At 38.3% G+C, this 52,313-nt stretch overlaps 1 protein-coding gene and 1 pseudogene across 1 annotated transcript; both read right to left on the bottom strand.

The window, feature by feature from the left end:
- Positions 1–8,108: 8,108 nt before the first annotated feature.
- Positions 8,109–19,814, bottom strand: stmn4 (stathmin-like 4). The gene is made up of 6 exons (XM_040125439.1): positions 19,754–19,814; positions 14,967–15,029; positions 14,586–14,681; positions 12,637–12,842; positions 11,326–11,517; positions 8,109–8,357 (listed from the first exon to the last, which is right to left on the bottom strand). The coding sequence occupies exons 2-6, from the start codon at positions 14,977–14,979 to the stop codon at positions 8,298–8,300; spliced, it is 567 nt and encodes a 188-aa protein (XP_039981373.1). The 5' UTR covers positions 14,980–15,029; positions 19,754–19,814; the 3' UTR covers positions 8,109–8,297.
- Positions 19,815–30,019: 10,205 nt separating this feature from the next.
- Positions 30,020–41,796, bottom strand: LOC120789355 (annotated as a pseudogene).
- Positions 41,797–52,313: the final 10,517 nt, after the last annotated feature.

Raw genomic sequence — 52,313 nt, 5'->3', positions numbered from 1 at the left:
ACAAAATACTGAAATCCTGTGACTTATCCTCTCAGCTCTCAATAATGTGAGGTACATTGAAAAATACCAGGGCAATTACCTGTAATTGCTTGTGAGAGCTGGTATCAAAGCCTAAGAGAAAGCTTGAGAAGCTTGCATTTAAATCATTTTGTCTCATCTTAATGACTTTTAAATGTTTTTGTTTTATCTTATTTGCATAGATGACAAGGTAGATACATCATAATCATATTCTCATAATATGTAATAAATATAAGGCTACAACCCTGGCTCTACCAAAAGGTAACAAAATTTGCCTACCAGCTTCTCTAAAGTTGACTAATTAACACAGTATATCACATTTATTTAATCTGTACATAAACCTAAGTGTAACATGCTATAGCTTTACTGGTTAAAATGTAGTGTGATTTTACAAAGGATTTGGCTGTCTTTGGACAGAGCCAGGCTAACTGTTACCCCCAGTTTTCAGTCTTCATGCTAAACTAAGATTACCAGGTGCTGACTGTGGTTTATTTATTGTACAGATTATTTATTGTACAGATAAATAACTCTTGGCAAGAAAAGCGAATGCCATTGACATTCTGGCCCAGAATGAGAAACTATTATTTTAAAAAAGCTCAAACTGAAAAATGGTATGCTTAAATCGGTTGTAATAGAGATTTAAATAAAAGTTTAAGTGTATCAAATGACAATGACAAAACAATTTGACAATGAAAAACTGAAAACTGCTGACAGGGAATTATCACCTGAATCTGCAGCTTCCGTCAGCTTTATCGAACTTTATAGCAAGTTTCAGCTCATTGTTTAGTTGTCCAACCCACAATTTTATTGTTTTGGTTCACTTCTCTTACTGCTCTCAGTTTTGTTTTCAGGAGGGGGAAGGGAATAAAACGGGGCAGCGGGAGCGAGAGAGATGGTAATTCAGGGGCATACTAACATGCTACATAGCAGAGAAGGACAGATGGCAAACAGGCTAAAAGGAGAAGGTCTGAGGAACGAAAGTTGAAAAAGAAAGGCTATGATCAGGTGAGGGGGGCGACCCTCATTAGCATCTGTGAGGCCTTCCAACATTGGAGACTGTATGGTTGGACTGTGAAAGAAATTCAACTCTCGGCTTATCAGCTGGGCCCGCACCTCGAATGACAGGCACATAGAGAGGCCCAGTAAGAAGAGTGACAGGGCTGGTAAAACCTTTAAAAACTTTGTGGATTTTGTATTGGCCCACTTCACGGCCCACGGCGATTTGTCCTGGTAGTCCTGATGACCAGTCCAATCGTGGTGGAGAGACCTTCGAGAGTTGAAAGGCGTTAAGATAGATGCATAGGTTGCTCTGTTTCTGCGTGAAAGGTGTGTAAAACATTAGTTTAGCTAAGTTTCACAGTGCCAGTATGTCAGTATTGTTTTGTCCTGTTTGCTATTGTTTGTGATAGCAAATACCAACTGGTTAGTTGGCAAGCAGGTACCGGTATCACATTTGTGTGTCCGGTAACAATAAATACCTGACCACAGACATTCGATTTACTTTCTAGTTTTTCAAGATATGGTGCTGGTATGATGTTAGCTATAGTAGCAGGGGAGTTATGAGTATCGCTGTCTGCAGATGGTTTGCTGGGTCTGGGATACCGTCTCGTCTTCTCTGCACGTTAGCTTGAAGCAACAACTGTAGCGACACTTTGCTGTCTTCTTGTTTGTTGTATATCATGGTATTTGTCTAGCCGCTTGGATTATTTGGATTGATGCATAATTCGAAATGCTATGCCAGGTAACGTTACCTACCTTGTTAGTGTAGTTACAAACCTACGGTCCTGTCTTCGGTCACTGTAGTTCAGTAATAACAACCTGAACAACTAACTCTCGCTAGTTTATACTCCTTTGTATTTTTGATGCTGTTTGTTTGCATGTCATTTGTTTGATGACGTTTTATATTATAAGGTTTGTTTTGATTTGGAGTATCCACTTCCACGCCTTATAAGAAGCTCTGAATACCGCCATTGTGTCATTGCCATGGTAATGCGCGTCCATTAATTTGGGGGGCGGCGCTTATGAAGGAGCACTGAAGGGAGGGCTGAATCGGTAAGTTCAAATATAAGGCTAATAGGATGTGAACATAGTGGAGCATTTAAGTTAAAGAGACAGATATATTTCTCAGGAGTTGGTAGAGTCCAAAGACGGAGCTTAAAAATATTGGACATGCATTGACCAGGCGGCCAGCAACATGACTCCAAATAATGATTATGTTGCTCAGTAACTACTGGATGTCTAAATAAGCAGCTTTTTGCATGCAAGTTTACCTTATCAACTGAAAAGGTAATGACATGTCAATGGTAAACAATGCTGGGGGGTAGTCACAGATAATTTAGGATATGGTTAGGGTCAGGTTGAGATCATAAGACACTGCTGGTCAAAAACTCAGTTATTGCAAGTTTAAACTTCCACCTGATACAAAGATTCCTTCCATTTATTTTTGTTTTAGAATGTGGGCAAGAGGAAAAAAAATGGAGCAGGACCACATTCAAACGCATATTGCACTAGGTTTCTGAATTAAAGAGGGGGATCCTCTTTAGTGACTTGGAATTAAATGCTCACATTTAACTTTCCTTTCATTCTTCTCACCTCCCTCCGTCATACAACATTAGTCTTTCAGAATATTTAACCATAATTTTATTATCCTTTCAGCCACAGGTGCATAGTTAAGTAATATTTATCCTGGGACCAAGAATCACAAAAAAACTACACTTGTCAATATATCAATAGAATTTCAAACTATTACTGAAAAAAAGATTGAAAAATTGTATGCTTATTGCGGGTGTAATAGAGATGCCAATGACAACAAAACAGTTTCACATGAAATTGTCAAACTTCATCCATTTCTCAAACCATTTCTCTTTACTTCAGTTAGTAGGCTCACTCATATGATGCATGAAGAGAGAAGATGTTATCGCGTGCTTTGTCTCTGACCCCCGTCAGCATTTCCTTGACCTACATTGATAACAGTGGATTGGCAGTGTGAAGGTCCAGTCGGATGAAAAAATAAAAATAAAAAATCAATGTTTAGGAAGTTCAATGTAAATTACTTGTCGTACTTATTTTCTTAATAGGATAATGTAACAAAATTATGCCGTAGTGTTGGACGTTATCAGTTCTGTGAAGCCATGCAGTTGAACATGCTTTAGATTTTTTTTTTTCTGCTTTCAGAAATAGATCACACGTGCAGGCTTATTTTAAAATTAGACATTTTCACACATTTTGACAGGAAGGAACAGGTCAGACAAATGTAGGTGTGAGCTAGCTAATCATACCTTGAAATTCCACATGGGAATTATAATGTTTTTTATGTACTTTGAATTATGACAGGTCAAAATAGGTTTAAGTGAAAAGAACTTCAGAGTCTTTGAACATAAAAGATAAAGTACAAACTATCATCAATTGTATAAGACTGTAAGAAGGCCTTTTCAAGTCATTTTTTTCTCTGTATATTTGAAATGTATGTTGCCATATATTGTAATGACATAATCTAAGACAATAAGAAATATACATACATACTGTAGGTAGAGAATGAAACGTGATGGAGGTGAACAAGGAATGAAATGCCAACCACAAAAAGACAGAACTTTATCTTGTTTAATGATCAATATGTGTATCTTTAAAATCAGTGACAGTCATACCAGAAATGCACCACACATCTTGGCAGCACAGACCAACACAGTCTGCCTGCATATAAACACAGAGGGAATGTAGAGAATGTAGACATAACTTTTCCTTATCGTATTGATGTTCATACAATTACACATAAAAGTGTGATTTAAGGTTATATGACATAATGTTAGCTGTTTGATAGAATGTGATCACACTGTATGCAAAGTTAGTGTAATTTTTGACTTTTGATTCCAAATTTCATACTGTAGGTCTTAAAATTGAGAAGCAAATGAGAGATATCTGAAACTTTACTTTTCCGTCATTCAGAATGTGTCAGTATTCAAAAATCAATAATACCACTCAAACCTTCACTTATTAATTAATTGACTACTTGTAAATCCAGCCAAGCACGAACTGACAACAGACACAAAAACAGACTAAAAGTATTGGATGCATTTTTGTAGATCACCCTAGTTTGCTTCTTTCTCCATCCTTTGCTGGATTTGGCTTTAGCTGCTGTTTTCACATTCGTTTTTCATGTTTTATAGCCGATAAAGCTCTAAAAATGCCCCTGGGCTGTTTGGTGTCTTGTTTTCAGTTGTTGAGAACTTTGTTGATGCTGGGCCTGGCCACACTCTTACACACCACCATCTCTGTAAAGTTGGGGAGTGGAACTGGACTGAAGGGCAAGACAGTGAGACTCTCAGTGAAGCCTCAGATCGCCAGCATGTCTGCCTTATTCATTGCCAACATGCCTCTGTCACCGTGGACGTACAGGTGAGGCATTGCTGAAGTCTGAGGGACCTTAATGACATTTTTCATTCATTGCTTTACATGGTAAGAGCTAAAAATCACCCATTTAACATGTGTTTGGTCATTCAGCTTTCAGTTTTTAATGTTTAAAGCCTGAAATACCAATTTTCTCCTCTTTTTTTTTTTTCCACTTTTCATGCCTCTCCAGAGACTTTTGTGTGACATCATTGCCCAGAAGGATCTCCCTTGCTCAGTGCCTGACCTCTGGCTGTCTGAGCCTGCAGGGAGGCAGTGAGGATGCTGCCCTGGAGGTTAAACCAATCTACTACCAGCTTCTTTTTTTGTTGTTGTTTCTTTTGTTTTTTTTGTTTCTGGTTTTGTTTCTAGTGCTAAAATCTTGTGTGCATGCTTAAAAAAATACATTAAGTTCATTAGGTTGGCTTGGGTCAACCTAACAATCAAACACAGTAAAATGCAATTTTGCAAGTGAAATGTTTAAAGGCATTTTTATCACTTAATCTGATGCATTTCCTGTTGAAAAAAGTTGCTAAGGAGGGACATAATCAGAGCAGGCATCATTCAGAAGTGTAAACCAATGAATTATTGGTTTATATATATATATATATATACATATATATATATATATATATATATATATATATATATATATATAAAAATTATATATATATATATATATATAAAAATTATATATATATATATATATAAACATATATATATATATACATATATATATATATATATATATATATATACATATATATATATACATATATATATATACATATATATATATATACACATATATATATATATATATATATATATATATATATATACATATATACATATAGCACAAGAAAAGAGAACATTTGATTTATTTGGCATTTGTTGATGAATAAGTGTACATTATGACATATAAAATTTGGGAAAATGTAATTTTTATTGTCGCTTGAAGTAATGAGAATATTAAAACCAAAAGTTAACCGATGTTTATTATCAAGTGTCAAACACTGAGGTTAGCCTGAGGTGGCCTCAAGACTTCAAACTGCAATTTCTCTTAACACTACGCATGACAAAAACCTCATACACTTCGAAATATTTATGTCAAAGACAGTGGTGGCAGTTTTCTCTCTGATTAACCTCCCATTGCTGCGTGAAAAGTGAAAATGGTGTTCCATTCATTGTACTAAACTGAATGGAAATACACTGAATTGAATTAGACAGATTGAATGGCTTCAGTTAATTTCTTTTTGTTTCATCCCTGTCCACGGTCACTTCCAGTACAATCAAACTGAACAAAATATAATACTGTAGTCTTTATTAATCTGATAATGATACCATCTGTGTATATTCAGCCGTGAATTATTTTTCAATCTCACTTCAGAGTCCCGAGGCAAAGGCAAAATAACAAAGGCAAAGGCAAGCAAGGAACAAATATGACTTCAGACTGGGGGACAGAGGTGATCACAGTGGGCTGTACCTGTGTGAGGTGCAGTGTCATACCACTCTTTCAGCTTACTGTAAATGTTAATTTCACCAATTTCTAACTTAAACCTAGCAATATTTTTAAGTTATCGCTAATTCAAATGACTGACTAATGTGAAAGAGCCTTTTTTGACTATTGTGATTTATTAGTGCTAGCATGTACCTGGCTTGATATGTTAGCAGTTTGCTTGCCAGCTGTAGTAATTACCAACTAACCATTTGACTTGTCCCTATGTCACAAGGCCTCTCGCACCACGTATTTCAAGAAGACATGCAAATGAATATCACTGTGCCACTTACCACAGTGTAACCGGGCTTATAACATGTTAGCCATAAGACCTTGATATATTGAAAGTATCAAAGAACTGCAAAGAGCTGTGTTTCTTTCTGTCCCCTAGTGGTGAAAAATTGCTTAATGCAGTTTAAATCCAGTAGACAACTGAGTCTTGAAAGAGGTGTTGTTGAAAATATATATCTGTATATGCTATGGTTACATACATTTTTGTGGGTCTGTATGTTTTTCCTATTTTGTCTTATTTAGTTATCTAATGTTTCATAGCTGTTTTAAATCACATTTTATAATAACCGTGTTCTGATTTTATTGTAAACAATATTAAAATGCTTTATTAAAGTTTTTATCCCAACTTTGACGTCTATTCTTGTTGTGAAAATTTATTTAGAGTCAACATTTAACAATCAACGTTTCCCCCCCATCCCTAGTGGACATTATTTTTAGTTTTTGTGTATACAAGTACATGCAGAAAATCGTCCAGTCAATATACAAAGTGAGAAATGATGAGAACAACAGCAAAGTGTGAGTTCATCCAAGCTGTTTTTACTGACCATGCCAAATAGATACAATCAATCCAGCTTTCAAGATATACAGTGACACACAGTTACAGCAAGTACAAACCCCATGTTACAACTCCCCTGTTACAGTTCTAATATTTTAGACATTAGTCAGTATGACTCAATTTCATCTTTCTGTATACTCTTTTAGGTTTAAATTCTCTTGAAAATCATAAACTAACAATCAGAGCACAGTGACACATGCCAAAGCAAACAGAGACCACTGGTTAGCCAGAAAACCCACAAATCCATCCTTCAAAACCAAATTTTCTTCCCAAACCTAAACTACTGTCACTCACTACTTTGCCTCCCTGTGATGTTATTATGGTTTTTACTGTATATATTCACTGTTCTTGTATGCATATGTGCTTTTAAGTTGTGCTTACTGTAATAAGAGTGCAATCAGTGCTCTAAATCTAAGAGACTCAATGCAGTTCACTGATCCACGACTACACAACAGTTAAAGTTTCACAAACAGCCTGAAAATTGTACAATACAGCAGAGCTTTCTCATTTTTCAAGCTTTTTTAAATTTTTACTCCCCTAAAGCACTGTAAAAAGAAATATAAGCCTGGTTATTAATTTTTATTCACGAGCTATTTAGTGAGATTCACTGAGTTTAGCACTCACAGATGTTCCCAGAATGACGGAACACTCCCAAAAAAGGTGCAGCAAAGAATTAGCATGAGAGCGGTGGACCTAGGTAAATCAGTTTTTTTTATTTTTAATTCAAAAACAGCTTAAACAAAATACACCACAAAATAAAAACCACATACGTCCTGTTTGTGTGTAAACATTGATAAGTACTCTGTAAAAAAAAAAAAAAAAAAAAAAAAGGCTAAGGAGGCCTTTTTGTTTTAACTTGTTTTGTTGTATAGTTGTATGTGTTGACTGACTAGGGCTCTTAAACTTTATCTGTATGCCCAGTTTTACCCAAACATATCATACTGTTTTTCATCGTTTACAAGGTAACAATGTAGATTACAACTCACTTCTTCATAGTTACAGTCTAATTGTAAAGAAATTGTGTAATTGGTGTTGCTCCAAAATTGTAAGCATTCAGTGACAATTTCCAATATAAAGCATCACCAACAGTAAGAAAAACACAGCTTAGTTAACAGTGCTAAAATATCATGCAAGCAAATATAATTTCTTACTTTCTGATAGAAGGAACTCCAGAAGTGAGAGCTATAATTTAAATTTTTACCTTCTCCTGTGTCAATGAAGCTTTCATTCTTCACCAAAAAACATGGTAGCCCCTCTTTTAAATATGTGAAATGTTTGTTTTGATGCCACCCCACCACCCACCCACCCACTTTCCTTTAGAAAAAGCAAAAGATTTCTTTTTGAATTTCAACAAGAGTAGGCTAAACTTTGTACAGCTTGGTCAGAATCATTACAGCATACATCAAATAAGAAAACTTTTTGAGTTCTTTTTTCTTTCCTGCACCATTTTGATTTCCTTTTCTAACCGACTCAAAAAACTCCCAGCCCTGCTCTCTCTCTCTCTCATTCCTCTCTCTCTCCCCCCTCTCTGGGCTCCCTTTCTCCACTGATCTACCGGCAGGCTTCCTCCTTCATCTCCTTGTTCTTCCTCACTTCTTCTGCATGTTTGTCCTGCCAGAAAAACACAGAGACAAAACAACATCAGAGTTATTAGTAATCATAGATATGTTAGTATTAATTAGGGAGATGCCAGCAGAACAAGGGAATGGCTCAGTGACTCTTCATAAAGATTTGAACAGGGGAATGATACAGAGTGGGGAGAACTAAAAACTCTTTTCCAGCTCATATAAAATTCATGATCACTGATCAGGCTTGTGTACAATGTTAAAAGAGAACAACAGACCTGGTTTATATTACTGAAGACTTGACTGCACTCAATAAAGCAGTGCTGGTTAGAAATTGTGAAACCTGTTCAAAGAAATATATCAAAATTGAATGACTACCTAGACATTTTGGGGAAAATGCTTATTTTCTTTCTGAGAATCGGATGAGAAGATCACTACCACTTTCATGTGTGTATGTTAAGTATGAAACTAGAGCCAGGAGGCAGTTAACCTAGCTTAGCTAGTTAATTTGTTTGTTTTTGGGGGATTTACATGTTACCTAGTTATTGATGAACAAAAGCTGAGTGCAGTGGCAATCTGCTGTCTTCTTTTTTTAAGCATTTTTACTTGTTGGCAGCAGTAGAGATACAGATAGGAAATGTGGGGAGATAGAGGGAGGAGTTGAACCATGGACATTGTGATTATGTGGTATGTGCCTTAACCATTAGGCTACTGGGGTGCCCCATTCTGTAGTCTGTCAAAGTGAGGTTTGCCCAGCAACCAGCAGTGACACTACACAGAAGTGCTGGGCAGACAGATGAAGTGTTGTCCATTAAGAAATAGTTCCACATTTCCAGAGGCTCTTGACCGACTGCTACAACCTGCATGACTATCTAAGATTACAGGACTGACTGATCGCTACCGCTAGCAAGCTAAACTGTCAGCATGTTTACTGGCCACTGGCCACGAACAGTTGTCACAGTGTTGCCTTATAGACCATGGGGTTGACAATGTTGTTTATATGACTTCTTATGTAAGAAAATACACAGAAAATTAAATTTGTTTTCTTTCTGGCACAGTGGCATTTGAAAGGATAATTTAATGTGGTTTTCAAATGTGCTTAACTGGACGTTAATGTTGACACGAATATTTATGAAAGGTAAGTCATATTTTGGATGGAAGTTGGCTTGTCGTTAAATTAGTTTCTTTCCCTACCAATTATCATTTTCACATTTGAACATTTTAGCAATGATTGCATTTAATTACAGTGATAAGGTGCTGCTTTGTCAAAAACTAAATGGAAGTGAAAGAATAAAGAAATGCAGCATATTGATTTAAGCCTGTGAAGATTCTCAGTGATTCAGATCATGGTATTTCTAAGTGCTATATGAAGGCAACAGGACTTGCTTGAGGTTCTTGAAGATGTTTCACCTCTCATCTGAAGGCTTCTTCAGTTCTAACTGACTGGTGGGGAGTCTCAGGCATTAACTTCTTTTGGGTCACCTTGAGAGTCGTTGAGGTCACATGTGAGTCCCTATGCATAGGTCTTTGCATTCCTCGTTGCATTGAACTGCGTACATTTTTGTGATTATGTCTGGATGTTTTGTCCATAGAGTCGACCAGCTTCTACCTAAGTCTTACTGGGCTTGAAGTGCACAGGGACACAGCATTTGGTAAAGATCATCCTGGGTTTTTCATATACTCCCGCAACGTAAGGAATGACAATGTTGTGCCGTTTATTGTTATTTTCCTCTCTATCTGTTCTGCATCTTTTGTGGTTTTGATGAAGGACCTTTACATTTGGGGAAACAAAACAACTGCTTCACAAGTGCATGGCACAACACAGGAGAGCCAACTCCTCAGGTCAGGACTCAGCAGTCCACCTACATCTGTAGGACAAGTGACAACCATTTGAGGAGAGCAATGTACACATTTTGGCCAGAGGTTGAAAGAGGAGTGAAAGAAGCCATCTATTCAAACTGCAATGACCATCACTAAACAGAAGAGATGGTCTATGACACCAATTGCAATCCTGAGATCTATACATAGGTAGCTTAAAAGCCATTCATACCATGATTTATCTGACCCTAACGACTCACACAATAGCCGGGTGGGTCAACGACTCACATGCGACTTCAACGACTCTCAAGGTGTTAATGACCCCACAAAAGGTTAATGCCTTAGACTCCTCATCAGTCAGTTAGAGCTGTAGAAGCCTTTCGGATGATAGGTGAAGCGTCTTCAAGAACCTGAAGCAGGTTGAGTTGCCTTTGCATAGCACTTAGACAAACTGATTTACAGACAGGTGATAAATTAAGGGGACACCTGAAAAATGAGTGGAGAAACAGGACGACAATGTCCCCATTCATAGGCCACGAGGGGTCACTGAATTGTTTGATGAGTATAAAAATGATGTGAATCATATGCTATGGCCTTTGCAGTAAACAGATCTCAGACAGATGGTAGATTTAATCTCCTCTAATCTCCAAAAAACCAAATGAAGGAATATATTCTTTTATATATTCTTCTTTTATATTCTTTGGAAGAATGGTGTTCTATCCCTCCAGTAGAGTTCCAGAGACTTGTAGAATCAATGCAAAGGCGCACAGAAGCTTTCCTCGTGGCACGTGATGGCCCAACACCCTACTAAGTAGCTTTAAGTTGGTTTTTCCTTAAATTTGTCACGTGTGTGAAACTAATAATCTTATTACAGTACAAGTAGAGAAGCCAGCAATGGTACCAAAAATTAGCCTACTGATGCTTTTGGCTGTCTCCGTTCGCATGTGACCCTCACCTTGAAGCACATAGCAGCCCATTGAGTCTCCCAAAGGGAGGTTTTGAAGAGAGCCAGGCTAGCTGTTTCCCCCTGCCTCCAGTCTCTCACAGTCTCAATTGACTCAGAAATGAATGGTACATTTCCAATAATTGCTTTAGTGCATTAGAGTTGATTTCTAACGTGCGTTTCTTCAAATGTGAGACCCTGAGTTTGAGAACACTGTAGAATCCTTTGGAAAACCTGTCAATCAAGACAGTACCTTCTCCTGCAGCCTCTCCAGCATGGCGGCCAGCAGGGCCTCCCTGTTCTCCTTGTTGGCCTCCATCTTCTGCTCCAGCTTTTCCTTTGCGTTCTTGATGAAGTTGTTGTTCTCCTCAAAGGCCTTCTGGATTACCTCGCGCTCATGCTCCCTCTTCTCTGCCAGGTGCTTCAGCAGCTCTGCCTCCTGGCACTGGAGGAAGACAGAATGTATTAAGGGTAGACTCACCAGATGAATTTCACTTGTCCTTTAAAAAATACTCAAACTACAAATGGTAAAAAAGGCTTGGAGACTGAAGCTATTACAAGAGGCAGAAGGATAGACATCTGAGCCTTGAACCTAAATGATGAAACCTTTGTATCTGCAGCTTGCAGAGTTCCAACAAAACACACCTACTCAGAAGACACACCAAAATAACAGAGGGCTGCGTTCAGGGTTAAAGTTATGGTTGTTATGTCTTTGAGTGGGAATATCTTCAGGTCAGTCGGAGACCTGGTGACAAAAGTTTTTCCATTACTAATAGGATACAAACACCTTTCACACCTCACAAAATGTGTTGAAAAGATTAAGAGTATATGGTAAATGTATGTTAGCGTGTAAAGGAAATCCAGTGCTCCTTCTCTGAAAGGCACAGTGGATACAGTGTGTGTCTGTAGAGTTATGTTTTTGTTTACTTTGCCTTGTGCATGCGCCATTTGTAAGATTTGCAGTAGCTGTGACCGCCATCTCAGGAAATAGTATGTCATTTACATCTTTGCTAACCATTTTTTGTGTGTTTTTGCTTAATGCAAGAAAAAGTCTGTTCTAATTTAAGTTACCATGGATGCATTAGATGTTGCAGATGTCCTGTTAACATTCTTTTGCAGGGAATGTTTTTGAAACTCTGGCTCAGCTATATTTTCTCTCTCCTCATCTTTCCCCTAGCTCCTCCTTCCCCTCTCTCCACCATCCTCTTTGCTTGATGACTATTAGCCATCGTGTGTGTGTCTTTGCATGATTGCCCTTGTAGTTTCATGTCCCTCTTTTCATCTTTCTACCCTGCCTCTGCTTGTGTTTCCTCCCTTCCTTTCCATCCACTCCAACACTCCCTCCCTGTTTCCTTTTATACATTTCCACCCTTTTTTCTCCCGAGCTGATGAATCATTCTGGCCACAAAGAGTGTTGTCAGATGTTTGACAATGCCTGAATAAGCTACAAATATCTAGGGTTACAGTTAAGGTCAGGGTATGTCCAGTTGGGTTTTTTGTGGCCGTCATGATGCAAAAACTCTGGTTTAGAAAAGCCACCCCCACCTTCCACTTCTTCCCTCACCTTTCGTCTCTCCTCGGCAGCCTCAAGTTTCTTCTGTATTTCCTCCAAGGAGGGGTCACGGCGCTGTGGCATGGAGGTATTGAGCTCTGGCACACCATCAAAGGACGGGGGCTTGAGGATGACCTCGAAGGCTTGGCCCGATGCCCGTTTATTCAGCTCAATTACCTCCACGTCTTTGATGACGCACCAGCCCAGGTCCACTGCATCTGTGGTGTTGGATTGTGGCCATGTTTAGATGTATTTACTAGGGATTTTTAATACAGGGAAACACACTGTTACACATCATCAGTATATTTTGTGCATCATGTGATTTTCTGGTATACATTCTGTCTACATGTCTCTGTGTTTGTTTAACAAATTCCTACATTTCTCAGAATGACTTGTCTACTGACTCTGATGGATTCATAGCTGTTTAACTATGAATATTTGTGCAAAATATTTTATATATATGTGTGTGTATGTGTATGTATATGTATATATATGTGTATGTATATATATGTGTGTGTATGTGTATATGTATATATATGCGGGTGTATATGTATATGTGTGTGTATGTATATGTGTATATGTGTGTGTATGTACGTGTATGTATATGTGTGTATATGTATATGTGTGTGTGTGTGTATATGTGTATGTGTATATGTGTATGTATATATGTATATGTGTATATATATATTAATTTATGTGTATGTATATGTGTATGTATATGTATGTGTGTGTATGTGTATGTATATGTATGTGTATGTGTGTGTGTGTATGTATATGTATATATGTGTGTGTGTGTGTGTATGTATATGTATATGTATATATATGTGTGTTATTTATATGTATATATATATGTGTGTGTGTTAGTGTATGTATATGTATATATATGTGTGTGTGTGTGTGTGTGTGTATGTATATGTATATATATGTGTGTGTGTGTGTGTGTCTGTGTATGTATATGTATATATATGCGTGTGTGTGTATGTATATGTATATATATGTGTGTTTGTGTATGTATATGTGTATGTATATATATGTTTGTGTGTGTGTATATATATGTGTGTGTATGTATATGTATCTGTGTATGTATATGTATCTGTGTATATATATGTGTGTGTATATATATATATGTATCTGTGTATATATATGTGTGTGTATATATGTATCTGTGTATATATATGTGTATATATATATATGTATCTGTGTATATATATATGTGTATATATATGTGTGAGTATATATATATGTGTGTATATGTATGTATATATCGGTATGTATATGTGTATGTATGTATATGTGTATGTATGTGTATGTATATGTGTATGTATGTATATGTGTATATATATGTATATGTATATATGTGTGTGTGTATGTATATGTATATATATGTGTGTGTGTGTATGTATGTATATGTGTATATGTATATATATGTGTGTGTGTATATGTGTATGTGTATATGTGTATGTATATATGTATATATGTATATGTGTATGTATATATGTATATATGTGTATGTATATGTATGTGTGTGTGTGTGTATGTATATGTATGTATATATGTGTGTGTGTGTGTATGTATATGTATGTGTATATGTGTGTGTGTGTGTATGTATGTATATATATGTGTGTGTATGTATATGTATATATATATGTGTGTGTGTGTGTGTATATGTATATGTATATGTATATATATGTGTGTGTGTGTGTGTGTGTGTGTGTGTGTGTGTGTGTGTGTGTGTGTGTGTATGTATATGTATATTTATGTGTGTATGTGTATATATATATATATATCCTATATCTGAGGTCTCTGTCCAGGAGAGCGCAGTTCTAGGAACAGCTAAGATACTGCGCAGAAACTCAAACTCCCAGGACCCTGGTAGAGGACCTGGGAGGGGGGGGTTATAATATACTTTTTTTTTTTTTTTGGTGTGTGTGTGTGTGTATATTTGTTTGTTTATTTATTACCTTCTGCCTTGTACGTAGGTTTTTCTGCAGTCTGTGGGTTCAGGCAGGAGCAGAACAGAGACACTAGTGGGAGCTCTTTGACCTTCTCTTTGTAGGCTGAGGACACACACACACACACACAAACACACTTGTGCTATTATGCTTGACATTGTGTTGACTCAAATTGAATGATGAACAAGCATTCAAGGACGGATGATTTAAGTCTCCTCTTCAGTGACAGGGACTAGTCATTCTCATTATTATAACACTGTCATAATAATGACAAGATACATGATTCAGATAATGCATTTGCACTATTGTTATTATCCCAACCATTAGCAGTTAACATTAAAGGAAAAGAGAGGTGTGAGGTGTATGAGTTTCTGCTGTGGATGCATCTACCTGCCAGAGTCATCTTCTCACTGCGTATGTAACTCTCTAGGGATGCTGAAGATCCTTCTCACTCTGGCAGAGAGAGACATGCAGAAACAGAGACAGAGAGGCACAGAGGGGAAGGATTGAATGAAGCAGCTTCAAAGGTCACATAATGAATCTGAGAAGTATTGGCTAAGGAGAGTGTGAACAATAAAAAAAAACTGCAGCGCACTTGTGTAAGCTCTACTTGTGTAAACTTTCCATCTTCAACAGATGAATGTGAAAACAACCTTCTAAAGTCAACATCTGTACTAAATCATTCTGCACAGTGAAGCTCAAATATCCAAGTGAAGTAACAATAAGCAAAACATGTTTCTGAGTTTCGATTTGTGTTTTACTTTTTGTTTTTTTGCCCAGGCTTCTGTGTCACAGTGAGTCACAGCCGTGACACAAGTGGGAGAAGCAACTGTAAACTACTGCACTTTCTACACACACACACTCACACACCGATTATACATTGGGGGCAATTTATGGTTCAGTATCTTGCCCAAGGACACTTCGACATGCGGACTGGAGGAGCCGGAGATCAAACCACCGACCTTCCGGTTAGTGGACGACTTACTCTACCTCCTTAAACGAAAGCCACCACCCCTAAACTTTGGACACTATGTGTTAAAAAGGCTATATGTCCCACAGAGTTCTTTCTATATTGATGAAATCCTAGTCAAGGTAAAGCTGTGACTTGGCACAAAGTAGTATCCATTAATTTATTTCGAACTGAATCAAGCCTGGAGGACAAAATTGTATAAATGTCCAAATACTTACGATCTTCACTGTATCAGAGAATACACCAGTATATAGTGTATGCTTATTATGCTGCCTACATTTCAAAATGTAGTATGCCCTACATGCAAAAGATGAAAGCTACATTTTTTCTGTATTGTTGCACTGCTGTTATTTGTTCTACAGACAGGACTTAGATATAATCAGTATAATTTAGATTGTTAAGTTAAAGAAAAATAAATGGATATGAGGTAAATCTGATCAAAGAAAAAGATCTAAATTAAATTAAACCTCGTTAAAAGTATTTTTCAATTTTTCATAGATACATGTTAATAAGTGAGCTTTAGAAATGTCTGTTTGTGAAAGCCAGGCTAGCTGTTTCCCCCGCTTCACCTACCAGCACCCCTTTTACCCCTTCCCCTCTATCTATCTATTTATCAGAGAGAGAGTGAAAGTGAGAAAAATGTACCAATGAGACAACCTGAACACGTGGTCACCCTGACTTGGTTCCGAGAGGGACGGACACAAAGACACATATGTGCACACACTTTACACATGAAACGTAAATGTACAGATACCCAATAGTACCCAGTTGTGTGCCCACACATAGACACATAGTAATCAGGCAGTAAATGTACTGCTTTGCTATACTGCTCATAGGGAACATTTGGTCATGCTGATAGGAAATTTTGCTGAAAGTTATATCATCCATGGATATCATACTATTTTGTGATATGCATGCTTGTGTCCCAGGAGATCACTGTCCTTCAGGTCTGCTGAACATAATATTTCTCCTGTGATGACTCTAAAAATTTAGTTAATACATAATAACATATAATGGCTTTCAGAAAAGGCAAGAATGCACGAGTTTGCGTATTAAAATCATGAAAAAAGCGAACGATTTATTCATCTTATTGTACAACATATTGGGAAATATGCTTAGTTGCTTTCTGGCTGAGAGTTAGATGAGAAGATTGATGACACTCTCAGGTATGTATGCTAAATATGTAACTACATCCAGCAGCTGGTTATCTTAGCTTAACATAAAGATTGGAAACAGGGAGAATCAGCTAGCCTGGCTCTGCTCAAAGGTAGCTAACTCCACCTACCAGCACCTCTAAATTATATCTTGTTTGTTTAACCTGTACAAAAACCAAAGTGTAAAAAGTGCCATTTTATGGGGGGTTATGTGCTGGACTAATTTTTTGGCTGTGGCTAGTTGCCAGGCAACCAGATGAGACTTCAGGTAGTTACTGGTAATGCCCAAGAAATAGGCTGTGTCCAAAATCACTCCCTATTTACCATATAGTGCCAAAAAATTTACTGTATGCCATTTTATTTGAGTGTCTGAATTCTGTGTACATGTATCCACTATATACAGCGCATTCAGAAAGTATTCAGACCTCTTCAGACCCTTTGCTATGACACTTTAAATTTAGCTCAAGTGCCTCCCATTTCTCTTGATCATCTTTGAGATGTTTCTAAACCTTGACTGGAGTCCACCTGTGGTAAATTCAGTTGATTGGACATGAGTTGGAAAGGCACACACCTGTCTTTATAAGGTCTCACAGCTGACAATGGACATTACAGAAAAGAAAAAAAAAAAGCCATGAGGTTGAAGGAATTGCCTGCAGATCTCAAAGACAGGATTGTGTCCAGGCACAGATGTGGGGAAGATTGCAAAAAAATTTTTGCTAGATAATTCTTAAATGGAAGAAGTTTGAAACAACCAGGACTTTTCCTAAAACTGGCCACCTGGCCAAACTAAGCAATTGTGGGAGAAAGGCCTTGGTAAGAGAGGTCACTAATAACCCAATGGTCACTCTGGCTGAGCTCCAGAGATCCTGTGTGGAGATGGGAGAAACTTCCAGAAGGAAAACCATCACTGCAACACTTCACCAATCTGGGCTTTATGGCAGAGTCGCCAGTCGGAAGTCTCTCCTCAGTGAGAGACACATGAAAGCCCACTTGGAGTTTGCAAAAAAAAGCATCTAAAGGACTCAGAAAATGTGAGAAGCAAGATTCTCTGGTCTGATGAAACCAAGATTGAACTCTTTGGCCTCAAGTGTAAGTGTCGTGTCTGGAGAAAACCAGGCACCGCTCATCACCTGCCCAATACCATTCCAACAGTGAATTATGGTGGTGGCAGTATCATGCTGTGGGGGTGTTTTTCAGTGGCAGAGACAGGGAGACCTGTCAGGGTTGACGGAAAGCTGAACAGAGCAAAGTACAGAGATATCCTCAATGAAAACCTGGTCCAGAGCACTCAGGACCTTCGACTGGGCTGAAGGTTCACCTTCCAACAGGACAATGACCCTAAGCACATAGCCAAGACAATGCAGGCGTGACCTATGGACAACTCTATGAATGTCCTTGAGTGGCCAGAGCCCTGACTTGAACCCAATCAAACATATCTGGAAGACCTGAAAATTGCTGTCTACTGACCGTCCCCATCCAACCTAACAGAGCTAGAGAGGATCTGCAGGGAAGAATGGAAGAAGAGACAAGGCCGTAAACCCAATGGTGCTTCAACTAAGTACTGATTAAAGGATTTGAATACAGATGTCAATGACATTTTAGTTTTTCCTTTTAGTAAATTTGCAAAAATTTCTAAAATTCTGTTTTAACTTTGTCATTATGGGGTATTGAGTATTAATGATGGAAAAAAATTAATTTAAACTGTAAACTATAGTGTTTGTTGCATAGAGAGAAGTGAATGAGTGAAAAAGGGGGTGATTTCAGACACAGTCTTAATCTGGCACATACCCCATAAAAAGACAAATTCTTGTTTTCATACTTCCATCTTTGTATGTATTACTGTAAACAAATGAGATATAATTTGTTAATTTGTGAATTTAAAAGGTATTGGTGGGTAGATGTTGTTCAGATGTTGGTCAGAGATAGCTGTTTTCCCATTTCCAGTCTTTGTGCTAAGCCAGCCAACTTGGTATTGGCTGTAGCAAAGTGATGAGACTAGTTTTGTTTTTTTCCCTTGAGGGCATAAATTCTTTGCTGAGTAGTTTTGCTTTCAGTAGTGTCAGCAGCCATTCCGCTCGAGCGGATATCAAATTTTCTAAAAGTGGATGTCTTGTGTATATCTCACATACAATACAGATCACTGATACCTTAAATGTCCTAGATGTACCTTGACTTTACAAGAAGTGGAAGTTTTTTTTCTTATTAACTTAATTCGTGCAGTATTTAATGTACTACATACTGTATATGTTTTTTATTCTTGCATGAAAAATAAACAGAACATTATAAATATAACCTCATATTTACATCAATCCAGAAACACCATCTGATGATCTTTAACACTATTGTGAGTGTAATATTCTGATTTCTCATTGGAAAGTGGTTATTAGGTGTTCAACAAAAGTTCACATATGTCCTGTGCTTTTGCCTTTCTGTTCTTACCTAATACCTTAAAAAGGCACTATACATACACAATAATGAATCTGTTATGTTGTACAGCTAAAGATGAAACTGATATGATAGACACTTTTCATGTTCGAAACCAATCAAAATATTAGTCAAATAGGAGCTTTTATAAACTATTAACCACCTTTTTTTTCTTTTTATTATACCATGTCTCTCTTACACTTCTTTCTCTGACGTATGCACATACACACCTTTTTGCCACATACAAACTCCCTAGTTTCCTCTTCCACTCTCTTTGTATCTCTCCCTCCCAAAATATTTAGTGCAGTTGATCAAGTACGCTGACACAAAGATGCATATTTACATATAGAGGATCGATAATAAAAGACACGCATTACACATCATACTGTTTAGGTGCACCGAGTTCTCTCCCTCTCTCTCTTTCCTACTTTCCTGTCAGCAGGAACCACTGCATCATCACTATCCTCCCCCTCGCCCCACTACACCGTACTGACACACTTGCAAACACGAACAGGCAGGCAACATTCAGTTATGCAATAAAACTTAACCTTGAGAAAACCCTACGCGGCACAAGGGAAATGCTGATGTGTGGAACTGTGTGTTTTGTGATGTGAGAGCTGCAGACTTACCCCCCTCTATCACTGTCTTCTCTGCTGCTGATAGTTTGGACCGGTGGCTACGGTTACCCCCGTCTGGCTGCACGGATACAGGCGCTGAGCAAAAGCATCAATGCTGCCTCGATGACATCACCTTGGAGATATCTCATTGGTCTCAGATACTGCCAGCATCCAAGCCTCTCGGCCAATGGGATGAAAGAGGGAGGATGGGGTGTGCATCCTTCGTTGTCTGTGTTGTACTGCAGGTTGGGTGGTAGAGTCGCTGTTTTATTATATGGCGCAGGAGTCTGATTAAGATTATGATTATGTGAGTGTGAGTGCGTGTATGTATATTAGGCATGGGAGAGAGTTTAGTGAATTACTGTGAGAAATTGGTGAAGATTGGTAGTCTGTGGTGAAGATAGGTAGTCTGTGTGTGCTTGTGTGCGTGCGCACGCACATCTCAGCAGGGGGCTAGCTAGGCAGCAAGCACACTAAATTATTTAGATCCAAACTGTAAATACAAGAAGTAGGAACCTTTTCCAATGTGAAGCACACGCAGTTTATCATACCAAATATTTCTTACTGTGACTACTGTTAATGCTAGAAATACTTGCATTCACTACTACAACCTATTTGGCTTCAATCTAAAGTTTGGCTGAACATCAGATTTATATCCAACTCCAGTTCAAATGTGCCTGTTTTCAATTTACTGTATAAATGTTGCTACCACAAAGCTGGCTGGTCACCCAGCTAGTCAAGTTTTTTCATTAATGATTAATAATTAATTTAAGTCATTAATTCATATTTATAGAGAAAAAAGGCAAGCATCCTCTGTTTTTAGCTTCTCAGATATGATTTTTCTCAGTTTTCTGTTACTGTACATTGAACACCTTGGGGCTTTGGACAATTGGTTCGGCAAAACAAACACAAAGACACATTTTTCATTTTTTCCAGTTTTTGGACATTACAAATAGTAGAATGAAAAAGTAATTAGTTAATTGAAAAACATATTTAAAGATAATTAGATTATAATAGTCTTTATCATTTTCAGTTCATTGTTTTCAGTGGACGTTTTTAGCTATGATAATCATGGTGACTGTGTTAGCAAATGCCTCTCATATTTCATTTTTATCCTGAACATCCCTCTGTTATAAGGCTTACAGACAAGCACACTGCAATTGGTTTTTTTAGGTTCATGTGTATTCTCTATTAACATTGGAGATTTCATTCAATGTTACTAACATTTACAGTAAACCACATGTAGTTTATTTACAACTGCAAAAATCTAAAAGCAGACATGTCATTGTGTAGCCAGGAGTGTTGGGCAAAGAATTTGAAAAATGTAATAAATTCGTCCTTACACATTACTCACTGGAAAACTGAGTTAGCCTACTTTACTAATTACTCAATAGCAAGTTGTTATTCGGCAAAGTTTCAAAAAAGGTACCATTACTGACTATCAAGAGCTAGCTTACCGTTAGCCCTGGTGACTGCACACAGCACCAAACAAGTCTTGTCCTCACAGTGAAGGGGAGGGTTTCAAACGTTCTCCAAAACCAACAAACCCAATTGGTTCCTGTATGTAGGCTTAGCAGCGGCATTAGCGAGCTGGCTAAAGCCACACAACGTGTAAATAAGACAATTTTAAGCCTTCGTGAAGCCTTCAATTCATGGATCTGTTGAGTAACATCATATTTCACACTTGGCACATGAAACAGCACACCCCCACCATGCCACCCCCTGTGTTATTATAACTCAGGGTTGATTTTGGTCTGAATGCCAGGTAATGCATTGCTGCTCAACACTGGTAACCAGTGTCTTCTGGTATCGGAAGACCATTTGAAATGACAGACAGTTGTTCAACTCTGTTCTTTTTGCTCTGACTGCTTAAGTGCCCTTTAAAAAAACAACATTTAACTAGAATATTTCTTTTTCCTAATGGGTGACTTCCATGCCTCAGTTATTGACCTACTGTCATACCTGAGGGACTCTGGAGCAAAACACATTGCTGGAGGATCGAGGACAAAGACTGAAGAAAAGCAGAGATAAAGTGACAAATCTGTTGTTGCCACCCTCTAATCGGGTATTGAGCTCACACAGCTAACATAATGTCACCTTGCTGTCCACAGGCACATGAGATGAAAGAGCTTTCAACAAAAGAAGAGAGAGATATGCATGAGGTCATATTAGGGTGTGTCCTGTTGTCGCTGTCTCCTCTCCTCTCCCCTCCTCTCCCCAGCCACTCCTGATGGTAAGAGCACGTGTGTTAAACATTGCACACATCCTAGAAATAAGATCACTTGGGAGGGAGAGAAAAAAAGAGGAGCGAAAGAGTGAGAGGAGGACAGGGTGAGGAGGAGAATGGATGAGGAAATAAGATCAAACAGATTAATTCAGTGATTCTGGGAGAACAAAGGTAAGACAGAAGACCAGACCAGAAGAATATAAGGAGGGAAGACCAAATTAAACAGTTGAGCATCCTGAGAACACCAATGGGATGAATTGGGAGGAGAGATTGGATTAAAAAAAGCTCTGAGGATGCAGGATGAAGAATCACACACTTTACAGAACATGAAAGTAGCTGAATATTGGGATGAGGGAGACAAATGGACAAATCAGGTCCTGAAATCTCTGCAGACCCACAAAACTGAGGGCTCAAATTTAGATTTGAATAAATTTAAGGAAAACAGATGAAGATTAGCTGATACCCTGGTTAGACTCTCTATATTATAATGCCTTTTAAATATATGTCTAAAAGACCAGACCAGACAAGACCAGAATCCAAATTTCTTGTTAACACACACACACACACACACACACACACACACACACACACACACACACACACACACACACACACACACACTCACATAGGCACACAACCCACTCCTACACTGCAAACCCTTATGGCCTGTAAAAACATAATAGTTACAGTAGCTTAGTGGCAGATCTAAAATCTGACATCATCTCTCAATGTCTCATGATGAGATCATCCCATCTAACTACTGGCCTTACAGAGTGTATGTGCATCTGTGAATAAGTTTTGTCAATATACGAACTGAGTGTGTGCATGTCTGTGCTTGTGGAGGTGTCCATTGTAGGGCCATTAGATTACTGGCAAAACACTCTACGGCGTGATCTAAGCTGAATGGCTTTTACTAGCATTGATATTGATAGGCAGAGCTTTGGTATTAAGGGGAAACAAAGCAAGTTCACCCACTTCTACACAACGTGAAGTGTTATCCCTTTTTTCCTAAACTATAGAAGAGTTTGGCTTAAATAGTGTATAGCTCAGCTGAAACTGGGATAAATGGTTTAGGTCTCCTATGAACGCCTTCAGAATTTAGTTTGCATAAATGCTCCATTAACAGAGAGGAAAAAAAAGCATGCTTTAAATTCAGGGCACAATCCATCATTTAGATTTAACACAATTTGATCATAATCAACAAAAAGCATATCAAAAAGGTTCCACAGGAGATTTTTTTTTTTTACCATTGCAAGTACAATTGTCTTGACCTTGTCTACTGTACAGACTTCAGTGTCTGCATGTTACACTTCAGTCTATTACCATGGGAACAAGGAACTGACAAGTACAGTGAGAAAGAAGTTAATAACTGCCAGCATAATTATGTGTCTGCATTGAAGTATGATTTTGTATGTTTGCATGAATAAAACATTTTTGGTCTGTACGGGCAGCCAGCCATCCCCAACAATGCTTAATACTGTAGATGTGTTCTGGAGCAAGAATATCAATTAATTGTGTCTTTCAAGCCTATATCCCAGTAAGACTTTATACTTGGAAGGAAGGTGTTACATTTTACCTAGACACACTGTAGATACTCAACTATATACAGTTGTTCTGTATATGTATTCTGCATTCTGCAAAATATATTTTGTTTACGTGCTCAGATTAATAACTTGCAGACACTGTGAAGACACTGTAAAGACCTGGGAACAAAGTCAGTGGCTGTCATGTGTACTTCAGTTATACTTTGAGTGAGAGCTGTTGAAAATGTTCTGTCCGAGAAATTATATAATTCAAATTTTAAAATTCATAGTGCCTTAGTGAGAAAACACAGTTATGACAGGAGAGAGGCATTGTTTCATTTTACATCGTCACAAATAGTCTAGTGGTGGTGCCATCCTCTGGCCAATCACAGTTATGTTTCTTTTGGTATAAAATACGTTAACTACATCAGTTACTACTGGGAACACAGTACTTACTGTGTATCCAAATTGGGTTTTATCATGTAAAGAGACAGAGTTTAATTTTTGGTTTTCATTGAACATGAATAATCTGACACTCACTGAAGCTTGACTAATGTTGCTCCTGTGTCTGCAAATGATCATCATGTGGAGTGGAAGCACTGACAGTGTTGATTTCATGGTGTTCAGAGAATGAAGATGTAACTGTTAATGCAGATGACATGTGTCTCCATAAGTGGAGAGAGGGAAAGACATACAGGAGTAAAGAAGAAGAAACTCCATAGTTTTACTCTGACTACATTTTAAATGAACTACTTTTGCATTTTTCTGAAGAAACTTTTTTAAGAAACCTGTTAATTTCACTTTAACTAATGGGTCCAAATGTTGGCAATGTAAACCGCCGTCCACATGAGCTTGTATTGCTTCCACCTGTGTTTCTGAACTAATCTGAAGTAAACTAAAGTTTTACGGGTGTAGTGTTCTGTCACCCTCTGCTGCCTGGATGCCACTGCTTGCTTCATTATTGAGACAATGATCTGAATTACCCCACTACAGTTACAGCATCCACTGCAAAAATATTTCTTGATGTAGTCATTATTATGCACAATGACAGTATAATTACAGATATACAGTACTGTACAATTTAAACACCAATTTGCCTCACACATTTCATATGACTCAGCCAAAGTGTAACTGTCACTTGTAGTCACCAGTAGCATTAAGGGAAATACATATAATTATACTGTATTTGCTACATACAAAATTATGTAAGAATAAAATACTCAAGTGATGCAGGAATGTGTTGTAAAATGCATTATTTTATGGTGGTTTTTGTGACCTTATAATAACACTGCGTTTGCTGAAATTATTTTAAAATGTGCTGAGCATAACATCAGCTTGAAATGCACAAAACGCTGTTTTGAATTCACTGAAAACTGTGAAAATTGCCAGAGGGATTTCAGTCAGATTTACAAACTTTGCGATGGATAACTTGGACTAAGTTGTGTGTAAATGTAGCAGCCACTGTTATTATAGCTATAAATTGCTGTCCTCAAGTATTTTACAATGGAATGTTATAAATGTTCAGAATTAGCTTAAATATTCAGCCTTCTCCAATAACTTTTGATTTAATTGAAGAGAACTTTAAAAACCATGAAATACAAATATGACTTGTTAAATTATATCAAAAAGTGCTCATGTGCTCCTAATTACTTTTTCATTCTTACTTTCTACTCTAATTATATATTTTTTAATCAAAATATTAAACAAATTACTAGATTTAGCATTTTGGATTAGTAAACATTTACCTTTGGAATTGCTACATTTTCTCACTGACTTACTTCTACTATACTATACTAGTTGCAGCTATTGCACAGTGTAACACTTTTGTTGTGACTGATAAAACTCACTAAATTAACACCGTGCCAGGGGAAGTTATGGAAAACTGATATATGTATATGTAAAATCAAAGTCAAAAGGTTTTTTTAAATACCTTAAATTTTGGGGTGGATTTGTTCACCCTTTTGCAGACAGTACTGTACCTCACAAGCACTTCCTTTGTGATTCATTAGTTAGATCATATCAGTTAGATTTAGCCATTTTTTACCAAAATTCCACAACATGATATAGTTAAAGAAATTAAGTTGTGACAAGGTTGTAACTCAAACACCGAACTTCAAGTAGTGTCCCTAACACAATGTGTTAACCAACTAGTCACTAACTTTCTCTGTCTGCTGCTTAGTGCTGGGCATGTAGTGGGTTTATCAAAGAATTTTCCCTGAAAACAACAGCTGCTTGAATGGCTTTAACCTAATAACATAATAAACAATCTAATCAAGCTTTAAAAACCTGCTCTTCTTCCTTGCTAACTGATTTTAGGTGCCTTCAACACTGGGAGGGGTTTGCAAGTTTGTGTTTTTTTAGGATAACTACATGTGTATTGTAGGTTAATAAATTAGGCTAATCAGTTAGTAAGAGATCACCTCTGTGTGTGATTGAGGGTCTGGAGAGGGACTCAAGGCATGTGTAATGTGTTTTAAAAGATGCACAGAAGAGCAGATCAGTGAAAGGCTAAAAGATAGGCACCTCCCCACTGAGACACTTATCTTTGTTCTCTGCTCTTCTACCAAGAGACAAATAACCAGGGCAAGTGACCTCTGAACAACAGGGGAGCAAGAGAAAGACAAAAAGACTGAGACAGAAAAACAAAATTGTTAAATGACAGAGAAAGAGAAGCAAATACATAAAACAATGGCTCCAACTATCAAACACACCTAACTGGCCTGTCAACTTGTTTCCCCCCACCTGTTTAATAAATGACTTCAGCCTCCCCCTACTGTAACAAGCCTCCCCCTACTGTAACAAAGGCATATTTTAAGCCAGCAGCCAAATTTAAAAACAGATCCAGGTGGTGACCCACTGAACAAACAAAGAGTCAGGGTCAGACTGGGGCTGCCTTTGACCCAATCTGGCAAATAGGTTTGACATTTTCTCCAGGGGATGCACAAGGTCTTTTCTTCTTAAGACTGAGCATGTGTTTTTGGGGCTACTGTCATGGCTCATTTAACAAAATTTTACCCTCTGTCTATTGCTACCGTTAACCTCTTGCCTAGTAGCTGTGAGAGAAGTTAAACCTCAGCTGTGAACTGTGATGAGTTTCTAAACATGAACAGTGAACGAAGAGGAAATCTGGAGATTTGGAGGGCACTCTCACAAAGTCGGTGATTATATCTTTTTTTTTACTGTAGCTGCTACGATCAATGTTTTTATGTTTAGAATGGATCAAACATGTAATGTGAAAGGAGCCTATCGTAGTGATCGTAGTAATGAACTGACAAAGATTTATTACCTAACTTAGCATTTCTCATCTGCTTTGAGGAGCATTTTAGTATCTTTCAGCTCATAGTGGTTTGGTTTCATGGCCTGCGACTTTACTGATTTGGTCCAGTCTCAACACTCTCATTAGCATCATTTCAAATAGTGGCAGACATCTGTTTTCAGTGGAAAAGCTCTGATAAACCTGACCTGCACCAAAGGGGGCAAAGTTACCTGCCAGCTGCTGAGTGCCAAGTGGCACATTTAGCAGCTAGAGACAGATACATTATTTCCCTCAAAATTTAGTGACTGAAACAGATCTAGAATGAGAATGAATATTGGACCTACATTCATAAGGTGGCCAGAAACACAACTCCAAATAAATGGTAATGTCACCCTGATGGATGTGTAAATAAGTAACATTATGTTATTATAGCAAAGTTAATTATTCCACTTGCAAGTACTTGTTTTTATCACTGTATATGGATATACTTCATGTATGTATATTAATTTTTCCACTGGGACTGGTCTGCTGTGTGTATCATGGGTGACCTCCAGGGGGCCCCTGAAGACTTGCAAGGTGCACACCAACCTCTGTTACCAGTCTCCTGTATCTGCTCACTATTGTTGGTAAAACTGTAATAAGTGCAGTTAAAATACATTGGGAAGTTTCTTTTTGTTTATTTATGTATTGATTTATGTATGTCGTGTGTTAAAGAAGTCTTCCAATTATCACATCAAATCCTTCTGTGACTATATTGGCCAAGACAAATTTGTTGTAAAGTGACTTTGTTAGCTTGTTTTCATGACTCATATAGCTTTGTAAGAAACCACTTACAAATCTATTTTTTTACTTTTTTTTTGGGGGGGGGTGGAGCTTGGTATCACAAAGAGACCAAATTTCAGTTTGTTGTTACCAGAATAAACAGCTAGTTGAAGCCAAAAGTGCCAGTTTTTGTCTCATTCATTACACTATGCAAGAGGAAGGTACACAACTGCTACACTATCACTTTTGCCATATCAGCTTTATAAGGTGATAATTTGTCAGTGTTTTGTTTGCAGCTTGTTCCATTGCCTCCAAGTGGCCAAAATATCAATTAATGTAACTTTAAGCAAATATTTCAGACATTGGTTACTGTGTGATAGGATGCCACACAATTTTAGCAGTAAATCAGATACACTGTATGAGCTCTTGTCAGTAAGTGGATAGCTATGGACAGAGATGAAAATAAAGAATGGCAATATGGACTATAAAAAGTTCAGTCTATTTATGGTTAGATTCAAAATCTTGCAAAGACTAACAGAGAGAAGTGGAGGGTATTAAGAGTGAAAAAACTGTGAAAAGAGAAAAAAGAAGAAAAGAAACAAAACAATTCCCCTATGATTCTGTTTTTCTCATCTTTTTATTCTTCAGTCTGTGCTAAAAATTTTGCTGTGTTCTCAAGTGGTCTGGCAGGGAATTCTGGGAATTTGGATTTACAACACAGTATAAGCAGTTCCAGCATTTGGGCTCCATTTGAATTTTATATACACTCCAACCTCAGAGACTCCTCTACTGTGTCAGTCATGGGTCTGTAATTTGTTTTTATATACAGTATAATTATATTTCCATTGTATAACCAATTCTGTACAATTCTATACCTAATTTTGTCAGCCAAAACCAACTCATACTGCTTTTCATGCGAGAACTGAACTATTTCATTTCAGTTTAGCCATGTGATTTGAATTAATCATGCTTCTATAGCTGGTGGCTAAATGGAACATGTCAACCTATAATGTCAGGGTACAAAAACATCAGATATTGTTTCATAATGTTGAAGTCTTTCCAAGTCTCACTTGATTTATGGCTCCTGTGAGAAAATTCGAATAGAGTACAGATGCTAAATAGTATTAAAGAAGACCTGATAAAATACTGACTGGTGCTACAAATTACAAATTAATATATGGGTTCATATTGCTGTCCCAGGCACAAAACCAAACATCGATTTTTGGCATCTCTTGAAAAGAAGTTAATTGGAGACTGTAATGTTATTATGTGAGGATAGGAGAAACAATTAACTGTGTCAGTGATAACTGACAGAGACTTGGGGATCTCTGTAATTCATAGGGATTGAAGAAGAATTGAAGAAGTCTGAACAAACCATTCTGCATTAGTTCAGTCCATTCATTGGCCTGAAATACAGATGTGCGCTTGAAGAAAAGTAAATTTCCCCTCTAATACCAAGGCCCATCGGCTGACAACCACACTATAATAAACCAAGGCCAGACCTCTGCCACGCCTTTCATCACCTTACACCTTGAAGAACTGCTTCACATTTATCACTGCTTTAAAGGGGTGCCCAGATCTGCTGCATTCCTGGTGTGTTCCATCATAGTGTTTTCTTAGAAGGAGTTAGTATTTCTTGGTATTCTTTCACAAACACAAAAGCATTGTATTACAAACAACTGTGAGCTTTGGAAAAGAAGGTTACCTGCTAATGAATTGAGTCCTTTCAGAGAAATTATGGCCAGCCTGTTTTTAATCAGTGCTTGAGCAGTTCAATTCCATTCAATTCAATTTTATTTATATGGCGCCAAATCTAAACAGAAGTTATCTCCAGGCACTTTTGAGGAGGTCTAGACCATACTCTTTATACTTTTATATACTGAGACCCAACATTCCCCCATGAGCAAGCAATAAGTAACAGTGGCAAGGAAAAACTTCCTTTTAACAGGTAGAAACCTTGAACAGAATCTAACTCATGGTGGGTCTGCCTCGAACGATTGGGAGGAAAGAGAAAGAGGGGAGAGAGAGAGAGAGGGAGAGAGAGATAGAGAGAGAGAGAACATAGCACAATGCAGGTTCCACATAAAGATAAGTAAAGATATATAATAATAATACAATTAATAATAAAACTAATAATTATAATAACAGGGCTAATGATAACAATAACAATAATAATAATAATAATAATAATAATTAAAACAGTGCGTGTTGAGCAGGATCATGGGGGCAGTAGGTGGTTTGTAGTTTCAGATCCAGACTCTGCAGCTCAGAAATTCCTGCAGAAAATGACAGGAGGAGAGAGGAAAGAGACGAGAAAAAACAAAACTACGGGAGAGAGCAGAAGCCAAGTTAGTAACAAGCATTCATCAAATATAAATACGTATAGCTTGAGAGGGAAATGAGGAGAGAGGAGCTTGGTGCATCATGGGAAGTCCCCTGGCAGTCTAGGCCTATAGTGTCATAACTAGGGGATGGTCAAAGACAAGCCTGTGCCAGCCCTAACTATAAACCTATTCAAAAAGGAAGGTTTTAAGCCTGCTCTTAAATGTGGAGAGGGTGTCTGCCTCCCAGACCCAAACTGGAAGAAGGTTCCACAGTAGAAAAGTCTGATAGCTGAAGGCTCTGCCTCCCATTCTACTTTTGGAGATTCTAGGAATCAGAAGTAAGCCTGCATTCTGGGAACGCAGTTGCCTCGTGGGGTAATAGAGTACTATGAGCTCTTTGAAATATGATGGTGCCTGACCATTAAGGGCTTTTTTCGGTGAGGAGGAGGATTTTAAATTCTATTCTGGATTTTACAGGGAGCCAATGCAGTGATGCTAACACAGAAAAAATATGATCTCTTTTCCTAGTTCCTGTCAGTACTCGCGCTTCAGCATTCTGGATAAACTGAAGAGGGATTGTTGGGACAGCCTGATAATAAGGAATTACAATAATACAGCAATCCAGAAGTAACAAAAGCATGGACTTGTTTTTCTTCATCTTTTTGAGACAGGATGTGCCTGATTTTAGCATATGTAAAAAAAAAAGGCAGTCCTTGAAGTTTGTTTTATGTGGGAGTTCAGGAGAACTCCCGGATTCCTAACAGTGGGGCTGGAGGCCAGGGTGGTGCAATCTAAAGTAAATATATCATTAGATAATGTATTTCTGAGGTGTTGGGGGGTCAAATACAATAACTTCAGTTTTGTCTGAGTTTAACAGCAGAAAGTTGCTGGTCATCCAGGTCTTTATGTCCCTAAGGCATGCTTGAAGTTTAGATAACTGATGGGTCTCTTCAGGCTTCATTGACAAGTACAATTGGGTATCATCTGCATAACAGTGGAAGTTTAAAGAGTGTTTCCTAATAATATTGCCTAAAGGGAGCATATATAGGGCGAATAGAATTGGTTCAAGCACAGAACCTCGTGGAACTCTGATTAAATTTTGATTATATGGAGGATTTTTTGTTAACGTGCACAAACTGATAGGACTTAAACCAGCTTAGAGTGGTTCCTTTAATGCCAATTAAATGTTTCAGTTTCTGAAATATGATGTGATTGTCAATAGTGTAAAATGCAGCTCTAAGATCTAACAAGACAAGTACAGAGACAAGTTCTTTGTCCGATGTCATTAGAAGATCATTTGTTACTTTCACCAGTGCTGTCTCTGTGCTATGATGCACTCTAAATCCTGACTTAAAATCCTCAAATAAACTATTATTATGTAGAAAGTCACACAACAGGTTAGCAACAGCTTTCTGAAGGATCTTAAAGAGAAAGGGAAGGTTAGAAATAGGTCTTTAGTTGGCTAAAACACCTGGATCAAGAATAGGCTTTTTAAGAAGATGTTTAATTACAGCTACTTTAAAGGACTGTGGTACATAGCCAGTTAATAAAGACAGACTGATTATATCTAGTAAAGAGGTGCTAACTAAGGGTAAAACTTCCTTAAGTAGCCTACATGGGATGGGGACTAAGAGACAAGTTGATGGTTTAGATGAAGACATTATTGAAGTTAGTTGGTGAAGGTTAATGGGAGAAAAACAGTATAAATATGTGTCAGGTTTTACCGCTGTTTCTAAGTTACCTTTTTTTGAAGATAAATCGGTTCCCGTCCAGGGCACGAGGTGGTGAATTTTGTCTCTAATAGTTAGAATTTTATCATGAAGCTCATGAAGTCGTCACTACTAAGTGCGATAGGAATACATTAATCCAATGAGCTATGACTCTTTGTCAGCCTGGCTACAGTGCTAAAAAGAAACCTGGGGTTGTTTTTATTTTGCTCTAATAAAGAGGAATAATAGGCTGCTCTGGCATTAAAGAGGGCATTCTTATAAGGTTTAAGACTATCATGCCAGGCTTAGCGGGGTTCTTCCAGTTTAGTAGAATGCCATATCCTGTTATTTTTCACGTTGTTTGCTTTAATATGTAAATTTGGTAGTTAAACCATGGAGCTAACCTCTCTTGTTTTATTATCAACCTCTCTTGTTTTAATATCAACAAGACCAGGACAAGCGCCACGTGCAAAACAACTTCTGTTTGAATACTACTTACATGAGAGATATACAAAAATCATAGCCTAATACATTGCTTTCTTATTATTGTTTAATGTTGCAGTTTCGGTACTACCTTCCTAAAAAATATCACAATTTAAAGTTGACCTACTCAATAATTTTATATTAGCAAAGGAACAAATGACAATATATGATGTGAAAGGAGTTGTCACAGCTTATTTGTCACTCAAGCTCATCTTCCACTGAAGAGACGATGAAACTGATCAATCACTGACAAAAACTTCAGATCTGTACGGACCAATGAAGAGACTGTAATTCCTAATATTCACCTAACTGTAGTGGACACGCTTTAATTCATATTTTCTTTTGCAGATTTTCTCAAACTTTGGTTAAATTTGCACTACCTTCAGATGGAAACCTGATTAATGTTGTGTTTACAGTTTTTGTGCTGCTCCCAAGTGACGATTAATCAATACATTTAGGTATAAATGAGTAAAAAGGTCACGATACAAAATATTTCATTTTGTGGATTCATTCAGTCATTTTACTTTCATGAGTACATTCAACATTCAACATGAGGAGTAAGAGTACTATTAAAAAATATGACCCCATTTGGCTTTTTCAGTGAAAACCCCCAGTGTGTCTCTCTTAACATCTCAGATCTTAACAGGTTCCGGCTGGTGTATCCTTAGCAGTACCATTTAAAAGCAGGAAGAATGGAAGCATTCTTCCACCCAGGGCATCCTGTTCTTAATGTTCCTGTCTTCTATCTACTCTTGCTCTAAATCACAGCAGCAGGGCCTGCAGGGGGCATAGGGGAACATAAAATATGCATCTCTGACATGCATGAAAGACTGTGACAGTACTGCTCAGTGCAGTAGGGCTGTTGGAAGCTGAGGCAGGACAGATACAGATGAATTAATGGTTGAGGGATGGATGGATACCCTGAACTAATGGTCAGGGTATCCATGTGCATGGGGGGAGAATGGCAAGCATGAGGGGGGTTGTTTACTAGTCTTCCTTCCAAATAATGCCTCAACTATATTTTTTAGAGTGTCAGTAAAGCTATATGGCATTTTAGAGCTTGGGAAGTTCAAGTAATTGTTTCAGATTTGAAAGTTGTTAAACAGATGGAGCGTAGATAGTGTTTGCAGATATTTTTAGTCATATTACAATCCACAATAATGGCGCTTGCCATGTATGAGCATTCAGCAAGTTCCAGAAGCATTTTAAAATAATATAACTGATAATTTACCCGATATAATCTGAATTGTTCTGATAAGCCTTCCAATCTGGTTCTCTGTGCAGCACAAGAAAAACAATGAAAGTTATTGGCAAATGCTGTTTGGCCCAGGTCTGGTTTGAATCACCTTAAAAGACATACCAATTGTTCTTCCTTGAACTTCACAGAGGCTTATCATTACTGCCTCACTGCTTTTTTTTTTAAAAGGCTGATAATTAGATTTTCACTTGTTGCCTCCTTTCACCAGGCAGTTAAATGTTTCAGATAGGGCAATCAATTAGGACAGGAGCAACACTTCAGACAGGACACTGTGTGTGTGTGAGTGCTAAGAATGAGGCTTTACAGTAAAACTAATACACCTGGTATAATGTGAAAGACGGATGAGTGTACAGACATGAAACTCCACTGACAGTTTTATATATCTTTAGTGTAACCTAAAATCAACTATAGGAAAGAATGAACAAGGTGAGGATCAGCTGCAAGAGTCACTAACTGAAATCGGCATTAGAGATAATATATAATACAAGGTTAAAATATCATTTTGATATATATATTATGGTTTTTACGGGATTAGAATAGTCTTTTTATTGTCTCTATCATGTCTTTTTCATTGGATTAATTACTTTTGCTTTTTTTGGCAATGTTGGCAAGTGAACTACTTTGGTCCATTTTGTAATGAATGAAACAATATAGACATGTTTGTAGAATTTGATATTATAAGAGACTACTCCCGTGCAGTTGCTGTCTTTATGTTATTTCATTCACTTTGATAAGAGAGTGATGATCGCATTCAGTGGAAGTTTTGCAGCAGAGATGTCTTCCTTTAGACGTGTGTTACTGAAAGGGACACAACTAGTGAGTCATCCTTCAATTTCCATAATGTTATCTTTATTAGAAACAATGTCCACCTACATTGGAAACTTGCAGGAGGAAACACAAGCAGCCAAAACTGGCAGCCACAAGCAGCCAAAACTGACCGATCACAGTTCTTGCGTCTCTCTTGTGGTATATCCATAGGTACATTTTTGAGTAGGTGCAAGTCAGCTACAAAGTAGCTACAGCTGCTCCATAGATAGGCTTCATACCTATGGCACAACCATAGGGCACAACCCCTTAACGTACAACTATAAATTCAGCTCAAGATATGAGCATAGTAAACATTAAATACAAACATCAGCATGTTCACATTGTCGTTGTATGTTAGCATGCTGATGTTAGATTAAAGCACCCATGTGCAATTTCACAGAGCTGCTATAGCTTGCCCATAGACACTTGATTGTCATTCAGTTACATTACAGTTACAGTTACAGTTTTACAGACATCTCTGTGATCTCACCGAGTGCAATGTGCTTAAAGATTAGCTCCCCTCTAATTGCTGTATCAAAACAGCTTTGAAGAAGGAAGTCAACAGGGCTAGATCATGCAGTTTCAGAAAAGCATAAATTATCAATCATATTGCTTTAAACTACTTATACAGTGTAAACCAAGTGTGTCATAGCCACACAGCTGCCTCACAAAGGCCAATATTTTGTTCATCTTTCACTGCTTTGAGATGTTGATATTAGCCTAAAGCACACAACTGATTGAGCATTAAGCACAATTAGGGAATAATAATGTAAGAAAAGTTCACATTAAGGGATAATGAGTAAAACCTTAAACTTTTTGGACCACAGTGCAATTGTTTGGATATAAAACACATGAATTATGTTTTTAAGAAGCTGTTACATGCATGGCAGGAAGTCCCCTCAAGTACATTTACAGTATAAGATAGGGAAAACAACTTTGCTTTACAGTACGTTATCTACAGATGAACTCATCATGATTTGATTTTTAACATATGTATTTCTCACTATCCAACTATATGTTAGAAATTGACCTGTCATCCAGTCTGGCCTGAGGTGCACACCATTTCGGATGTCTTCAAATCCAGCAAGAGACATAATGTCATGCCCCTCTGTCCCGATATATAGTGTTGCTCCATATTGAATTACACAATGATGTTCAAAATGAAAAGAAATTAAGCTGTTTTCATACATTTTTTTCAAGCCTTCATTTGACAGTATATAGAGAAACAGGAAACATGGAAAGAGACAGAGAGAGAGAGCAGTATCCAGCCAGAATCAAACCAGGGATGCTGTACTTATGTGGTATGCACTTTAACCTTTAGGTGAAGTCGGCATACCAGAAAAAGAACCTTTTAATAATGTCTATACTAGTTTATTGTTGTGGAAGCCTGAACTACAGTTAGGTGCATAAGTATATAATTTTGCCTCTATAAACCACCACGGTGGATTGAAACGAACGACTCAAGATGTGATTGAAGTGTAGACTTTCAGCTTTAATTCAAGGGGTTTAACAAAAATATTGCATTACCCATTTAGGAATTACAGCCATTTTTATGCATAGTCCCTCATTTTCAGAGGCTCAAAAGTAATTGGACAACTGACAATTGATTTGTTTCATGGCCAGTTGTGTCCTTTTCCTTCGTTATTTAATGCCAAATTAAGAAGATAAAGGTCTGTAGCTGATTCCAAGTGTTGAATTTGCATTTGGTAGCTGTTCGGAGGAACTGTCAATATGCGGTCCAAAGAGGTGTTGATGCAAATGAAGGAGGCCATCATTAGTCTAAAAAAAACAAAACCTATCAGAGAGATGCCAGAAACTTTAGGAGTGGCCAAATCAACAATTTGGTACATTATTAAAAACAAGGAATGCACTGGCGAGCTCAGCAACACCAAAAGGCTGGAACACCAAAGAGGACAACTAAAGTGGGTGTTCACAGAATTCTTTCCTTGGTGAAGAAAACCCTACCAACATCTAGCCAGGTAAAGAACACTCTTGAAGAGGCAGGCGTATCATTGTCAAAGTCTACATCACAAGATGCACCACAAGGTGCAAACCACTGGTAACACTCAAGAACAGGCTAGTTTTTGCCAGAAAATATCTAAAAAAGCCTGCCCAGTTCTGGAACAAGATTGTTTGGATAGACGAAACCAAGATTAACTTGTACCAGAATGATGGGAAGAGAAGAGTATGGAGAAGGAAAGGAACGGCCCATGATCCAAAGCATACCACATCATATGCCTACAAATGGTGGAGGCAGTGTTATGGCATGGGCATGTATGGCTGCCAGTGGAACTGGGTCACTGGTGTTTATTGATGATGTGGCTGCTGATAGAAGTAGCAAGAGGAACTCTGAAAGTGTATAAGGCTATACTATCTGCTAAGATTCAGCCAAATGCTGCAAAAATGATAGGACGGTGCTTCACAGCACAGATGGATAATGACCTGAAACATTCTATGAAAGCAACCCAAGAGCTTCTAAAGGGAAAGAATTGGATTATTCTTGAATGTCCAAGTCAGTTATCCTACCTCAGCCCAATTGAGCATGCTTTTCACTTACTGACGACAAAACTGAAGGCAGAAAGACCCACAAACAAGCAGCAACTGAAGGTGGCAAGCATCTCAAGGGAGGAAACTCAGCATTTGGAGATGTCCATGAGCTCCAGACTTTAGGCAGTCATTGACTGTAAAGGATTTTCATTCAAGTATTAAAAATGGTCCTTATAATTATAATTATGTTGCTTTGTACAATTACTTTTGAGCCTGTGAAAATGAGAGACTATGTATAAAAATGGCTATAATTCCTAAATCGTTTATGTCACGTTTTTGTTAAATCCCCTGAATTAAATGGGAATGTCTACACTTCAATCACATCTTGATGGCTTCCTTTAAAATCCATTGTGGCGGTGTACAGTGGCCAAATTACGAAAATTGTGTCACTGTCCAAATACTTGCACCTAGCTGTACATGTGGCAAATGGTAACTAAAAAAAAAGGGTTCTGTTCTTAGAGTCTGAAAACGTGACTTATTTTAAATTCAAGGTTTACATTGTCCATAACTATCAAGTGACCATTGCCAAAAAAATGTGAATAAGAGTTAATAATAAGACAATTTTTCAAACTGTCACCATGGCAGCTCAGAGGAAGTGTGAAATTATTATATTCTACTACAGGGAGTATCCTTCAAGCTCTGGGGTTTTTTTTACTGGCAAGGGTACAATGCAAAATGTTTTGGCGTGTGTGTACTAGATTGGTATATTAAAGTGTGTGTTACATTGTCTGTCAGGTCTGTTACTTCAGGTATTGGTAAATTATGCTTTTTTGGCACTATTAAGACTGTTGTGTGTCTGTGTGGCAAATTAACCTCTGTCTTCTTCCATTTTCTTGGGCCTAAACGTAAATGACATCCCCTCACTATTGCTGCTGACCTCTGCAGCCAACAGCCTCCAGTTTGTAATCCTTGACCAGCGGGATTCCTCTTCTCAGCGCAGCAGGGAGAAGCAGCTACTGAGGCTACAGTCACACAGTTTAATGGCCAAACTGTGCTGGAGTCCTGAAATGAAGAGGTTCTGCATCTCTGTCACTCGAAGTTTTAAAGTTAAATTTTAACTTGTTTTGTTTCACAATGTGATCTACTGTATGTGTTTATATTGTTTCGTTCACTTTGTAATATAGAGCTATGACCTACAATCAAAATGTTAGTTTGGGAAGTAATACAAATATCCTTGATGGTCCTCACTGATCAGAATCAATGGGGTGGATGTAAGCATTGCACTCACTTATCATAGGTTTCTTTCAGTGATAGTTTTCTCCTTATGTCTCTTTTTAATTCCAGTATCCCTAACACAGGCTCTTTCATAATTATTACTGATCTTATCACTGTCTGTCTAGTTTAGCCATCACCTGACATATCAAGTTTCCATCTGTGCCCCTCCATGTCTTCCTGGCTGTGATCACGATGTAAGTCAGTGAAACTGTTCACAGCAGCTAAGGATTTGGATGAAGACTGAGCTGGAATCCATGGCTCATCTACAGAGAACACCCTCCTGAAGACAATGACAAGCAGTCTGACAGTAGCACCACATACAGGTGTTAAACATTATAGTCAGTTTGTAAATGAGTCTTTTCAGAGTTATGATAACTAAATGATTGGAGACACTGCACAGTAGTAAAATTGCCCACAGTTGTAGATAGATACTTGTTAAAAAGACAAACTGTAGACATAACATAGTGACCCACACAGAAAAAAACAGCATGAGGTGTCCTTTGTGATAGCTGGGTTGCTGTTGCATACCTGCAGGTATATGTACTTCAAATAGATAAAGCGGTACGTTGGATTTTTTCAGAGAAAGTGGTAATGAGTTACTCACAGGTAATGACACTCCTGTGGATGGAGGTTTAAATAGCTAACGGGTAGCTGCCAAAAATGAAAACCAGGGAATGGGGCACGTTAACAAAAAATTGAAAACGTAGCTATTTAAAGCTGGTCTAATCAATATTTTTATATTAACAACTGATCTAATGACCACTCAAGTCACTCACAGTGACAAACACACAGAATTATCACCCAACTCAGTAGATCCCCTCAGCTCTATGGAGTGTTTTGGCATCTTTTAGCTCATTGTTTTGGTTTTACAGCCATTTTGACTTAGTCTGAGCACTCTCATCACTGTCATTTTCAGCACTAGTAGACAGCTGTTTTCAAAAAAATCATAAAATAATCATGAAAATCATATTCACTTAAAGGTAATCTTTATCAAAGTAGTAGGCTTGTTGGCTGAGTGCTTAGCCCTATGCTACTGTCTTCAAAGTGCAAACAGCAGGTCGAATAGAAATAATTTAAGCTAGGTCTGTAAAAGACAATTGTTGGGGTTTGTCTGAACAAGACGGAAAAATAGGCCTATAAAAATAAAAAGGCTGAATAATTCAGCCGAAATAGATATTCATCCTACACATATCAACCAGCCCAAAAGTTATGGATCATCCTTCGTTATAGTGCATTTAGGCATATGGGTCTAGCAAACATAATCATTCAGATTTTTTGCGAGAAGACAAGTATATTTACTTTGTCTATCTTTAGTTGGGAGAATTGCGGGGCAAGTGTGTTCTCAGATGCAGTGGTGTTTGTGGGCCACTCTGGACAATGGTGGTTTGATGTGTTACCTGCTGTCACCACAACTTTCTTGTAGCAAATAGTGCACACAGCTTCATCCGTGTTGACGGGCTCCCTTGTATCATAGGATACATGTATTCCCAAACAGGGAGTCCTGTTTCCCCATTTTTCTAAGCTCAGCTGCCTGCCTGTTCTGCTAGTTGCCTACATGATTGGCTTCTGGTGGCAATTGTTGTGCACTACAATACATCACATCAATAGAGCATCTCTGTTTCAGTTTGATAGAAAAGGGGGAGTTGTTTTTCATGATATTGAAAATTGGAGCTTTGGGATTTCTAAATACCATGGTATACCTTAATATCGTGATATTGCCCAAGCCCAAAACCCACTATACACTACCCGCCTTGCACCAAACAGCAGACAGACAAAGTTAGCAGCTAGCTGGTGAACATTGTGGAGCATTTAGCATCCAAAGAGCCAGAAATTTTTCTCAGGAGTTGGTGAAGACCAAAGGAGAGCTACGGGGAAAGTGAATGTAGGACTTACATTCATCACATGGCCAGAAAACACAACTCCAGATGGATGCTAATGTTGCTCAGTGTCGGAGCATGTGTAAATAAGCAACTGTATGCTAACACAGTCGTCACATTTTTAAGTTGATAATATGTCAGTAAGTTCGTTTCCCTCCACCTGTTTCATGTGCATTTTCAATTTGTGCAATAAAAATACCAGAGTGGAAACACCAGAAATTCAGAAAAACTCTAAAATCACAAAAACGTTGTTGCACTTGGCATAGATGGAAAAGTAGATATATCAGTATCAGTACATTGCACTAATGAATCGTTTGAAGTAAAATCTACAATGGTTTGAACCACTGAGCCATTTTTATTCCTTCACTCAAACCCGATCAGACACATTTATTTGAGATGCATCTTGTGTTTGGTGATTCAGAGGTTGTGATTGTTAGCACAGTCCTTGATTAGTCCAACAATTCTGCCTGACAGTTCTCAGAGATAAGTTAATAGATCAAAATCATTTCAAATTCCTCAATTTGTGGATTCACTAGTGGGGGCAAAGGAAAATTTCCAAATTATTTGTATCAAGTTCAGTCTTGGTGTACATTGATCTGCAAATTTGTATCTTAGACCAACAGCAAGCTGTCTTGATAATGCTAACCTTTCAGGGATCAGAGAGCTGGACAGTTCAAAATGGTGGAAGTTATTGTTGCTTTTTTAGGTGTGTTGCACTCTCCACTCTTATTTAACCTCCTCTGTATGAGTATAAACTGCTCTAGCTGCTGGCAAACTCAGCTTTATTTCCTTCTTTATCAACTCTTAATTGAATGAAATGATGTATAATTCTGAAAACAAAAATACTAGTCCAGAAAAGCCTGTCCAGTACAGAGAAAATAAAGACAAGGTCAATGACCTGTTGTCACTGACTAGCACTACTACTCCTTGTCAACAATTGTTTGCTCTCTTCTTATTTCTATAAAAAGAATAAAAACAAAGTATGGGGTTATATTTTTCCGCAGGACGATCCGCCATTGCCATTGCTTCTACCTCCATACTTTGTCTTTTGTTAGTGAGATTTAGCTTCTTGTCTGTGTACATGTGTTCAAATTCGACCATTAAAGTGACAAGACTCAACATCATCCTTATAATAGTCCACTAGATAATTAGCCATGCTATGTACTTGTCTTGAGTTTCTTTATTTTTATTGAATTTGAAAGATAATAATGTAATAATGTAAATCATCTCTTTAGTTAGTTTCCCACGACTTCTGTAGCACGTATACACACTAAACCAACAGCAACCCACAGCTCCCCCCAGCTCACCACAGCCTTAATACTGTGTTCTGTCCCTGTACTTAATTTCCACTGACACAACAGGGTATCTGTGAGCATCCCTGTGCACAAACCTAATTTTTACCCAGGATGTCTCTACCAAAGCCCTCAGGCAAACCAGGTTCTGGTGGATTATAGACTGCTCAAAACCCAAATCAACCATACAGTGTTACTGGAACACTGTGTGTCCCTTCTGAACCGGGGGAGGGTGTTGGCAGGCTGGCAACCCGGACCACTTCGCCAGCCTCGATGAGCGGACACTCACTGTGGAAATGCTCGGGCTGCCCGCAACTCCAACACTCCTGGTCTGAAGTTTGAGGAGCCCCCAGTGGGTTGGAAACAGTGCTCATAGTTGCTGGAACCTGAAGAGGATAGGGAACAGAAGGACATTTAACACAGGGACAAAGAGTGGGGTGAACTGGTGAATTGGACTGATATGTAGACAGAGTTAGGGGGTGCTGGGGTTGGTTGGGGGGATACTGGACTCCTTGGCTCTAGAATGGCTGGTGAGGTGATTCTTGGCGAGCACTACCACTGCCCCCAGGTCCGCAGGTCGATGGCATCCAACCCAGTCATGGTCCAAGCCAGGATCCCCTCGACAAACTGCTTGATCACCACCTGCTTCAACGTTTGCCTCTCGCCATTGGACTCCACCTGCTGCAACCACAAGGATCCTCCGTCCCTCAGCTACTGGACATAGGAGAAGGGAGGGTCGGAACCGGTGTTGGGGGTCCTCGGGGGAGCAGTCCATTCGATCCAGGACAGCTTTTTTGATATCCTGGAAACTTCCCCTGAAGGAAGCTGACAGGGCATGTAATGGAACAGCAGTTACCACTTTGCTTTCCTGATAATTAAAAGTGGTCAATCTTGAAACAGTAGTGTGTTGTTCTCAAACACTAGGCCTTCAGAATTCAATGTTAAGAATGGTGTCTTAGGGTGCTATTCATTCAGTACTATTCATGTTTTTCCTTTCCATTAAATATCAGCTCTACGTTTCTCTCCATCCGGTTGGCTGCTGCTTTCTGTATGCTGTCAGAGCTGTGGGCGTCAAGGATGGTGGACCAGTGTGTGAATGCTGGGCTTTGTATGCTGGCATGTGTGGGCTGTGATCACCTCTGGTGTTACCATTTAGGTGGAGGTGTGAGAGGGAAAAATCATAGGGTTCTCCTTACTACTGCTGTATGAGAACCTTACTTTCAATTAAGAATTCCAGACTGGTGTTTATGATTTTTAAAACTGAAATGGGTTTTGTTGAGCTCATGCATATCAAAACACAGGGAGGAGCTGGGAAAGTTCTAGCTCAAATAAAAAATAAGTTGTTGCAATTTGAGGCACAAGCAATAACAGCAATTTATACCTCACTACCCAAAGCCCTGGGCGTCTCCCTTTGAGGGAAAATTAGCAGGAAGGAAGGTAGAGGAGGAGGGTGGGGAGCATAGAAAGGTCTTATTGACAGTTCTCTGAGGGCCAATAACCAACTTGTCTACTAATCATCAGTGTGCATATTCAAGTGGCTTTATCTGTTTCAGCTAAACAACCCACCTGGGCCAGTTTTACGTGAGGGTGAACTCAAACATGCCTTACCAGATCAATACATGTGAGCGTAGAAAAGAACCAACACATTTAAACATAGAAAGAGCCAAAACATTTAAACATATTTTCCTCTCCCTTTTTCATTCTTTCTCTCAATCACATACTACAAACACACTCCCACAAAAAGGACAGATATCTTCACTCAAGTCTTTTACTTTTTTAACTCTTACTCTCATTAAAGCTCCTGTCGCTACTGCAGCCTAGCCCTCTGGTACATGAGGGAATTAGTTGAGTGGTCAGGTTTGTCCCAGTGTAGTCAAGCACAAGTTTGGCCTCAGAAGACCCTAAATTCTCATGGCTGGACATTCCCTTCTAGGGAGTTTGGAAACAAGGCCAGGGGTTTTGGATCACTTCAGTATTACATTTTGACATTTGAAAATGGGATTATGCCAGATGAATTCACTTTGGTGACTTTTTTGTAAAATTATATTGTATGGCATTATCTTGTATATCTTTATACAAGCTGTTTAGGAACAAGCTCCAAGTCTTTGCCACCCTCATCTTGTGTCAGGCAATGCACACTGAAGAGTAAATGCAAAACTAGGAGACGGGGAAAAAACTCTTTTTTCTTCAGCACCCAAACATTTGACCTTCCATCTCCATTTATCTGCACAACACACAAAGCACAAATAAGCACTCTGTCTTTTGTAAGTAGTGCACATCATAAATGTCAGAACAGGCTGTTATTCAGCCAAGATCTAGCTGTTGATCTGAGTTCAGACTAATGTTTTCCTAGGAGTTCCAGCCTTAGATTGGAAGTTCAAATGAGGGGCTGTTGCACTAAAAAAAACTCCAAAATGGACAAAGTAAGAAGAGCACAGATAATAAAGACTACTTAGTTTCAAACAAGAGTAAAGCTTAGTTTTTTTCTCCCATGGGAGAGCAACACAACAACAAAGCAGCCACAGCAAGATCTGTGTAATTGCTGCAGACAAATGCTAAACATTATGTACCAAGTGGAGACTTATAAATGGAGAAATTGTGCAAATATATTGTTTTAATCCACTTATTGTAACCATATGTGGGATACGGTTTTGAACTTCTGGTTTAGGTTCAGGGTTAAACGCAAATGGGTACTGGACTGATGCACCCTCACTCTTCTCTTACTTTTAGTCTGTCTCTCTGTGTCCGTTTCTCTTGTTTAACCCTCCCCATCTGGCGCCCCCCCCATATAGTGTGAGAAAATGACTTTTAGAGCTCACTCACAGAGGACACTAAAATTAAACAAAACATGTCAAGGTTATTCTACTGAATATAAAAGTGATGTTGCTGAAGTTTATCTAGGTTGTGGTTTCTACTTTTACTGGACTTTGAGTGTGTCTGCAATAAAGAATTCAAAAAGGTCTAGTGTTGCATGATGTGTTAATCTTTATACTGTATATATGTGATTGAGCGTGTATATATATATATATATATATATATATATATATATATATATATATACACAGTATATATATGTGTGTGTGTGTGTGTGTGTGTGTGTGTGTGTATGTGTGTGTGTGTGTGGCAAGGGCCCTTCTGCTTAATCACTTGCGGTTCCTAATCCATCCTACCTCACATCCCCATAAACATCCTGCTGCATCTCCCTCGTGTTTTGTTTATGAGCTCAGCTTCTTCAAACAAAGCCCACACAGGAGGTCGGTTTTATCTTGTATGACGACAGGGGATTCACAGCAAAAAGCATCACATCATTCACACAGTGAACCAACAATTAAGTAGCTTACAAAGTGCCATGAAATAAAAGTAACAAAACACATCAGCAGTTACCTTAAAAAGGAGAATAGGGCTAAATAGGAACATTCACAGAACATGCAAAAGTACTGCTTTCATAGAGGCATGTGCCACTTAAGGGTAAATTGGTAGCTTACACCCTGCATCTACTTTCCATTTGCACTGCATGATTTACCTAATAATCCCCTGCCTTCTCTTATGCAAGGACAATATGAGACAATTTGTATGATTTGTGAAGTGGTGTAATGAAGATTGTAAGGCAGCCTTATACTGAATAAACAATGAATGAACATGTAGTTAAAATTAAGTTCAAGAGAATGATCTAGTCCAATTCATCTTCATCTTTGTGTGGGACAGTACCATCATCTTCACAAGAACTGTGCTAATGCAGGATTTCTTGGACAAACATCCGTGATGATAAGGGCCAGGGGTAATTACTATAATGATAGTAATGAAATTGTTTTCCCTTTGCCCCACCCAGCATCACAGGGACAACAGTTTCAACAGAGCGGAATAGATAGAAAGGGCCAGACCCTGGTCTGGGTATTTATTTTCACATGATTTTGAAGAGACATTATCTTGAGAAAATAAACGTAAGCATGCCTGTGGAGGGTATCAGATTTGACAAGGTTTTTAAAGTGAAAGTACAGTACTTTTCTTGAACTTAGGTTGTAAACATAATTTGCAATCTGTTTTAAAGCTGTTCTAATAATGCCTTTTTAAAATAACAATCAATCAGATGACTATGTGTAATGTGAATGTCATGATCTATCCATCTGTTTCCCTTGGCCCTTTTTGCTAACTCCCTAGCTCAACTCACTGCTCCCAGGACCTGTCCCTCTCCTTTTCTCCCCAGACCCCCCCTACTCACTAGATATCCTGAGACTTTTGTCCCTGTCTCACTCACCTGACTGCCCCGCCCATTCACATACCTGGTTCCAGTTTCTCATTTTCTCTGCCAGTACCTATACCAGTCCTATGTCTACACTCAGTATACCTTTTTGTTACCCAGTTATGTGCCCATGTGTTCCTCTTGTGATCCAGTTGTCTGTCCCTGTTTGCTTGCCTGCCTTTCTTCTCATCTGCCTAGTTATCCTACATTTACTGTATGCTGGGTTTTAGTAAAAGTACTTCACTGCATCAGCCTGTCTTGTGTCTGCACTTGGGTCCTCACTGCTCTGAACAACAATTGTGACATTAAAAGGCACTGCTAGTAGTGACAAATCCTCAGAGAATTATCACCTGACTCTTTACTCACCTCAACTTTACAGAGATCTCTGGTATCATTGCAGCTCATTGTTTTGGTTTTATGGCTCACAACTTTACTGTTTCAGTTAAATTTCACTGCTCACATTTGTGCAGTTTGCATCCACAACACACATCTGCTTTCAGCAAAAATGCTGTGATTACCCTCTGTACACTAGCTGTCAGGCACCCATAAGAAGGCAGACATAGTTTGCAATTATCTGGTGAACATAATTAAAAACCGTGATTACAAGTAACAATATTACAAGAAAGGCAGGGAAAAAATGTTAACCTCCAAGATGTAATTCTAATTCAGATGTATTGGACATTTTTGATAGCTAAAATATCTCCTATTTGGTGAAAAGAAGAAAAGAAATGTCAGCAAACCTGTAGTAACATGACTGTAAAGCCACCATAGACAATAAGCCAAAATCTAAAAAAACACTTGTTAACAAAATGCTGTAAACATGCAACACAGCAGAACTAATTTAGGTATTTTAAATGGTGTGAACACAAGGCTAGAGCTAGGGTTAGGAAATAGTAGATTTCCCTATTCTTCCCATTCTGCTTTGATTATGTGAATGTAGCATTAGCAGCCAAAGAGCCACGTTTTCTCCAAAAGGGGAAACCAAAACAGAGCTAAAATAAAACTGAACATTGGACTTACTTTTATCAGTTCACCTACAACAGGACTATATGAATGTTAATGTTGATATATATCTGCTCTACATGTAAAAAGTCATCTCTTTTCTAGCAGGTTCGTCATATAAATTTTATGGGGTGTTAATATGTTAATTTTGTGTTTACAGCTTGTTGCACTTTCCCCAAGTGGCGGAACAGGCCAACATTTTTTTTTTTGCAACTTTATTTGTACATTTTTCATTGCACAAGCAATCTAAGAGTTTACTTAATCATGAAATGGGTGTAATCCCCCCCTGCCTTTTCCAGGTGACCAACATTGGGCAATTCAAAGGAGAAAAAAAATAAATTAAAAAAAGTGTTACCAAAAAAAAAGGACTGACCACCACAGTTGATTTCAGCAGGATTAAAGAAATGTAACATTGCATTCATCTTCGTCATAGAGCTGTAATATGTTGATCATGGTCCAAGAACACGGCTCAGGTTTTGGATTATTAATGTAGGATATAATGCTCCATGTCTCAGCAATCTAAAGAATTCTTGTTACAGCATAGAGGTGAATCATTGGAGCCCCAGAGTTTAAGTTTCTCATAACAGAGGTTTAAGAAGTTGTGTTCTCTGAGGCAGGGTCACCACAAGATTGAATGTTTTTACATACCTTTTGTAGAATGTGAACATGCCATTGCTAATTATTTCCTATGAAACTGAAGCTTTTGACTTGTGATAGTAACTGATGATTAACACTGAAAGCACCTTCTCAGTCAAAACAGGCACACCACAGTAACGTATCTTTATGTTTTCTTTTTCATCTGACAAGAAGCGGTCTTTAAACTAGGGTAACATTTTGTTAGAAGGCTATAAAAAAGTCAAGATATGTTTCGAAAACAGTGGCTCCTGCAGTGTGTGTAAAGTCTGGAAAAACATGAAGGTACTCTGTGTGTAAGGAACCTGAGTTTGCTTAGGACCACTGTATGTTGACTGCATACACTGCATTGTGACAAATTAATTTGTGCTGTCTTGTAAGTACATATGGTCTGGGCACCTAAAGCCTCAAAAGAAGAACAACAGTCAACGAGTCCAGAGCCCAATCTGACAGAAATTAACTCAAAAGACACCTCTCCTAACTCCAGTCTTTTCAGTGCAACACAGCACACTAGCAGAGGTATTTTAAAGGTATCTCCAAAGTGCAAAATAACAACTGGGGGTCTCCCATAATAGTTAAAGCAAACAAAAAAATCCTGAACTGCACAAATGTGAAATGGAGGCCAAGCCTCAAAGAATGTCATCATCGCAGCCACAAAGCACACACACCAAGTCTAGATTAGAGGAAGCGGTGGAAGTAGATAGAAAAGAAATGGGGTACAATAGGACAACAGAAAGGCACAGAATACAAGTTTTTCAAAGTACACAGAATTCAGACTTCTGCACTAACTGTTTAGAGGAATGGTACCCTTATCAACACATGTTGTATGTTGCTAAAAAGCCTTGTTTATTTTGTGTATGGCCTAATCCTGTCTATTTATAATGACAGAGATACAGTGGTTCCCCCACCGGAATGTTAATCTTCCCAAGGGCTTTGGTTGAGAGTCCAGCCAGCGAATGCCACACAGTTGATAGGGTCGTTTCAAGTACATCCAATTGCAAGCTGGCTCTTAAGGAAGATGCAATTAATCTAAAGCCACAGGAAAGAAATGCTATCCGGTTGCATTTTTTAAAGTTAGCCTCATAGTGCAGCCATATAAAACGCCAAAAGTGCCAGAGATTCCAGTGAAATGAAGCTGTGAGGAAGGAACGCAAAGGAGACTCATCAGCAAGTTTCACCCTGCAGCATCTGAAGGAGAAAATAAAAGTTAACAGCACGTAAACTGAAAGAAATGGCCTGTCACACTGTCAAATGGTATAGAGCTCTCTCTGGACACGGGCTCTTGGGTATTTTTAACATTAATTTTATCACGGTTTAGGGACCAGAGGAGGCAAGGCAAGTTTATTTATATAGTACCATTCAGACACAAGGCAATTCAAAGTGCTTTACAGAGGCATAGAAATACATTAAAATTTCATTTAAAAGACCATAAAAACAGGGCAATTCAAACTGCTTTATAGAGGCATATATTAATCAGCAAGACTAGGTGAAAACCTAGTATATGGCTGGACCGCCCTTTATCTGTTTGCTGCTTTCCTACTTTCTGTGCTCACATATACGGAAAGTCCCAGCAAACAATAATGTTTTAAGCCCTGATTTAAATGTGCTGACAGCTTTAGCAGACCTAAGGTATTCAGAAAGCTTGTTCCACAAGTGGGGAGCATAGAAACTAAAATCTGCTTCATCTTGCTTGGTTTTCTGGTAGCACTGAGTAAATCTCACTCAGATGACCTGAGGGGTCTGGATGCTTCGTAAGTACAAGTAAATCAGAGATGTATTTAGGCCCAAGACCATTGACAAGTAATAAGATTTTTAAAATCTATTCTTGCAGTAATGCGCTCCACTTCCTTGGTGTTAGTGAGGATTCTGGCAGCAGCATTCTGGATAAGCTGCAGCTTTCTGGTTGATTTTTTGGTACAACCTGTGAAAACATTACAATAGTCTAGCCTGCTGAAAATAAATGCATGAACAAATTTCTCTGTATCTTGTTTAGACAGAAATCCTTTAACTCTTACGAGGTTTTTCAGGTGGTAGGGATTTTTTTTACAGCTAATTTTGTAATTCTCTCTCTCTCAAGTTCATAAGTATGCCAAGTTTTATGGCTTCGTTAGTAGATTTTAGCACTGTCATCAGGTCAAAGTTGTAATTTCAGCCCCAGCTGTACTTTGTGTTTATTGGCAAATGTTAACATGTTAACTCAATAAATTAAAATGGTGCAAGCATGTTATCCTGCAAACTTTACCAATTAGCTTAAAGCACCACTGTGCTCAAGTACAACATCCTGACACACACAAGCACTGAAGCTGCTGCTGCTGCTCCTCCGGTGCTTACTTTTTATCTACACAGGATGCATTAAGCAACACTATTGAGTTGTAAGACTGTGCGAGACACTAAATCACTGTACTTACGTCTGTGAAGGGCAGGAAAATAGACTTGAAGTGTAAATATACTTTAACTTTACGGCTTTTTATGGGCAAATAGTGTGAGTAAAACGCGAGCCATTACATGCCCAATGTAGACAGCTGGACTGATTAAAACAGAGGCGCATCTGTTCCGGCAGACACAAGTGAGACGGGCGACTGAAACATGCAGCTGTAAGCACAGTATAGTCCTGTTAGCTGTGGAGCACATAGAATGATGTGGAATTAAGACAATTCAGAGATTCAGAGAATTTTGTGTTATTGACAATTAGCCTACCCACTACATTATCAATCCTGTTACAAGATCGTTATTTTCGTTCTTTCATGGTAAAGGGAATTGAAATTACTTAGTGGTAAAATATCTTCAGAAAGTGCACCAGTATGTAGAAATATGTTATGCTGTGCACAGCACACAGTTGAAGCAAAATTTTCAACGAACTTCCGTTTAATGGAAATGTGCATTAGATAAGCTGACGATACCTCTCGATACTGCACACAAGCTCATAACGCTCTCAAATTTCAACTGATACTAATTTCCACATGATTATGGAAATGTTACAATTTTAATGTAGGCGAGCTTTGGCTTTAGAGAAGTTAGTAATTTAGGGAATGAATTTGGCTGAAATTTAACATGGTGTGATTGTGAGTATCTGTCGGGATTAATTGCTTTCTTAGGATTTTTATTTAGCAAAGATGAAATGTGTGTGATAATTTGTGCATTCCAACATGATGAACGCCATTCATCTTCAAAGACCTCACCATTTCTTTCAACTCACCCATAGTCCGATTCGTTTTATATCTGGTTTGTGTCATGCATCACATGGTTCCCGAAGCCTCTCATTCATTCTTGGTCTTATCAATTACACTGCTGCCTGGCCAGCATCTCACACCAAACACAATTCATTTGAAAGGTTTAGTAGTCAAGTTGCGGCCTGCAGCTACAGTTAATGAGCCATGAGAAAAAGTATTGTGAGCCTCCCATTCCCAAACAGAGGTCACCACTCCCCAGTCTGCTTAATATTTTCCAACTTTTGTTTGGCAAGCATTTTAATGCATTGTTTTGCATGGACCCAAAAAGTTCAGAGGTCTGTGTGCTGGGAATCCATTTTACAAGGGTATAAGCAGGCCGTGGCTAACTTTATGTGTTTGCCAGATACTTTGAGTGTTTTAACTATCAGCTACAATTGCTGTATAATGATGGTGAGTTACCAGCTAAAGTGCATAAAAACCAAGACAAACATAGCAGTTATGGAACAAATGTGCAACAATTTCCCTTCTAAACACTGGCACTGTATCTGCAGTTAACATACAATTTATCTAATTTATATCATAGTTGGTATGGTTGATGCATACTGGAATTAAATACTAAGTTACCAGATATCTGTTAAATTAAAAGCAACGGATATATGTTTCCATTATCGGCTCATCCTTCTCAGTGTGTCTGGCAATGCTCTCAGCAGGGAGTCACAGATTTTGTAAAAGAGCAGCAGGGAGAGCTGATCTCATTAGTGGGCTGATGGGAGGATTGCAGAGCTGGGCATTCCCCTGTGGCAGCAATGGAAAAGATTCACAGCTTTCATTCAGTATAAGTGTAAAGACAACCATGGAAAACAACAAAATTCTAGGTAAATTAAATAACCCCCAACAAAAATTCTCACATAAATCTGGCATGAGGAAAAAGAAAGTGTTCAAGGTTCTCTGAACATGAATAAACAAATAGAAAAAAAACGCAGTTTTTCTTTCTGTTTACTTTTGACCCACAGATGCACAGTAAATGCGCCTAAATATGGTTTGTTATACTGTTTTCATCCACTGAAAATTAACTAGAATCATATGGAATTTAAACAGAAAATGGTCCCAGTACAGTATGTCTGAAAGAACTGCTGATATTGCAGAGGTCTATTTTTAACATTTTGCCATGTATGCTAAATTTGGATACAGAGAATGATGGGAAAGAGGTAGGGGGGAATGAAGTGCAAAGCAAATCATGGCATGGATTCAAAGCATTGGCTCCGGGAGTACAGCAGCATAAATTACACATCGAGCCTCTATACCCACCGGATAAGGAGTTGCTACTACATGCTGTGTATGTATGTGTGTCTTTCTTTTGAGTTGGGCTGTTAGATGTCATCCACTTCTCAGATTGAAATCTGCCATGCTGATCACAAGGGAATATGGGCAGACATGCTGATTGCATTACGGGATTTTAGTTTTCTCCTTTCTTAATAACTCTGCCTCTCATTTGAGCATAAAATAGACTTAAGACAAATTTCACCAACATGAAATAGTGAGTTTGAAAGTTTATTTTTGACATTGGAAACAGGAGTTTGCAAAATCATTGCACCACTTTTATCATTATGTAGCTGCTCTTGAATTTTTGATCATATGTTCAAATTTCCATTTTTCAGAGCACTTACAGTAAATGTCTTCTCATCTACGTTAGCTTAAAAATAGACTAAAAGTTCACTCTTGACCTTCAAAAAAGTATGAGAAACAATCTCCCTTTTAGCTTTTAACTTCTGAATGAGACTATGTTACTTTTAAAAGAAGAAACAGCACAATTTACCTTACTTGTGTAGAAGAGAAACATTGCCGCTAACTGTATGAACAAGAGTTTTGTCTCCTGAGCCAGGTTTCACTCTGCCCTCAACCTGTGTAAAAATGAATATAACGTTAGCTTGTAGCAGTAGCTTGCACTAGCCCCGTTTGAAACTAAAACATTTTTTTATTTACACCTCACTCCCAGCTCATGCTGCAAAATGTATAAGTCATGCTGATTCCATCTTCTCAACCATGACATCATTCACATTTATTTTCTCATAGTTTGTCTCTTGGTGCAACCAGCTGACGAAAACGGTCCGCATCCACGTTTGTTTTCCTCTGAAGTAACGTTTGATCACGAGTTCACAAGTTTCTGTGAGATCCCATGTCCCTGGAATTGCCACTCTGAAATCATTTAGTATAAATGCCAAGCGTGTGGTTCTGTGTCTTGGCTGA

This window comes from Xiphias gladius, chromosome 4, assembly GCF_016859285.1.
Source record: "Xiphias gladius isolate SHS-SW01 ecotype Sanya breed wild chromosome 4, ASM1685928v1, whole genome shotgun sequence".
NCBI lineage: Eukaryota > Metazoa > Chordata > Actinopteri > Istiophoriformes > Xiphiidae > Xiphias > Xiphias gladius.
The sequence above is the reverse complement of the archived record's forward strand: the minus strand, read 5'-3'. Positions and strand labels throughout refer to the sequence as shown.

What these genes read in the sequence shown, in the direction of transcription:
- stmn4 (XM_040125439.1), bottom strand. An exon ending in ACCTACGTACAAGGCAGAAG is followed by an intron (nt 12,843 to 14,585) that starts GTAATAAATAAA and finishes CCAACACCACAG; the next exon opens with ATGCAGTGGACCTGGGCTGG. An exon ending in CTGCCGAGGAGAGACGAAAG is followed by an intron (nt 11,518 to 12,636) that starts GTGAGGGAAGAA and finishes GTCTTCCTCCAG; the next exon opens with TGCCAGGAGGCAGAGCTGCT.